At 45.0% G+C, this 71,933-nt stretch overlaps 2 protein-coding genes and 1 pseudogene across 8 annotated transcripts in view; all 3 read right to left on the bottom strand.

The window, feature by feature from the left end:
* Positions 1-5,947, bottom strand: part of PFKFB3 (6-phosphofructo-2-kinase/fructose-2,6-biphosphatase 3) — an 80,288-nt gene extending 74,341 nt beyond the window's left edge. For all 5 annotated transcript variants that reach the window (XM_084781498.1, XM_084781497.1, XM_084781503.1 and 2 more), the window contains exon 1: positions 5,791-5,947. In XM_084781498.1, coding sequence (XP_084637624.1) covers positions 5,791-5,932 — 142 coding nt within the window. In that variant the 5' untranslated portion in view covers positions 5,933-5,947. The remainder of the gene's footprint in view (positions 1-5,790) is intronic.
* A 21,878-nt stretch (positions 5,948-27,825) lies between these two features.
* RBM17 (RNA binding motif protein 17) lies at positions 27,826-51,752 on the bottom strand. 2 transcript variants are annotated; one of them, XM_084782792.1, is made up of 12 exons: positions 51,535-51,752; positions 45,768-45,908; positions 43,019-43,135; positions 41,630-41,796; positions 40,431-40,528; positions 36,953-37,009; positions 34,442-34,583; positions 31,943-32,106; positions 30,611-30,684; positions 29,600-29,698; positions 28,216-28,288; positions 27,826-28,111 (listed from the first exon to the last, which is right to left on the bottom strand). In XM_084782792.1, the coding sequence occupies exons 2-12, from the start codon at positions 45,888-45,890 to the stop codon at positions 28,008-28,010; spliced, it is 1,218 nt and encodes a 405-aa protein (XP_084638918.1). In that variant the 5' UTR covers positions 45,891-45,908; positions 51,535-51,752; the 3' UTR covers positions 27,826-28,007. The 2 variants fall into 2 exon arrangements, with proteins under 2 accessions (XP_084638918.1, XP_084638917.1); XM_084782791.1 differs by having other exon boundaries at positions 51,591-51,752.
* On the bottom strand, positions 51,531-57,057 carry LOC311597532 (26S proteasome regulatory subunit 10B-like; annotated as a pseudogene). Its single transcript has 2 exons — positions 56,161-57,057; positions 51,531-51,754 (listed from the first exon to the last, which is right to left on the bottom strand). The product of its transcript is annotated as a 26S proteasome regulatory subunit 10B-like (transcript).
* Between the last annotated feature and the right edge of the window lie 14,876 nt (positions 57,058-71,933).

Raw genomic sequence — 71,933 nt, 5'->3', positions numbered from 1 at the left:
GAATCTAGGCCTTCATGCATGAGCACCATACCAACTGAACTACACACCCAGGGCCATGATACATATGTGGAGGTCAGAGGACAAATTGCAGGAGCCAGTTCTTCCACATGGATTCCTAAGATCAAAATCAAGTGGTCAGGTTTGGTGTCAAGAAGTATCACCCACCAAGCCATCTCACCATCCCCGAGAGATACCGATAAGGCCAGGACGACAGAGGGAGGGGCATCTGCAGCAGAGAGACTGTGAAAAGTCTGTGCTGACGATGAGGATGGAGAGGAGGAAAGGGCCCTGTCCTGGGATTGCCCCGGTGGCTTGGGACACTGCAGAGAAGACTCAGTCCACAGCAGCTTAGAAATGCCAAAGGCGCACAGTTCCCCGGGACTTAGGAGCAGTTGGTATTTTAACTCTCTACAAGAAGAAAACCTACCTGAATGAGTTGAAGATATAGGTGTGTCCACCTGTGGCCCACTGTCCCTGTGCAGCCAAGGGTAACTATGATTGTAGCTGAACACATGAACTTACTTAAAACATTATGAGATTTCTTGTGATCTTTATTTCCCTAACTTGTGTGGATGACACTGTCATGTCAGGTTCTTCCACAGCTATTAGCATTCCTTGCCTCCCTCCCCCCCACCATCTTTAGGAGACGCATGTCAAAGCTAGTGTCAGAGAGTCCCTGAAATTGGCAAGAGAAGGGCTAATGGAGTAGTTTCAAACATGAGGACCTAAGTTTGATTTTTAAAAAAAAATTAAAAAGTAACAAAAAAGCTGCAGCAGTTGCATATTGTAATCTCAGCCCTAAGGAAGCAGAGGCAGGCAGATCTCTGGGACTTAGTGGCCAACCAGACTAACATACTTAGTGAGAGACCCCCTCAAAATGAAGATGGTCAGCACCTGAGGAAAGACACTGAGCATGTTATGTTCTTTGGCCTACACACACACACACACACACACACACACACACACACACACACACACACACAGTTAAGGGTCTTAGTTCATGCCCAGAAAGTTTTTAGGCACCACTGAAGAAGAGCGGTCCCTGAATGCACATCCTCCTGAGGAGGCAAAGGCAGGCAGATCTCTGTGAGTTCAAGGCCAGCCTGGTCTACAAAGTGAGTCCAGGACAGCCAAGGTTACACAGAGAAGCCCTGTCTTGAAAAAACAACAAACAACACACACACACACACACACACACACACACACACACACACACACGCACACGCACACGCACACGCACACACACACAGGTCCCTTAGGATCACCACACCAAACCCAGTGAGAGGTTGTGTCTGCATCCATCACCACTAGCTAGGCCACATCTCTCTCCATCCAGAGTCTAGTTTCCTTAGCAGGGGTGGGGTGGGGTGGGGTGGGGTGGGGTGGGGAGCTTTTATCTCTCAAAAACAAAAACTTAGAACTGGCTATCTGCTCTGGCTTCTTTTTATTTTGTTCATTTGATTTCTCTCTCTTTTTTTTAACATTAAAGTAAGTATTAAAGAGAGTAGAAAAAGACCAGATAGTGTTGCTGCTTTGTTTGTTTGTTTGTTTGTTTGTTTGTTTTGAGACAGGGTCTCATGTAATCAAGGCTGGAGGCAAACTTACTGAAAACCTGCTTCCACCTCCCAAGGGTCAGAATTGTAGGATTGTGCCACTGTGCACACGGTTTCATGAGACAGGGCCTTGCTATGTAACCCAGGCTGGCCTTGAGTTCACAAAGATTTGCCAGCTTCAGCCTCCTGAGTATTGGGATTATAGATCTGTCTCACCATACACCTAAATTTTGGTTCAGAGCTCTCCTTCACCTCCTCCTCTTCCTTTGATGGGGTCTCAGGTAGCTCAGGGTGGCCTTGAACTTGCTGTGTAGGCAAGGATGGTCTTATACGATGCCCCCCACCGGGTGTGTACCACTGCACTTGTTTCCACAGTGCTGGAGATATGACCAGGAAACTAGTGGGTGATCTGCATGAACTCTGCCAACAGAGTCAGCCCTGTGCCAACTTCCGACCTTACTCTCCTGGCTTGCTGGATAGCACAGGAGGTGATCTCCAGGGAGTGAACCCTGTGTCTATCTGTTTACCTCGTACCTGGAAAGTGTTGACACATCGTTTCAAAGACGAATGGGTGACTTAGCATGCAATCGCTCAACTTTGCCCTAATAAAATTCAGGAGATGTTACTGAGTACTTCCTGCAGGTGAGACACAAACGCAGGACCTAAGGTTGATACCTGTGATTCCAACAAATCTACTGCCCACCACAGGGCATATCTACCCTGAGCAGTAGCCACACAGGTTGGCCTGTGTGAACAGTACCATCAGGCTCCTGGCTCCACAGCTCTCATTGCCCCTGAGAATAGAGACAGAGGAAAATGGGGTCTCTTAGCTTCCTCTCTTCCAGCCCAGTAGCTGCCTGCATCCTCCATATGCACTCACACTCATGCACACACATCATTTACACACAACAATAATAAGAAACTAAATATAAAAGACATATAAATATATCAAAGGATGTGCTTAGCAATTATCCCTTTCTGACCTCTGGCTCACTAGGAAAGCCTCCTCCATCTGGCTTGCTAAGAAAGCCTCCTCCACCTAATTACACTTGGTTTGGGGTGGACAACAGTGAAGACTTTTTTTTTTTCTGTTTGTTTTTTTGTTTTTACCTAGGATTTCTCTGTGTAACAGTCCTGGCTCTCCTAGACTCGCTTTGTAAACCAGGCTGGCCTTGAACTCACGGAAATCCACCTGCCTCTGGGATTAAAGGTGTGAGTCACCACAACCATCTAACAACAACAAAGACTTTTTTTTTCTTTTGGTTTTTGGAGACAGGGTTTCCCTGTGTAGCCTTGACTGTCCTGGAACTAACTCTGTAGACCAGGCTGGCCTTGAATTTATAGAGATAACACCTGTCTCTGCCTCCCAAGTGCTGGAACTAAAGGCAGGTACCACATGGCTTTTCATATTATTCTTAATTATACTCTGAATAGTTAATATGTTCAGATGGCTCAAAATTCAAAAAAATATAGGTATATGTGTACACACATGCTTCTCCTACGTCTGCCGTGGGTTGGGATGGGATACAGTGATCCCTTTCATAACTGACCATGTCACCGCAGGCAGTTTCAGAGCATGGCTAATCAGGACACCGACACAAATCACACCCCAGCTCTCAGCAGTTCCTGCTTGCTGTGTTACTGCTAAGAGTTCACAACTCTGTGCCAGCGAGATGTCCCTATGGGTAAAGACGCTAGGTAACCTGAGTTCAAGCCCCAAGACCCACATGATAGAAGGAAAGACTGGTTCTTGAAATGACTTCTACATGTGTGCCATGGTGTATATGTATACACACACACACACACCACCACCACCACCACCAAATGAAATCAGTAAATTTTAAGTTCATAGCTTAACATGCAAGTAAGTTCTACCTCGGACTCAGAGCATGCCAGAGTCTAGGCCTTGGCTCAGATCCAAGAATCTGGCGCTCCAGAAGGCACAGCCTCCAAGCAGTTTCCCACGAACTGGGACCTTCAGAAAGTAACTACAGGATAGGAAAAGGATACTTTCCTTACAGTTCCGCACTGCTTCTTCAGATCAAAACAAGAAACAAAGGTAGAGCCTAACTGGGTTGGCAGTTGGCAAATATAGTTTTTATAATCTAATAATGCACTAAATAAGTTAATTCTTGAAAAACAGAAACAAAACACCCTACTAGCTGGGAATGATGGCACATGCCTGCAATCCCAGCACTAAGGAGGTTGGAGGGCTAGGAGCTCGAGGCCAGCTTCCCACGTGGATCCATCGAGAGGCTGGCCTGAGCTACATATGGTCCTATCTTCAAAATTTTGAACGCCTGAACATCGAACATCCTATATCTACCTCCCAAGTGCTAACACAATGAGCAAGTACCACCACAGCAAGCAACAAAACAAAAATTTTATTCAAAAATAACTGAGAGTTGGGTGTGGTGGCACATACCTTTAATCCCAGCACATGGGAGGCAGAAGCAGGTGGATCTCTGTGCGTCTGTAGCCAGACAGGACTATCCTGGGAGACCCTGTCTCAACCCTCCCCTGCTCCCCCCACCAAAAAAAACCCCTAATTGAACAGCCTAATTATTTCAGATCTTAATTAGTAAAGCCATCCCCTGAGCACTGGCATGGCTAACAGAAATCTTTGCCTTCTTTCAGTTTGCCCACCAGGGACCACAAAGTCATAAATATGAGACAGGTGAATAACTCTGTGATCAAGGACTCGCTGCAGTTAATGAGGTGAGATGAGGACGATGACACCCTCAAGACAAACGGTCTAGGGACAAAGTGGCCACATTTTGCATGGGACGACAGCGACCTGAGGACAGTGGCTGTGGGCTTAACCACCACCAGCTGAGGTCTCATCCCAGCTCTTTGCCCAGTACCCTTTCCCCCCCTTCCCCCACCCCCGTTTCCATATCTCCAGCAGCATAAACCAGCCCTCTTAACAGCCCGGAGCAGGGACTGGTACCTTAACACTCTGTGCTTATGAGGGACAAAGGCCACCATAGCCTCCCAGCAACCACAAAAATAACCTGCCCATTCACCTGAATTGTGAAAGAAGAGACGCTTGGCAAGAAAGGTGGGTGGAGGTGGCTGGGAGAGCCTCGTTACATGGCCCCAGCACCTGGAGAGCCAGCCTTCCTTTCAGTCTACCCAAAAATCCGAAGGCTGAGCGGGAGAGCCTTCGGCAGTTTTTGTTTGTCTGGAGACAAGGTCTTATGTAGCCCAGGGGGCCTCCCACTTGCTTTGTAGTTTAGGAAGGACTTAAACTCCTGGTCTTCCTACCGTCATCCCTCTCCCCTCCCCCCCCCCCTCCACCTGCCCAAGGACTGGGATTACAAGCACGCGCCAGCCACCAAGCCTGCTGAGCCTCGGGACTTTCAGGATGCTCCTCTCAGCACAAACAAAACACAGAGGTCGGATTGTCCGGGCTTGAAAGTCCCCCTGTCACCCTACAAGTCTGCAGTTTCCACCTCTGTGCCAAGGCTTTGGCCTGAGCATTATAACGGAGTCCAGCCCAGCTCTAAGCACTGGCTTCGAAAGTCTCCGGGCCTCCATAACTCTGCCTATAAAACAGGACCAAATACTCTGGCGACCCCCGCAGGGAGCCATGGGAATCTACCGGCCGAATGCCACAGCCAATGAACTCAGATGCAGCTGTAGCAACGGTCAGAGCTTGCAAAGCTTAGATGGGCACTGCGTGTGGCTGCCTGCCAACCGACCTCAGAGGGGCACCGGTTTGCTTCTTTATGCGGTCTGCCGGTCCTCCCACAGCCGGCTCTTTTCCTGTGCCCATTTTGCTGAGGAGGAAACTGAAAGCGCGGAGTTAAAATGACTTCCCCAGGGTAACAATGCGGAGGCAGGGCTAGCAGCAGACCTGTCTTGCACACGACGACGAGGCCTCCTCCCCTCTGCACTCTCCCTCCTATCCGCCTCAGGCTGCGGAGGTCCGGCCATCAGAACGGCCCAAGTTTCCGCCTGCATCCTGGGGCTGGGTGGCAATAGGATCCTGGGGTTCGCTACAAGTACGCGACTAGTGATGCGCTCTCCGCCCCAGCCCAGCTGGGGCTCCCGCATCCACGTGGTGAAGCGGCTGACACTACTAAGGCTGTCGGGGACAATGCAAGGGCTGGAGGGCACAGCAAAGGGGCGTAACGCGCGCGGCAGGATGGCCAATGCAGGGCTGGAGGGGGCAAGGCGGAACCCCCGAGGGGACGAGGGTCTCCGCACGTGGGGAGAACCCGGGACGTCCTACCTTTCCTGAAGGGCATCGTGCCGGGGACGCTGCGCTGGGGGCTGGCCCGCCGACAACCGAGCAGGCGGACGTCCAAGTGGCAGCCCCGAGGCTCGGGGCGGCCTGTGGGCGTTGGGGCCGGCGAGGGAGGGGAAAGGGACATATTTGGTCACAGCCTGGCACGTCACGGCGCGGAGGAGGCTCCGCCGCGGAGCAGGAAGCGCGGGAGTCGCGTCACCCGTGAGCTCTGGGCGCCTGCGGGCTGCGGGCGGGGAGGCAGGGGTGAGCGACCTGGTCCCGCCCTGAGCCTAGGGCACTGGAGGTGCTGCCTGCCTGCGCAGAGGCCAAGCTGAGCTCATCCATTAGTTCCTTCGGGCTGTGTGGTGAAGGGACCTGGATGAAATTTATCGGTTTTTTTTTTTACCCCCGTTAATGAAGTTGGGACGTTCCAATGGCTGGTTGACTTGTATAGACACTAAAGGCCGAGAGGAGCAGCCTAGAACAGCTCATGCTAAGCTAGTTTAGTTCCCTTCCTGTTCCAGGGTCCTGCCCCTAACACCTACACCCGGCACACCTGATGAAAGTGTTCATCTGTAAGATCACAGGCGTTGAATGGTTTGTTTCTCCAGAGTTTAAAACAGTTCCTCACCCAGTATGATAATCTGTCGGGAGAAAGTGTCATTTAGGGAAAGAAAAGAATGAAGAAGCAGCTTTATTCGGTATATCTTGTTGACCCAAACGTCCCAAGGTAGGATCCTCTTTTAAGTTAAGACTTTCATCTGCTAACTAAACTGGGTATGGTATCTCCAGGCCCGTAATTAATCCCAGTACTTGAAGGCTGGAAGCAAGGACCACTGCCCTTTCTAGGCTGGCCTGGCCTCCGTAGATGAAATTTGTGAGAGAGATAGAAAGAAAGAAAGTAAAAAGTTAATTCTGAGTTTGTAGTCAAAGCACACAGGAAGCAGGGGATTGCTTGAGTCCAGGAGTTTCAGACAGGCCGCTGAGGCACCCCACCTCCGAAAGTTAATTTCTGTTAAGTGGTGTGCTGTACCTTCTCTTTTCCTTCCTTCCTTCCTTTTCTGCTTTTGTTTCTTTGAGATAGGGGCTCGTGTGTCTGGGCTGACTTTAAATTATGCAACGGGCAAGGCTTGGCCTTGAACTCTTGCTCCTTCTCTCTCTATCTGTCTCCTGGGGATCCAGCCCAGGGCCTCCTGCATGTTAGTCAAGCACTTTACCAACCCAATCACCTCCCCAGCCTTGTGGGTACTTAGACAGGGTAGATAGAAGTAGAACAGGGAAAAAAAAAGTTAAAAATGGACTCTAAAACACAATAGACCCACAGTCTTATTTCAAAGATGTGTGTGTTGGATTTCCAGGTGCCAGGCATAAAATGCAGGTGACACATAGCATGGGGGCCTCAGTCACCCAGCACAACTTCAAAAAAAAAAAAAAAAAGCTCATGAAATTTGATTAAAATATTTATCTCTTGCTCTTGCCTGTATCAGAGCTGCCCCCAAAGAGAAACTCAAGCTTAGGCTCTTTATAATGTTCTATGGAAGATCCTTTCCCCAAGGAACTAGATCAACAGCACATGCTGATGTGGAAACTAAGGCAACGACAAAGCATCACCAACTCAGGGCAGAGGTGGCTCCCAGGATAGAGTTGCTTGCTGGCAAGCCTAATGGCCTGAGTTCAATCCTAGGATCCACACTCCAGAAAGAGAAAACAAACCCCCCAAAAGCTGTCCTCTGACTTCCACACACGTGCCATGGCACACAGGTCCACACATATACAAGTAGATAGGTATGTCTTAAAAAAAAAAAACACATTCAATGAAGTATGAAGGTACAAGTTTCAGACGAGTGACCTCTATCCTGAATCCCTCAAGGATGAGGAGTCTCACATGGAGGTTTGTTAGCAGCTGCATGAGACAGGCACCTTTAGGCACAGCGTCTTACAGAACTATACCTTCAAAATGCCGTTTTCTTTTTCCCATATAGAACTTTATGATATGAGCTAGCATGCCCCAAAGTGCTTCTTTCTGCCAGAATACTTTTTAAAAATATCTGCACTAGACTTTAAACTGAGAATGCCTGAAAGTGTGTTCATGATCTTCCTGGATGAACTCTGACCTTTGGGAGCATGCTCAGGAACAATCCTATCATGAAATACTTACTTGAACACATAGGCCCCTTGGATAAACCCTCATACTTGCTTTGTTCAGGGAGCTTGTTGGTGGGAGAATTCCTGCACTTGCTTTACTACTGCAGGTGACTGTAGTGAGAATTTTGTAATTTCAGTTTCTTTAAAAAACACAGAAATAAACTGGGCATGGTGGCGCATGCCTTTAATCCCAGCACTCGGGAGGCAGAGGCAGGTGGATCACTGTGAGTTTGCAACCAGCCTGGTCTACAAAGCGAGTCCATGACAGCCAAGGCTACACAGAGAAACCCTGGCTTGAAAAACCAAAACCAAACCAAAACCAAAAAACCCCACAGAAATATAAGAATATGTTCTCGTTTAATCCCAGGTGTGAGGATGGGGGGGCGGGGCTACTTCACAGCAGGTGACTGTGATTTGCCAAGTGCTCCTAGCAGGGGTGTGATTTTGCCAGCTGCAGAGAGTTTCTTCTAGTGTGTGATGATTGGAATTCTGGGAACTTTTCAGAGACTATATAAATGCTAGAACCCGGATAGGTGGCTTTGTTGGGGGTTGTATGCTGTTGCTTGTGGTTTGCTAAGTGTGTAAAAAGGAAGCAAGAAGAGAAGAGAAGGAGAAATAAGATGTCCTGATGACAAAGATGGAACTTGCTCCAAGGAGCTCAGCACCCCTAATCAGCAGGAAGTCGTCTAACAATAACAACACCCCCTTTCCCCTATATCCTTTTTCCCTCTCCTATCTAGTGTTAGGGGGTTAAAAGGGTGGAAGAAAGAAGAACCCACAAAGTAGCTAACACTGGCCACAGGTAATGATTCTTTCTCAGGCCCTACCCCCACCCCCACTCCCATTTGCCTGGCTTTAACCCACCACATTCAGTTATAGAGCTTTCTGAACAAAAGCTTGCCTGAGCAGGTGCTGAGCTCGCAGACCACAGTTGGAACACGGATTCCAGTCTGTCTTGGGAGTAGGGAGCTGAGAGTTATGGGAAGAGATCTAGATTCCATGCCATGAGTGACTGCCTGCCCCTCTGACCTTTTCCCTCTGTGATTATGTGTCAAGTGGATGCGGACTCAGCCTTATGGACTTGCTCGTTACCGAAGACAACTTCATCTAAGGCCAATTAATCCAGATAAAAAAAAGTATGTCAAAGGTCAGCAAGATGGCCCAGTGGGTAAACAGACCTGCTGCCAGCCCTGCCTACCTGGGTTGGATCTACTCAACATAAAGATGGTGAACAGCACCTCTACAGACATGCACAACTAAAGTCATAAAGTTCTACATAGGAAAAAGGAGAGGACTGACCCCTCTACGTGCACGTGCACACACACACACACACACACACACACACACACACACACACACACACCATATCCTGGGCTGACACACTTCAGTTAACAGAAACATCGAGCCAGAAGTGGAACTACAGAAGTCAAAATGCAAGGCTAGTACATTTAGAGACTGCCCCAGAACTGTGGGCTTTGACGGACTGGCCCTTTCCTTTTGGCAGGTGGTGCTGTCGATGTGTTGAGCCTTACACCCAGAATGGAACTTCTGTCATGGAGTCAGCTGTGCTGAGGTCTGGGGACCTGTTCTACAGACTGCACGCAGCAGGTGTGCCACCCCAGTTGCTGTAGTGGAGCCAGAGCAGGTGTCCGCTGAGAGGCACTGTTCCTTCCGGTAGACTCCCCCCCCCCCCCATGAACTCATTCATTCATAGGCTACTCTACTGACTGCCACAGTGTAAGACATACACATGGATTTTGCTTCTTAGCCCAGAGTTTCAGACTGATGATGGTCATTTCTGTGCCAACAAGATAGCTGGGAACTGAGGCTCCAAGCTAGGAGCTGGTGGCTGGTAAGACTAAGACATGATTAGGGGGTTGGTACCCTCAACCAAAGCCCCTGAGATGTGAGAACAAAGTTGGTCACCCGTGATGAATGATTTAATCAACCATGGCTATTCAAGGATGCCTCTACTTAAACACCTTAGGATTCAGTTTGCTTCCCAGTTGGTAAGCCAAGAGGATGGAAAAGCTCCTTGCCCCACCCACACTTAGCCATCTTTATACATGTCCCACTGGCAACTTCTGACTCAACTCTTTCATAGTAAAATTGAAAAAAAGTTGTAATACTAAGTAAATGATCATCTCTAGTTCTGTGAGTTACTCTGGTAATCAAACATGGAAATGAAGGCAGACTTTTAAGAAGTCTGGGACACTCGATTGTTATAGCCACATTGGACAGGATGATAAGGTAGGCACTCAACTCTTTCTTTTCTTTTTACATTTATTTCACTGGTGTTTGTGTGTGCATGCCACAGACATATGGAGGTCAAGGACGGTTTGTTAATGTTGGCTCTCTCAGGATGTGGGGCCCAGGGATCAAATTCAAGCCATCAAGTTAGATAGCAAGTGCCTTTCCCACTGAGTCATCTAACCAGTGGCCCCCAAACTGTAAAGTTCTTTAAATTGTATTATTTTATGTGTATGGGTGTTTTGCTTGCATGTACCATGTTTGTGTACCATGTTTACACAGTGTCCACATAGGCCAGAAGAGGGACATGGGTTATCCTGGGCTGACTTTAGAATGATTGTGAGCTGCCATATAGATTCTAGAAATTGAACTCTGGTCCTCTTGAAGAGCAGACGGTGCTCTTAACCCCTGAACCACCTCTCCAGCCCCACAGCTTTCCAGCTATCCTCTTTCCCTAATACTTTCTTGGGTCTTATGGGACTGAGCCCTTCAGACTGTGGCTGACATTTTCTCTCAGTAGCAACAGTATTGGATGGGATTGTGGGATGTGAAGCTGGCATCTGGAGAGTTGGGGACTGAGTTGTTGGAGAGGGTAAACCCTACACAGTTAGTATCAGAAGAGTTGTAAGTCAGGCCAAAACATTCTCATCTCTCTGCTTTGGTTGTTTAATTGGGAACAAAAGACAGAGAACGCTGCAGCTGCCTACTTTGTTCCATTCCATGTTCAAATAATAGACAGCACCCTTAGACTTTAGTTGTTGTTTAATTATCCTGAAAACATTTGTTCTTTTGCTACCAATTGTAATCGGCCAACAAAGATATTGGCAGTGTGTAATAACACCAAGAGTACTTCTGGCATGTCCTCAAAGAAAGTACCAAGACACCTGCTAGGAGAGGTAAAACACCCAGAGATGGCTGGGATGGAATCCTACTGGTAGAGTGTTTGCTGTGTGCATTGTGGTGGTTAGATTGTTAGTTCATTAAAGAAACAAAAAACACCAAGCAGGGTGGCCAGTGCCTACAATCTCAGCACACTCCACAGGCAGAAACAGGAAGATCAGAAGGTTGCTCCTGGTTACATGGTGAGTTCAAGGCCAACGTGGGTTATAGGAGACAGAGGCATAAAGAGACAGAGGAGGAGGAGGGAAGAAAAGAGAAGAGAGGGGAAGTACCGAGACGTAGGTCCGGGCCTTGGTCATCCAAGGACCTTGAATATTTCGGGGATTGCCCTCAGCCAACTTGTGCAGGAAAGGAAAGCTTGGAGGAGGGACCATGCTTTGGCTCTGTGGCTGTTGCACCAGAGAACTGTGATGGACTGGGAGGGAGGGCGCCATCCTTGGAAAAAAGGTGACTCCATGGGAAGGAGGTTTGCTCAAGCTATGGATGCTTTTCAAAGATGACCATCCTCCCAACAACAAGCAAATTAGAGCCGCCACTGTTGCACCAACCGCCCGTCCATCCTGGAGAAAGACAAGGACTGCAGGCCAGAGATCACGACCAAACAGATCTTATTAGAAATGGAAGAACTTCTACATGAACCAAATATTTAAGACCCAGCTTCAGCAGAGGCCTACACAACTTACTGACAAAACAGTGGCATATGAGAAGAGTTTGAGCACAAGCGATGAAGTTTGCCCCCTCATAAGCAGACGCCCTGTGGCTCCATGATGTGGAAGGACCTGGGTTGGCAAGAACTTGTTTACAAACTTTCGCAGACCTGTCACTCCTCCATACAGTTACTAGTCACCTGGGAGGGTTGAGTGGGCACCATTGTCATAGACAGTCGCAATCTGCTGAATTGCCTGTTTTTTCATACAGGGTCTCTTCCTTTAGTCTTTTGTATTTTTGATTGTTATGTAAAACTTGCTTTTATTTTAATCTTGATGTCAATATTTCACCTGCTGTAAAATGATAACCCTGTGTACTTGGTAAGCCCCTAGGAGCCAGTTTCTTAGCGCTTGGATGCAGGCATGTCTCCCACTGTTCAGAGCTCTGGAGGAGGAGGAGGAGGAGGAGGAGTAAGGAGGGAGGAAAACTCCCAATGATGGGATGAGCCAAGGAGGGGTGAGTCTGTTGAGCCATCCAGGGCTGAGGAAGCAAGCCAGCCTGGCCCGTCCTGGAGAAGGAAGCAGGGTATGGACATACAGCCTCCAATGATTTTCAGACCAGGAGAACATTTTTAATTGAGACTCTATCCTCAGGCCTCCTGACAATCTAGTATGAGTCAGAGGATGTAATTTCATATTACTCACTGAACTTTCAATTGTGCAACTGCCACCTCTGCCCTGTCTAATGTGTATTGATCTGAAGCCCGTGATGCTCCTCGGGCGCTCTTGGCTCATCCCCACAGTGATTTAAAAACCTAACCTAATAGCTAGGGACCTTGAGGAGGCATGGCAAGGCTCCAGGCTTCAAATGCCCTTTCTCATTCTATCACTGCAGAATTGTCACCTTTGGTGAAATAATTTTGTGCATTTGTACATTTTTGTTTTGTTCTGAGGCAGGGTGTCACACAGTCCAGACTTCTCTAACTTGCTCTATAACAAGGATGACCTTGAATTTCTGATTCTCTTGTCTCCACCTCTTGAACACTAGGATTACAGGTGAGTGCTACCGATCTGTTTGTTTGGTGTTAGGCATCAATTTTGCACATACTAGACAAGTACTCTACCAATTGGGCTACCCTCTAATCCTTACCTTAGTGTTTTTGTGTTTGCTTTTGCTGTTGTTGAGTCAGGGCCTTACCATGTAAGGTGGGCTGGCTTCAAACTTGTAACTCTCCTTCTCCAGCCTCCCAAGTGCTGGATTACAGGCCAGTTTCCAGGCCCAGCTCCCATGAGGTCCTTAGGATAAAGGGCCTCCATCTGGGTGGATATTTGTATTATTTCCCTAAAGCGCTGGTTAAACAGGTCGCTGGATCTCCCCCCAGGAATCTGCATTCCTGGCCTTCTAACAAGGTTCTAGCTTATGACATGGCTGTTTCTAGGCCACACAGAGAGAACTGGAGGAAACCCATGGGTTCCTGATCTCTTCCACAGAGCGTCCCTCACTTGGGTGGACTTATCCACACAACAGAAGGCTCTTGAGAACTCCTTACAGGATTCCCTGGCACCTCTGACCTTCACCAAACCAAAGGACGAGCACTCGAAAGATGGAGCCACTGAGAGGAGTAGCGCACACACACAACATGGCTGCACTTGACTTTTCTTAGGAAGCCTGCTGTAGGTCTCAGTGCAACCAAGCTCTCTCTCTTTCTTCCTTATTTATGAATTACCATTCAACTGAGACATAAACAGTGCATTAAATGGGGCCATCCAACATTTTGACCTACATACGCAGTGTGCCATGCTTACCTCAGAGTTAACAAGAACGTCTTCTTTTCCATTTGCCCATTCCTTGGGGTTTTGTTTTCTTTTTGCAGAAAATGTTTCACCTTATAGACCAGGCTATCTTGAAATTCCTGGCAATCCTTCTGCCTTGGCCTTCTCAGACATCCACTTCCACTTCTGGGTCCTCTTTTTCCTTTTTCTCCCCCCCCCCCCTTCCTTTTTTCCTTCTGTCCTTCCTTTGTTATTTGAAAATAGGGTCTCACTACATACCCTTGGTTGGCATGGAACTCACTATGTAGACCAGGCTGGTCTTGAATTCAGAGGTCTGCATGCCTCTGCCTCCCTGCTGGGATTACAGGCCTGCTTGCCAGCCACTTACCATTTCTTTGTAGTGAAGATTTTCTTCTCGCATCATGAAAGGTACAGTCACTGCTATAGCACTGATGTAACTGGAGCTAGAACCTCTTGCTTTTAGCTATTATCTTCATGTTGATGAGCTTTCCCCATCTCTTTGCTTATGGCTGAGAGGTAGTCACCTGTAGCTATGTCCCACATGCTCGTTATCTGCCCATCAGTTGACAAGCTGTTTCCATTTAATGTCTACAGGAAATAGGACTGCAGAGAACACAGGAGCTCAGAGTGGTTACCTCTTCTACAAACTTAAGGGAAGGAGAGATGGCTCTGTGGTTAAGAATATTTGCTGGTCCTCCAGAGGACCAAGCTCCATCCCTAATATCCACATGATGGCTCACAACTGTCTCTGGAGGACCAGCAAATAATATACAAAAAATAAAAATAAATAAATCTTTTTAAAAAGTTAAAACATTGATTTCAACTAGCTGTGGTGACATGTGCCTGTAATCACAGCACTGGAGGTGGAGGCAGAGGATAGATAAGAGTTCAAGGCCATCTTTGGCTGCCTATTGAGTCCAAGGCTAGCCTGGGCTACATGAGATCCTATCTTTAAAAAACCATTAAGATCTAGCTGTGCTGGTCCATGCCTTTAATCCCAGCACTGAAGGCAGACACAGGTGGATCTTTGTGAGTTTAAGACCAGCCTGGTTTACTGTCCAGCAGCATTGCTCAACAATCTATAGAGTAAGTTCTAGGCCAGTCAGGGTTACAGAGTGGGACACTGTATCCAAAAGGAAAAGAAAGTCACCAACAACAGAAAACAGCAACAAGGCCTGTAGCCATAACATGCTGGATGCTGAAGCAGGGAGATCAGTAAGCCTGTGAGCTTAGTCTGGACCACATAGTGAGTTCCAGGCCAGTTTGGATGGCGTTCATAGTGAAACTCTGTCTCAAACATAGGCCTGAACTATAGCTTAGCTTGTCTAGCTTGCCCAAGACCCTGGGTTTGAATCTCAAAACCACATAAATGGAACATGCAGCACCTGCCTGGTAACCCAGCACTTGGGACGTAGAGGCAGGAGGATCAGAAGGTCTAAGTCATCTTCAACTACGTAAGGAATTTGAGGCCATTGCTGGGCTACATGAGTCCCTATCTAAAACAGCAGCAGCAACAACAAATAAACTAATACATGGTACATGTAAACTGCTTTCATTTTCACTGAACAGATATGCCTGGTGGAAGGAACAGTGGGTCACTACTCTAAGTTCTTACGGAACCTCTACACTGCTTGCCATATGGCTGGCTCATATTCCCACTAACAGCACACAAGGGGCTCCTTTTCTGTGTCCCCACTGGCACATACTGCTCATTTCTGGTAACAGCCACTCAGACTTGGGTGATGTGGTGCCTCCTAGTGGCTTTGAGTTTCATCTCCCTAAGGTGATATTGAACATGTCCCATCTATTTGTGGACTGTATGTTCTCTTTTGCAACGTGTCTACTTAGCTCTACTGTCCACTGTCGGTTGGTTGACTATTTGCTTGTTTTTGCTGTTGACTTTTTAGAGCTCCGTATATATTCAGATACCTACTTCCTGATGAGATGTCATTGGCATATACTTTCTCTCATCATGCAGCCTTTTTTTTTTTTTTTAAAAAGATTTATTTATTTTATGTATATGAGTACAGGGCATCAGATCTCATTGTAGATGGTTGTGAGCCACCATGTGGTTGCTGGGAATTGAACTCACGACCTCTGGAAGAGCAGACAGTGCTCTTAACTGCTGAGTTATCTCTCCAACCCCCGTGCAGCCTCTCTTTTGGCTGTTTCCTTTGTTGTGCAATGTTACAGAGAGACTTCATAGAGTTTCTTTCATAGAATGCCAACAAGTTAAAATTATTATTACTGCTGTTGTTGGTGGTGTGTGTGTGTGTGTTCCCAGGTGCTGAGGACCCCAGGCCCACTGAGCTGCAGCCCCAGGATACATCCTCTACATTCCTTTTTAAATTTAGAGACAGGCAGGCGTGAACTCCTGATCCTTCTGCCTCTCCTATTGTCACTGACAGCAGAGCTGGCCCAACTAGTGGAGTGACTTGACCTGGCTATTCAGCCAGAAAGGGGCACAGCAGAGTCCTACATCCAGGCCTCTTTGCTGTTACCACAGTGTCCTTCTCTGGGGCACTTTGTCCTCTCCTCCAGCCACATGCCAAGGTGAAGACGTCACAGTTCTTTGGGGTTAGTTCCGCTGGGAACCCAGAGCCTTCAGTCTTAGCAAATTGAGTCTTAATGACCCATTTACAGCTAAGAAGCCTGGCTGCCTTTTTCCCAGAAATCAGTCTCACCATCTCTGGGGTGAAGTGGCTGCTCCTCTGTGCTGCATGGCTTCCTAGAATGTGATGCTTTCTTCATGGAAAGCCTCACACTTATCACCACATCACTTCCACGAGGAAAAGACAAACCAAGTCACAGATAAAAACCTGGCCAACCAGGCAGGACTCAGCAGGTAGAATCAGGAGTTCAAGGCCACCCTGGGCTACATGAGACCACTTCAAAACAAAATGAAAGAAAAGAACCAAGCTGGCGGAGTGGGGTGGCCTTGTGTCTAAGTCCATTCTGGTGACCATCCCAGAATACTCTAGGGCAGCAGTACACTATACTTTTGGGGTAGAATAACCTTCCTTTGGGGTTGAATAACCTTTCATAGGGGTTGCCTAAGACCATCAGAAAACACAGATATTTACATTATGATTCATAACAGTGGCAAAAGTACAGTTATAAGGTAGCAACAAAAATAACTTTATGGTTGGGGGGGTCACCACCACTTGTATAAGGAACTGCATTAAAAGGTTGGAGCATTAGGAAGGAAGGGGGTCCTGCTGGGACCACTGCTGTAGTCATATCTTCCTAAATTTACCGGTATTTCTTTCCCTGTAAGATTCCTTGCACATGTCATGAGCGGGTTATTTTTAAAACACTGAAGTAGGTCAAATTATAATTTTCATTATAATGTAGAGTGGCCTTTATGTGGACAAGAGTGCTCAGGATTACTTTCACTCAATTAATATTCACTTTATTCAAGTTCAGTGCAGAATTATTTCAAGCCTTTATATTTGACTTAGATCCCTTGTTTCCACCTATAACTTGACTAGAAAACAGAAAAATTTTAGGGTTAGGGATATCACTCAGAGGCAGTATACTTAGTAAGCATGTGTGAGGCCCAGGGTTCAATCCCCAGGATGTTAAGAACAACTTTAAAGCCGAGCATGGTGGTGCATGCCTTTAATCCCATCACGTGGGAGGCAGAGGCAGGTGGATTGCTGTGAGTTCCAGGCCAGTCTGGTCTACAAAGTGAGTCCAGGACAGTCAAGGCTACACAGAGAACCCTGTCTCAAAAAACCAAAACCAAAACCAAAAAAAAAAAAAAAAGAAATAAAATAAAAAATAAAGAAATAAAATAAAAAATAAATAAATAAAACAAAGAACAACTTTAAGAGTTGCTGTTAAGAGAAACATCGGTGGCTGGTCCTATTCAGAAACAATAGTTATTTAGTTCTGTGTGGTAGTGCATGCCCGAGGATCCCCCTTGTGGAAAAGGACAGCAGGAGAATTGAGAGTCCAAGGTCATCCTCGGCTACACAGCAAGCTCAGATCAGCCTGGACTACAGCAGACCCCCTTCTCAAAAACAAGAAAAGAAAAAGGAGGGAAAGAGGGAGGGATGGAGAGAGAGCCTCAACACTCAGGAGGTAGAGGAGTTCAAGGTCATCCTCAGTTACAGGGCAAGTTCATATGAGACTGGGCTACATGGGAAGATAGATAGATAGATAGATAGATAGATAGACAGACAGACAGATAGACACATACATACATATATACATGATATATAGATAGATGGATGGATGGCTAACAAGCTTCTTTTAAAAATATGAAACACATCTGTAAAATAAAATTTTCAAAATACTTTTTTTCAAAGCATTCTTAAATATTTATAAGGAAGTTTAATTCCTTATTTTTCCATACTGTTGATCTGAAACTTCCAGCTGTATCACAAGTCTACATCAGTTACCCAGTTTATGTTTAAAATAAAGTCTCACTTTGTAACCCATGCTGGCCTCAAATCTGTAGCAATCTTCCTGCCTCTACCTCATAATTGCCAGGAGTACAGGTATGAACCAATATGCCTGGCTAAAATGATAACTTCTTAAGATGCTAAACACACACACACACACAAACACACACACACACACACACACACACACACACACACACGATTTAAATTTAGCCCTCAAATACCAAACCCTGAGTTTCCAGTTGCACATGCTTTTAATCTCAGTACTCTGGGATCTCTGAGTTAGAGGCCAGCCTGGACTCTACAAGGTGAGTTCAGGACAGCCAGGTCTCTGTTATACACACACACACACACACACACACACACACACACACACACACACACACACACACAAACACAAAAACCTATGAGCTTTCTTCACTCAGAGTCACATTCTTCCACTAAAGAAAATGTCTCCAGAGTCAAAAGCAACTCCTGACCCAACAAAGGAACAAATCTGAGAAGGGAAAGTAGCTTACTGGTAGAACATGTGGCTAGCATGTGCTAAGCCCTGGGTCAATCTTCACTACATTAAAAAGGTGAGGAAGGAGGAAGAGGAGGAGAAAAGCAGGTGTGGTACTACCTGGCAGCATTCTGGAGGTACTGGCAAATCACCTCCCATACTGACAGTTCAAGGGCATCTGGGGCTACCTAGGATGCCTCAAGACATCAAAAGAAAGGACAGAACCCTATTATCACAAGAAAGCTAGCGGATTCTGTCTCAAGGGCTGAGTTTCTTACCTGATAGAAGATGGTGGATCAGGCAATTTAAGGAGTTCTTGTTACTCATGGCAGAAAGCCCAGCTACTTCCAGGCCTCCTGACCTTCATCTGCATATCCTGAGGCTGGCGAACTTCACCAGGCACCGGGTCAGGTCTGAAGCAGGGTTAGTAGTGTCTGGGTACAGGCTACAAGCGATGACCTGATGACAGCAACTCTCTAGAGAACACACAGCTGTGAGGGCTTACATTGAACCCTACTTGCCACCGCCATTTCAGTAGTGCACATCATAAAAACCATTCTCCAACAGCCACAAACCTGCAATAAAGCCTGACATAATTAGGGTATTGCCAAAGTTGTAGGGAAGCTGATTTCTGCCTAAATATTGTTGTGGTTTAATCTGAAATCTGGAGAGTGTCCGTCTTCACTGACTACTGTGTACAGTAAAGCCGCTGAAGCTTTCCCATTCATGACCCCTTTTCACCTGAGAAATCTTTACGCAACTCCAAACATACAGGTTTATAAAAAATGAGTATAAGTCAAATATTTACTGCTAATAAATCCTAAGAGACTTATTTAATATTTGATACTGTAGGAAACAGAGCATCTTCAATGCTTTTCAGGGTTAACATTAGAGAAAGCTGATTCAGTGTCTTATGACAACCTCTTCCCCTTTGTACCGCGCAAAGATGAAATATTTCAGCACACCTAAGCTTGCTCTGGGCCCTCCAACAACACAGCAAATGTGACGGCACTGCTCAATTGGAAATGCTATTTCTGTCTCTGGATGCAAGACCTGGGTTGCCCTGAAGGCTGCCATTAGCAGGAAGGGGCTTGCTATGCAGAATAAGAGGTGTGGGCGGGCAGAGGGTGGGGGGACTGGTGGGAAGCCAGAAGGGACTTAAGGGTGAACACATTGGTTTAAACCGTATGCTTTATCCAAATGTTCGGAGGGAAGTGTTGCCTCTTGCCCGCAGCCATTACCGTGGCAAAAAATGAATCATACACTACCTCGACTGACTCTCTCCATGGTGAGTCCCACAGGGAACCTGAGACCCATTTTATGGGAGGAGTTGAGCCAGGGTCTCATAACCATCCCAGGCTGGTCCTGAGCTCAAGATCCTCCTGCCTCTGCCTCAAGTACTGAGAGACTACCTGAAACTGTTCAAATGAAGACGCTCTCTTTATGTAACTCCAGTGTGGTGGTATGTATCTACGCTCATAGGTACAGGGAAGCTGGGCAGGAGGATCACAGGTTTAAGGCCAACTTGAGCTATGTATTGAAACTTAAAAAGGAAGCAAAAGGAGCCGGGCACAGTGGTGCGCGCCTGTAACCGCAGCATTCGGGGAAGGAGAGGCAGGCGGATCTCTGTGAGTTCAGGAGCAGCCTGCTCTACAAAGCGAGTCCAGAACAGCCAAGGCCACACAGAGAAACCTTGTCTTGAAAAACAAAAACAACAAAACAAAACAGAAAAATTAAACAAAAGGTTTCCTGCTAGGCAGAGAATGCTCCTGCAGGCCCACTTTCTAGACGTGTTGAGGCAAGAGGTTCAACACCTGAACTGTCGTCAGTTTACTTCTGAAATGATTTAACAGCAGCAGCAGCATTTTGGTTCCTGGCTCCTGACTCTGACCCTTGGGATTGCAAGTTACTGTGAAATGTGTCTTTGCCAGTTTAGTTTTCTTCCAGGGAGGAGGGGTCAAAGCATCACAACTTGATTACAGTGGCTCCTTCCTTTTCTGAGAGAAGCAGCAATGCACACAGCTTACAGCTTCCAGTCTCACTAGCTCCTTCCTCTCAGGCAGGGTCAGGTTTTAGAGAGCCAGGGACCTGTGAGGACTTACCACAAAGCTATGGATGGGCAGGTGCTAGCTTAGCTTTTCAGAGACTGTGAAATGGCACCTGTTCTCTGTCTTGAAAGGAAGCTTAAGTATCTGAGGCAGGTACAACAGGGTGAAAGGAGGAAAATAGAATTTAAAAGAGGTATTTTGAAGACTGTGTGAGAGCAGGAAAAAGAGGCGGTCACTAAAGGAAAAGAAGCTAAATATCAAATCCAGAAGTTCCTGTGCCCTAAAAACGTATTAAAGTATCACAGCTAGTGTAACTTTAAGAGGATGTCTAACAGTCTTTTGTTGAGCATAAGCAGGGCTTAGAAGCTGCAGACCCAGGGAAGGGCGGGTGGGGAGGGAAAGTGGGTCATTTCTCTTAGCCTGAGGTGAATTTCTCTTTCCCCAATATACAATATACCACAAAGAAAAGAGGAGGTTGAGGGCCCACCCTGATTGGTAACAAACCCCAACCAACCAGCAGCAGTTTGTGTTCATGCACCAAGTTGGGGCCTGTATCAGCAGTTTAACAGCCACAAGTGTAGAGAAACAGGGGACACAATCCTCATGCCAGAGAGGTCAGACACATTTGGACCAATAGGTCATCAGGACTGGGAACTTGAATAGATCTCCCATTATGTCAGTGGGTTTGCAGTCTGCGGCCCTCCTGGCACGGAGTCTGTATCCCTCGACATCAAGCTGACTGCTGCTTTGCCTTCTTCCCTGTCTTTTTGCTCTTTAATCGGCAGGGGAAAAGGACTTGACTACAACAAACCTAAGGCACCTACACACAAAATATTTCTCTAATCTTTCCCTGTCTCCAATTAAAACAAATGTTAGGTTATGTCACTGGTAAGGCTCACAGCTCCACAGCACACAGGAAGTTGCCTAAGTTTTAAAACACAAAACCAAAACCAAAACCCAGGGTCTTGGCTGGCCTGGAACTCAAGGAGATCCTCCTGCCTCTGCTCCTGAGTGCTGGGATTAAATGCCACCATACCCAACCTGAGCTCTTTTCAGAGGCCTCCATGCAGGTAAGTAGCCTGGACAAAGACATGAGTTTCAGAATGAGGCAAATATGAAGCCAAGTTAAGTGTACTGAATTAGAAAGGTCTCCAACAGAGAGTAAAACCACCTGACAGAGCCAGGTGTGGTGGACCACGCCTTTAATCCTAGCACTTGGGAGGCATTACGTAAGTAACGACCTCACAGGTTGCTAGGTAGACTGGGGCAATATGCTAACACTCAGACTTTTGTTGATAAAGTTTTATTGCGACACAGCCGTCTTCCCCAGTTTGTTTAAGACTGTGTCTGTCAGATCTCTGTGAGTTCGAGGCCAGCCTGGTCTACAAAGCGAGTCTAGAACAGCCAAGACCACACAGAGAAACCCTGTCTCGAAAAAGCCAAAACCAAACCAAACCAAACCCAAAACAACAAAAATACCTGACAGGATAAGGGAGTCAGTTATGTTTCTTTAAGATGAGTATTATGGACTGTTAAGGCCTTTCAATGTACATCTCTAAAGGTTACTAAGAAGTCACCTCCCTTCCATCCAATTTGGTCCAAAGAATGTATTATTTATTGGTTTTTCTGAGACAGAGGTCTTTCTACATAGCCAAGGCTGCTCTGGAACTCACTATGTAGACCAGGCTGGCTTCAAACTCAGAGATCTGCCTGCTTCTGTCTGACAAGCAAATTTAAAAAAAAAAAAAGCTTTAGGTGTATGAATGTTTTGCCTACATGCATATATGTGCACATATGTGCACTACATGTACACTTGTTGCCTGTGTAGATCAATAAAGGGTACTGGATTACCTAGAACTGAGGTTACATGTGGCTATGAGCCACTGTGGAGGTGCCATTGGCAACTGAAACTGGGACCTCTGCAAGAGCAACAAGAATTCTTTTTTTTAAAGATTTATGTATTATGTTTACAGTGTTCTGCCTGCATGTACACCTGCAGGCTAGAAGATTACAGATTGTTGTGAGTCACCATGTGGTGCTGGGAATTGAACTTAGGACCTTTGGAAGAGCAGTCAGTGCTCTTCATCTCTGAGCCATCTCTCCAGCCCACAAGTATTCTTAACCATTGAGCCACCTCTCCAGCTCAAGAATGTAATTTATAACAAGGTTTGAAAAAAGTGAAAGGTTTTGAATGGTGGGAAAGAGATGGGGGTACCAAGGGGACACCAGGCAGGTTGTTGGGAACAAGGCTGCTGGAGATAAGGAATGTATTAAAGAGCTACTAATCAGTGGGGCATGGTGGTACACGCCTTTAATCCCAGTGCTTAGGAGGCTGAGGCACTTGGACCTCTTGAGTTCCAGGCTAACCAGAGCTACAGAGTGAGATCCTGTCTCAAGTAAGTAAAAGTTAATAACACCTAGGACAGACAGACAGATAGACAAGAGCATAGGATCCTCTGAGGTAAGGAGTCAGGGCCCCAAGGAAGAAGTAGGTGTTATGGCACAAGCCTGCAGACAGGCTGATTCTTTGCAGGAGGCAGGGGTTGGGGAGGATGTGTGACCTATACCCACTTGGATATAAAGCCGCTTTCCAGTGAGACCTTGAGCTAGGGACCCAGGAGGGTATGCCTGTGGTATCTGTGAAGGGGGAAAGGATGCTGCAGGTATGGCCTGAGCAGTAGCTACAGTCTAACACTACATACTTGGGGAAAGTAAAACATTTTCCAAGTAAAAATTAGTGAGATGGATTCATGTGGGGCATCATGTAGGTCCAAGAGCAGGGGATGCTATGAGCCTAAGTATATATACCATTTTGTTCCCAAGTAGACAGAACCCACTGTCCTTGACATCCTAGACGGCGGCTCTATGGGAAGGCATCATCTGACTCCAAATGAGCAGTTTATTTATTGCCTTTCACAAGACATCTTAGAAAACACATTGTCTCTGTTGTGGGTCATCAAGTCTCCTGCTTTTCTCTGCCTATGGACCTACTGGGACTTTCTACTGGGTGTCATGAGTGCCTAATTTGATGTTTTGCTGTCTGCTACCTACCTATCTACTCTTTTACATTGGTCTAGTACAGACTCAACAAACTCACTCATTCAAAAAGATCGGCTCTCACAGATCATTTTCTGACTGAACAAATTAACTTGGTCTGCTGCTAGGGATTCCCTTCTCTTTTCTTGAGTCAGTGTTGTCTGTGGATTCCTCTTTGGGTTGTGGTGGATTGAAGCAGGAATGGGAGTGAAGGACTGAGTGCAGACTCATCTTCTGAGACATACGGGATACAGAGGGGATTCTAGGAAGATTCCTGCGTTTCTCAGAAGTACAAGATGAATTCCTCCAAATTAGAGTTTATCTGAAAGCTTAAAAAGAAAAAGCGTAGCCAAGTGCAAGGCATGATGCGTAGTTAATGAGGGGTTGAAGTCCACTATGCCACGAGACCTCCTTTTGTAAGGAGCACTAGATAAACGAGTACACGCAGTGGAAAGGGGTGAACGGTAACACAAAGAGCAACAGGAACAGAGGTCACACCTCAAGGAGGGAGTGGCCAAGAGCATCAATCACTGTAAACTGTCTAGTCAATGGGCATTAGACATGGGTCATACAAATTTTCAACAGCAAATCAGGGGGCCTAGTAGAAGAAAGTTAATTTGTAATCAAACACAATAAAAGAGGCAATAAAAACGAACGCGCAGAGGGAGGGAATAGAAGACTCTGAGAAGGCAAGGTAAGACAAGACACTAAAAAGAGCTAAAGTCAAGGGTTTTCCCCTGAATGGGTTCTGCTAATACGGGATGAGACTTGAGTATGTTTATATAGATGTAGTGAAAACAGATGAACCACACTGCCTAACAATCACAGTCCTAAAAAAAACTAGTTTTTTTTGCTAACTGCCAAGAACCAGAAATCATCAAAATGTCAACAGGTGAGTACAGTGCAGGTTACAGAAAGGAATACTAGTCATGATAAATCAGCTCTGGGCATGGAAACGAACCTGTTAGCCCAAAGGCAGGAGGATCAGGAGTTCAAAGCCAGCCTGCGTTATAGAAGACCCTCTCACAAACAAGCTATCAAGCCATAAAAGATATGGATGAATATTTACAAGCAAACAGAAACTCACCACATAGTCCAGGCTGTTCTCAAATGCAGTGATGAGATTACTGACATGTGCCATGACACTGCAATGCTAAGTAAAAGAAGCCAGTCTTGGGGAGAGAGGGAGAGGAAGGTATATGCTGTACGATTCCAGTTGTGCGACACCCTGGAGAATACAAAACTATTAATGGTAAACAAAACCATTACCAGGATGGAAATGGGGTTGGGTTTGAAAAAAGAGAAGGTAAAGTCAAGACGTTCTTTAGGACAGTGAAACGATTCTGTTTATCATTGAGGAGCACACAGGACTGAACAGTACCCATTAAAGTCTCACAGCACAACCAATGCACTTTTAGTGTGAGTAAAGGAAGACTGGGGAACCCCAGGGTGTAACTGAGACCGTCACATACAAATGTTAGTATTTTACACATGTGGAAAGACAGCCACGCCAGATAACCAGCTGGCACCCTAACCTCATATTCCAACCTCCAGAACCATAGGGGTGGAGGAGAGAAATCCTTTACAAATTGTTTAAACAGTTTACTATATCATTTCCACTTTCAGGTAAGGCAACTAATCAGTGAGCAGATTTGAACCCTGCAGTCTGAATTCAACACACAACAATATATTTTCATTTCCCCAACTGTTATGAACTGCAGAGTAAAGGAACAGTTTGGCCAAATGTTTTACCAAATAACTGAGGTTACCAGATTTTCAGTGTAGGAAAGGCAAGTCCTTACCAATCTCATCTTTCAGGATTTGCCATCTGAAATTCTGTCAATCACTAAATTACAAGTCAAAGCAAGGGTAGACTCCTTAGAGCTTTTCCCAGCTGAAGTCCTAAGCTAACAAATGGGAAGATTTCAAGTGCTCACCCCTGACATAATGTGCAAAGCAAGCAGGAAGACAGAGTGAAAGAAAATTCCCTGAACTCAGGAAGGGTTTTCAAAAGATTACAAACACGAGAGCAAGAATGGTAAATGTTGTTTTTCAAGACAGTTTCTCTGTGTAGCCTTGGCTCTTCTCGACTTGCTTTGTAGACCAGGCTAGCCTCAAACTCACAGATACCTGCCTGCCTCTGCCTCCCAGAGCAATGGGATTACAGGCATGTGCTACTATGCCCACTGGTGTACACACATTTTATTAAGCCATTTGCTGATAAACACCTAACGGAGGAACCCTGTCTCATAAAAAGAAAAGGAAACAAAACCAGAATGGCAAATGTAGGGACAGATGGCTCACTGGGTGAGGGGCACTTACTACTGATCCTGATTTTGATTCTTGGTACTCACATGGTAGAATGCAGAAACAACTCCTTTAAATTGTTCTATTACCACTCTCATGCTGTGGCAGGTAAATGTACCCACCCCCTAAAGAAATGCAAAGTAAAGAACAACAAATGTGCATCACACTAAGCCTTACTAGGTGTAATGTCCTGCCTTTTGTTAACTAGTAATTTTAAGATCATTCCACTATCAGAAATTCACAATACCCTCTGTGGAGTATAGGTCCCTAACCGCAACCCGGGCAACTGGGAGCCGAGGAACTAGAAACTCAAGGCCATTTTTGGCTACAAAATAAGTTCAAGAACAGCCAAGGTTCAAGTACCTAAGTACTGGTCTTAAAAACAAAATCAAGCCAGGCATGGTGGCCCACAACTGTAATCCCAACACTCTGGGAGGCAGACACAGGCACATCTCAGTGAGTTCGAGTCCTGCCTGGTCTGCAAAGTGAGTCCAGGACAGCCAGGGCTACACAGAGAACCCTGTCTCAAAAAACAACATAAAACAAAAACCCACCCAGCAAATAGTTTAACAAAAATCCACACACAAAGAATGTACTCGATAATGTAATTAAGGATGATTTATGCACTAACAAAGAGACTAGGGGAACGTTCATTAAGTTATGCCATACTAATAAAAAGAACCTCTTACATCAAAAACATCCTTTAGTTGCTGATGGCAGGAAAAGCCATTTAGTACAAAGGACCAATATTATAAGGTATAAGGCGGCAAGCATTCAAGACTGGAGCTGGGAGATGGTGGCACACTTTTAACTCCAGCACTGGAGGCAGAGGCAGGCAGATCTCTTCTGAGTTCCTGGCCAGCCAGGGCTACACAGAGAGACCCTGTTTCAAACACACACAAAAAGACTGGAGCTTGTACCTTCCATGCATTAGAGACAACATAGAACTAGCCATCATTCAACAGCTGGGTACTTGGAAATTTGCAGCTACTTACATTAATATTCATATGCCTGATTCCACAGGTAAGGCTGGCATAGATTTCACAGCTGCTTACTATCTTATAAAATGTCCCAAATACAGAATCCTTTACTTTTACTATTTTATCCAGACTTACACAGTACGTACATTGATTTTTAAAAAAAGTCATCTTAATGGAGTTTTATTATTTTTTATACATTCTTTTTGTTTGTTTTTTCAAGTCACAGTTTCTCTGTGTAGCTTTAGCTGACCTGCACTCGCTTTGTAGACCAGGCTGGCCTCGAACTCAGAGATTTGCCTGTGTCTGCCTCCCCAAGTGCTGGGATTATAGGCGTGAACTGTACTAAACACTTTTGTTTTCTTTTCTATAGTCCAACTAATGTTTTATAAGCAATTTATACCACTTACTTCAAAAGTATAATTTCCCACAATTGCAAAATTACATTAGTTGGCAATATAGTTTACGTAGATAACAAGGCTGAATTCTGTGAATTTTAAGACTACATAAATTAGAACTAACAGTTTCAGACTTTGTCAGTATACACAACTCCAGGGAGGAGCCCGTCATTCCCAAACAGCTGGGCACACACTTATAAAGCCCTTTCTAGGTTTTAGTTAGCCTGGTGTTTCTAATGCACCCTATAACAATATCTATACCCATTTACTCCACAAAGCCATCACAAACCCTCTAGTCTGGCTTAGTTTAAACAGCAAATAACTCAACCCAGCAGGTCACATGGCTCTGGGTTCCTCCACCCTAACTCAGGCTAAGTGCTTTTCCTTCTTGAGAACGCAGGCATTTACATCTCCAGCACACCACCAACATGACTTTATTATACGACGTACAGAGCTACAGCTCCGTGACTTGAAGGCTTTATTAAGGAAGGAGGAAAAGGGTGACTTAATACAAACTCCATTCTAAGCCTTTCTAGATCTTTTCATGCCAAGACACACAGCGTGGCATGAAATCCCAGCAGAAACAACACAGACAGTAGTGAGAAAACAACCAGAGAGGCACACACATTTTTTGAAGGATTTTTTTTATACTATATTAAAAAACCACAAAATAAAAAAGGGATCCATCAACATATATCTTAGAAGTCCATCCAAGAGTCTGTGTCCAACAGCCGTGGAGGCTGATGCCTGTTTCATTGCTCAGTCTGCAGCTCACATAAGGATCAAGGAGGTGACTTTAGGTTACAGTCAAACTTGTTCTGCCAGATCCAAGACCCTGAATTTATCCAAATTGTAGAAACATGCTTTAACTACCCGTCCACCAAAATACCTCCCATTCAGATCAACAACAGCTAAAAAGCAAACAAAAAGACAATCAGTTAATACAGGTGTCTTAGAAGACATCAAAACAAACAGTAACTTAATATTTGTTAAATTCCTTAATAGTACAGCATACCTTTAATTGCTGATTCAACTCTCTCAAATTCTAAAAATATTCGTACTGCTTCATCATCAGGGGCACCAGGAATCTGGAATGGTAAGGAGCGCAGGAGTGAAGCCTATGTCTGTGCACATACTCTAATTACAATCATGCTTATTTATGTATGCATGTATTTATGTGCGTACACACACACACACACACACACACACACACACACACACACACACACACACGACAAAAGTGGCCAACCATGAAGGAAATAAACAAACTGCTCATATAAAAAATGTACTAATGTTTTTGAGGGTACTGTGCTGGGGCTGGGAACACATAACTAAAGCTAGGTAATGCAGTCTTTGATTGCCTGGCGGAAGTGCCCACAGCAACAAGTGTGCCATCAAGTGACTATAGTCAGCAAACAGGAACAGGCAGCAGCAATGAAGGCAGAAAGCAGCTACACACCGATACTCTGGGCGTCTTTGCATGGGTCTACATTTCAACTACCTTTGTGTAGCTGTCCAAGCCTTCCACAATATGGCTTCATGCCACAACTATTTCCTCAAGGAATCCAGCTCAGTCTAACTACCCTTCCTCTGCCACTCCCCACACCATATTCAAAGCTCAGCTCACATGGGACACTGTCATAAGGTCTTCCCTGTTTGTTTATGCTGATGCTCTCCTCCAGATCTGTCCTCACAGCCAACACTATCGGTCTACTACTTTATACTGTCTGTTATTAAGTGCTGTCTCTCCAACGGAGTGACACGAATGCCTGCTACCTTAAATGTCCTCACTACAGAACGGGCCCCATGAGAGAGGCACTAAGCACTTGCACAATGATGCAATAAACATTTGTATTATATTACCAAGTAAAATCTACTTTTGTTTTTACATTTTAAATTAATACAGAGCACCAGGTATGGTGGCACATGCCTGTAATCCCAGCACTCAGGGAGGCAGAGGCAGGGGGATCTCTGTGAGCTCCAGACCAGCCTGGTCTACAAAGTGAATCCAGGACAGCCAAGGCTACAAAGAAACCCTGTCTTGAAAAACAAAAACAAAACAACAACAAAAACCCTAACACATAGCTGGGAGTGGCAATGCACGCCTTTAATCCCAGCACTCGGGAGGCAGAGGCAGGCGGATTGCTGTGATTTCGAGGTCAACCTGGTCTACTTAGAGAGCCAGGACAGCCAAGGCTACACAGAGACCCTGTCTCAAAACAAAACAAAACAAAATGACAAAAAACAACCAAAAAACCCAACCAAACAAAAACCTGACACATCTGAGAAGTGTAACTAAGACAATGTTACTGGATCAATGCTAGTGTTACTTGGGGGTTAGGGGAGAGGGGGTTTATAATCTGCCCTTTAAAAGTTATATCAAAAGAAAATCTTCCTACCTCAAATATCACACATTTTCCAACTTTGCCATATTTTTCACATTCTTCCTTGGTTTCAACTTCCAAGTCTTCATCGACCTCTCCTGCACCAACCATGTTCTATACAAGGAGATACAATTCAGTACCAAGCATCACTTACAAATGTGTGAGGTGTCAGTATCATCTTCTTCCTTAATGTCAAATTTCTCTCCCTCAACTCCACCAGTACCAGACCCTTGCACATGCTAGAAAGTGCACCAACACTGAGTTACATCTCAGGTGTGGAATGTGTTCTAATCCCAAGACACAGTGGAAAACTGCCCCTAAAGTACTCAATGCTGGCATTTCTGTAAACACACAGGAAGCTTTGAAGAGGGTTACAAGTGGATCTGGGCACAGAACAATACCTAAGAGGATGTTTCTGAAATTTCCAACTAATTAGTCAATGTAACACTTTATTGACAGAATAACCTAAAACTCATCTGTAAGGTATTATTTGCAAAAGTATCGTTTTTAGTACTCTTTTTAAAAAAATTATTGATCTTAAGCTGGGCGGTGGTGGCACACTCCTTTAATCCTAGCACTCGGGAGGCAGAGGCAGGTGGATCACTATGAGTTTGAGGCCAGCCTGGTCTACAAATCGAGTCTAGGACAGCCACACAGAGAAACCCTGTCTTGAAAAAATAAAACAGAACAACAACAACAACAACAAATTATTGATTTTTATATGCATGGGCATTTTGCTTGAATGTATGTCTGTATACCAAGTGAATGCCTGGTGACCCAGGCCAGAAGAGGACGGATCCCTGGACTCGAGTTATAGACAGATAGTTGTGATCCGTCATGTGGATGCTGTGAAACTAACCCAGGTCCTCTGAAGAGCATCCCATGCTCTTAAAACACTGAGCCACTGCCTCCGCCTATATTTTCAGCGTTCTTAACTTTTAGGATGTCAGTGGGACTTTGTGAAAGCCTGAAGAGACAGGTTGGGGTGACACAGAATCAAGGGGAAAGGTTTCTTTTACTTCTTACCCTCAGCAGGACCACTTTCGTAGGGCACTTAAGTATTTCAGTTAATGGATTTGAATCTGACTTCTTGGATGCATCTGTATCAAAACACATCAGACACTACAATGGTTAGTTTTAACTGTCACAGTTACATCTAGATACTCTAGAACCACCAAGAAAGGCCTCTGAGAATGTCTGTGAGCTATTAGCTTAGTTACAATTTGTGGGCCTAGACTACACAAGGCTGGGGAAGTAAACTAAGAACCAGTTGGCTTGCATTAACTTATCGCTCTCCACTCCAACTGCACGTTATATGACAAGCCGCTCCCAGTTCCAGTGCCTTGACTGCCCTAGCATTTGGACTGCCACCTGAAGTTGAGCCAAGTAAAGCCTTCCTCTCAGGAGTTGCTCTAAGACAGAAGTGTTATGGAACTGAGCCCCATTACATGACTAATTGAAATACAATAGCAAGCTCATTGTTTGTGTCCTAGAGTCATCTGAAAAAGCATCTATACAACCAGTCCCGGCAATAAAAACAGGTTTTTCTTTGATACATGTTTTTATGGTGTTTCTGAAAGTTTCTAGCTTCCAGCATTACCCACCATCTTTTTCTCATTTCATTTCCTGAGGGCTGGCAGGGCATACAGTGTATAACATTTACTGATGACCCTTGTATGGGAGTTTCAGATGCTGGCCCAGACAAGTGACTGTCTAGCCTCTAGCTAAGTTGACTTTAGATACTATTGGAAAGGGGAGTAACTGTTGTTTTCCTGTTGGCACTCAGGCAACTGGCTTACTGCGAGGCTGTGCACCAACAGGGAGGGCTGCCAGTTGAGCTGTGATCATATTTTAGGGAAGGGAACTCAGATAAGCTGGCTTACAATTAAACCATTATTTTTCCTACTTAAAAGGTTAAGATATGCTTCATTCCTCTTTTCCGTACATACAGAACAGGTTATAAAAATCAAATGACAATAAAATAGCAACTAGGCCCTCACTACAAAGCAACACTAGACCCCACTAAATGAATGATCAGTGAGTGAACCACAAGGTATACACTGCTGAAAAGGCAAAAAACCCTGAGAAGACTCATTGAGGATGTGGACAACACAGACACAAACAGTAGATATTTTATCAAGCTATGAAGATTCTTTGCCTAATAAGAGTAGCTGGGAAACTTTGCTCCCACAAGCATATTCCATCTGCCTTGGTTCTGAAAATAAAGGTGAGTCTCAAGGCTTCCTGGTTTCATAAGAAAGAAACAGAAAACATATCATAACTAGAAATCACCTTTTCCAGAAAGGAGGGTGCACCTCCCCTCTGGGCTTAAGGACCCACAGCGCTCTGTGAACTTACCCTGAGCCTCGCCCTTCTCCGTCGCGTCACCCACAATGATCTTGCCGCCCCGCTTGCTGGTCTTCTCCACTGACAATGCAGTACTCAGCCCTTGCTCGTGCTTCCCCAGTCCCTGGCCTTCCCGGAAGCCATACTTCTGCATGATCTTATGAGCCACTGTGCCACTAGGAGAGAAGGAAAGGGGTCCTTATCATTGGTGCACTGACACTAGAACACCCTGGATCTATGGGGCCACAAACAGTGTAAGTCCCAATGGAGACACATACTAGTTTTGGCTTCTAGACGGAAGCTATGAGGATGCCCAGAATAGAAGAAATATAAAAAGCTGATAACAGCTGGATGGTGGTGGCACATCCCTTTAATCCCAGCACCTGGGCGGCAGAGGGAGGTGGGTCTCTGAGTTCTACCGAGTGAGTTCCACGACTACCAAAGCTATATAGAGAAACCCTGTTGCGAACCCACCCACCCCAGCCCCGAATGCTGATAACTGCAACCCAAAATAGCCTGACTTTATCTCTGTGGGGAATGACAGCTTCTTTGTTTGGTTTTCAAGATAAGGTTTTCCTGTGCAGTCCTGGAACTGGCTCTGTAGACCAGGCTGGTCTTAAACTCATAGAGATCCACCTTTCTCTGCCTCCCAAGTACTGGGACGAAAGGCATATGGCACCACTGTCAGAGAACGACAGCTTCTTTGATGACACCTTTGTTGTTTAAGAAAAAAGCACCTCTGTGAGCTCTCTATCTGCACTGCTACCTGGCTTACAACCAGTTGGAAATGGTGGCCTATCAAATTCTAAGATAATGAAGACTGTATTTTTCTCTTGGCATACAAGAAACTACAGCGAAAGAACGTTTGAAAGCATCTACTCAACAGTCAAGGCTGTTATTAAATAGCTAGCTTAAGCTAATCTCAAAACAAGAAAGCAACTGAAATACATTCCTCTCTCCAGGTGTAAGGGCACAAACGGAACTGGATCCTTGGTCTGCTGCTTCCTGCAAGAGGGCAGCAGTTCCCTCCTGGTGTCCAAGGGTGCCCCGCGACACCATCTGCTTGGCTTTGGATCACAAAGCCCAGCTTCCACTAGAGCTGTACCTGCTTATGTTCTGTAATTCCTTTCAGATTTTCTTTTGAACAAACTATTCCAGGGCAAAGCAAACTACTAAAAGACTAAACTATACCATGTTGGATCTTTCTTAAGTACAAGTTAAAAATCCAAGTCTTGTTTAAATGAAAATCAAACAAAGCAACTTTTGTATTGTTTCTTTTTTTCTTTTTTTTTTTTTTCCGAGACAGGGTTTCTCCGTATAATAGCCCTGGCTGTCCTGCACTGGCTTTACAGACCAGGCTGCTCTCAAACTCAAGAGATCTGCCAGCCTCTGCCTCCCGAGTGCTAGGATCAAAGGCGTGCACTATGCACTGAGCCTGGACACTTTACTGACTAACATCTGCACTGCTAACTGCAGTCTGCATTAGCAGCCTGTGCGACTAGTGTGAAAAAAGGCTTCCGTCCTGCTGTGCGCCCGGCCAGCTGTCTACGCCAGCTCGTTCATTACTCTTTCCTGAGGGCCTCAGAACCTAGACGGTTACACACTCAACGGCCACTCACCTGCTCCCTTACTAGCAGCTTCTACTGCAAAAAGCATTGTTTAACAGCATGGAACAAAGCAGTTAGGGCAATGCCACTTGAGCAGCCTTTCACAGCATCAGAGCAAGGATAAAATGTAGTGGCACACACCTGCAACCCCACCCTCAGCACTCCCGAGACTGGGGTTGGCGGCAGGAGAACAGGGAGTCTGCAGCCGACCTGGGCTATCGGGAGATACTATCTCAGAACAAACAAACAAAACCCACCCATCTTATGCAAATGTCAATCTTACTGTCTCAGAACAAACAAACAAAACCCACCAGTCTTACTCAAATGCCAATCCTAAAATTGATTTTCTTCCATACTATGACAAACACGCATCTATAGTGTTAGAATGACAAGAGGGGTTTTTTGTTTTGTGGAGGAGTGATTAGGGACAGAGCCCAGGACTTGTGCCTGGCAGACACTGAGCCTCATCCCCAGCCTAAGCAGTGTTTTAACCCAAAGGTGTAAGACTCAGGAGAAGGCAGCCCTCGCCCTGCGGAGAGAACCCGGACCACCTCTACCTGCATGTTACGTAATTATCAGACACTTCTCCATGTAAAGAACTGTGTCTAGGCCATCCATGGCTTGCACTAGAAGCTGCTTTGTACAAACCCCCAGTGGCTGGAAAGCACTCAGCATGATTTGAACACTAATCCTTTATAGAGCAACATGTGACCAAACACGAGTGCTTCTCTAGACACCGAGTGGCTTCACTGCCAAATGAGTTCCACCTATGGAAAAAAACGGCAAGCCCTTCACACAGTCTCAGTCTCACTGTGTAGCCCAGGCTAGCCTGAAAATCAGAATCCTCTGCCTCCACCTTCAAAGTGCTAGAACTCCAGGACTGGCCACTACAATGACGCATTACCCCATGTTAGCAAGGAAGGAGTTGCTGGGGCCGGTTGGAGATCTCGGTCGATCCGGCTCCTCATACACTGGGGGAGGAATAGCAGCTTTGGAAGACTGTGATCGAGGTCTTGAGTCCTCTTCATAAGGAAAGTCTCGGGGTACTGTTGGAGAAAAGTAAAGCAGGCTCACACAGCGCTACCCAACACCAGAGGCTTCCCTAGATTCAACTATCAACCTTCAACTGACTCAACCCACATATTTTTTAGAAGATTTATTTATTTATTATTATGTACGCAGTACTCTGCCTTCATGTACACCTGCACAGCAGAAGAGGGCATTAGATCACATAGCAGATGGTTGTGAACCACCACGTGGTTGCTGGGAATTGAACTCAGGATCTTTGGAAGAACCACTTAACCACTGAGCCATCTCTCCAGCCCAACCTACATATTTTTAATGTTCTTTTTTTTCCTGAAAAACAGTCTATTTCAGCAGTCTTCACAGCCAGCATAAATTGTTCTGAGATTTTTTTTTTAAGATTTCATTCATTTAACTTACGTGTTTGCCTGAGTGTATGCATGGGCAGGTGGCTGATGCCTCTGGGAAGCAGTAAGCACTCTTAACTGGTGAGCCATCCACCTCTCCACTCCTGGTATTTTAACAATATTTAAAAACCAGAAGTGGAAGAGAACTCTTAGTTCTCAAATCCTGCCAAGCGTCCTTTCTCCATGCTAGTGAAACGCTGCTCACCCCTTTAAAGCACTCACTTGAATGACAATCAGCTTGACTAAGCTTCTGTGTGCTCCACGGAGAAGCAGCCTAACTCCCCAGTCCCATAGCTCTAGGCTCTGACTTATCTAGCTGCACAGACCATAAAAAAATCTGAGGCAGGACTACATCTAGTTGCTTTTTAACCCAGTTGCATATTAGCATTAACAGGAAGCTTTAAAAATATCAGATGCACGGGCCCTCTCTCAGAAACTGGTTTTAATTGGAATGTATTGTTTATCAGGTGTTTTATTTGTCTGAATGATACATATTTAATCATATTCTTAAGTCATCTTCTTTTAAAACATAATAAATACCATAATGCATATTAAAGACTATTAGGGCTATCAGTGGCTAAGAGCATGGTTGCCCAGGTTGGGTTCCCAGCACTACATGGTGCTCACAACCTTTCCAACTCCAGTTCCAGGGGATACAAGGCCCTATTCTAACTTCCACAGGTACCAGGTATGATGCAGGCAAAACACTCCTACACATAGAATTAGAATAAATAATATTTTTAAAAGATTACTGACAGCTTTTACTGTTATTAGTTTGACTTCTGGTTTATGTAATGAGTGGTTTTGCCTGCATGTATTCCTGTGTACAGCATGCATGCTTGTCTGATGCCCATGAAGGACGGAAGGTGTCAGATTCCCTGGAGCTGCAGTTACAGATGGCTGTTGGCCACTAATGTGGGTGTTGGAGTTGAGCCTGGGTCTTCTATAGGCCCAGCCACTTAACTTTATGCATGGCTCAACACAAAACATAGAACACAGACAACCACATGCCTAGACTTCAGAAGAACTCCAGCAGAGCCAGCAGTGGGCAGGCATGACTTAAAATACAAGTAGACAGACACTACTCAGCAACAAAAACTAGTGAGAAATTTTTTAACCAAGAAAGGCCCTTTTGTGAAAGGTCACAAAATACAACAGGCTCTAAAAGTCTTGAGTTACAAAATCTGTTACCTATTTCAGATTTTTGAGACAGGCAAAACACTCATACACATAAAATTAGAATAAATATTTTTTAAGAGCTCATTAATTTGTTTCTTTTGTTTTATGTGTATGGGTGTTTTGCCAGCATGTATCCCTAGAGCACAGCGAGCCTGGACACTCACTATTATAGCCTGCCTTTGAGTCCTTCCTGCCTTTGTCCTTCATGCTGCTTAAGGGGCTTGAGCAACTATTGCTTTTATTAATTTCAAATGAACCTAACACAAACATGAAATCTTAATGAAAATAACAGCAAATATCAATTTATCTTCCCATATAAAGATCTCCACTTCAGGCTGGGCACTTAATCCCATCACTCAGAAGGCAGAGGCAGGGAGATCTCTGAGTTCAAGGCCAGCCTGGTCTACAAAGTGAATACCAGGACAGCCAAGGCTTCTCAGAGAAACCCTGTCTCCACCCCCAGCCCACCCCCCAAATATCTCTGTACTTCTCAGCCTGGTATCAAAAAGTCCCAAGTGTAGGGTGGGGCATGGCAATACATGCTTTTCATGCCAGCACTCAAGAGGCCCCTGCAAGTCAACATAGTTCCAGCCAGTACCACAGAATTGAGACCTTGTTACAAAACAAACAAAACAAAGCAAAGCATCCCAAGTGCAGCCGGTAGCAAGGGCCACTGTGACTTCAGGGGTGAGAACCAAGCTGGTTTGCTCTAAACTGAGGAAACTACAGAGTCAAGGTTAGGATCTCCACTGTTCATAAATATCTACATGAAAATAAGACAATAAAAGAAGAAAAAATGTACATACATTCCTTGTCTTTCTCTACAAGAGAAGTAGGTGGGGCGATGGCAGCTCCTCCCATACCTATGAAAACACAAGGATTTGATTAAAGGACAGCACACTTACAAGGACTGCTACTTGCCCATCTGTTGTATCTCTACAAGAAAAAAACCCACACCATTTTATTAACCCTTAAAGCAATATACAAGCAATTACATAGTTAAAGCTGGTATCAAAACGTAAAAAAGCAGAGGCTCTCACTAGCTCCTTCCTACCCCTAAACAAGCAGCTATTAACAAGTGACGGCTTCTGGCAAGAGTGTTGTCCCTGGTCCCCTTAACCTTGGCTGTCCTGGAACTCACTCTGTAGACCAGGCTGGCTCGAATTCAGATGGGCTGACAGCCAAGAGTGTGTGGATAGCATATATTGGACTTGATGGGCTTTTGTTTTTGCTTTGTTTTTAAAGGAGGGCATGCCAAAGTTGGAAGAGGGTGGAGAAGTAGGGGTTAGTCTGGGAGGAGCAAAAACGACCAAAACACATGTATATATGCATGTATGAGACTCTCAAAGAATGAACGTACGTTAGAAAATGTAGACAATACCCACACAAAATTTTTTTTTTCATAGAAGGCATATAAGGTCAACAGTACATTTTTTAAAAAAGCAAATCCCATAGAATTAGCTACCTACTTGGCACCTGTGTATTTATGGCCTTATCCTGGCCTCATAAACCTTTAAAAGTGTTAATAGCTTCTGTTTCCAATTGAGAAACAATCAGAGAATAAATGTGAAGAAATGAAATAAACTGAGCTCCCTGTGATGCCAAAGCCACTAACCGCCCCATCCCCACCCCCCACCTGCTTGTGTCTGCTGGACAATGTAGACACAGACTGAAAGAAAAGACAACGAGGACGCTGTGACTAGAGACTAAGGAATTCTTTATATGAATCATTATATGAATCATAAAACACGGTGTCCTGTCCACACCTCTGTATCAGTGCTTGCTGAGATCTGGGAGGACTGTGACTTCCAGCACTAGAAACAGACCCGTCTCAAGCTCCCTCCCCCCACCCCCCAGATGTACTGTGCCTTCATTGGTTAAATAGCAAGAATGACAAGCACCAACTGAGGCAGAGGACAAAGCCATGAGGAGAATAAGGTCAGCAGCAGAGAGGGGCATTATGACTAACAGGCTGGGGACATAAACTAACAAGAAATATGAACCTAAATACAATCTTAAATTTCTTAAATAAATAAATACACGTATAATTTGTGTTTTGTTTTGTTTTTTGAGACAGGATTTCTCTGTGTAGCCCTGGCTGTCCTACACTCCCTTGTAGACCAGGCTGGCTTCAAACTCAGAGATCACCTGCCTTTGCCTCCCATATGCTGGGATTAAAGGTGTGAACCACCATGCCTGGCCCTTAAGATCTGTGTTGTGTGTGTGTGTGTTTTACGGTTTTTCGAGACAGGGTTTTTCTGTGTATCCTTGGCTGTCTTGGAGTCGCTTTGTAGACAAGGCTGGCCTCGAACTCACAGTGATCTGTCTGCCTCTACATCCCGAGTGCTGGGATTAAAGGCACGCACCACTATGCCCTGCCTAAGAGATATTTTTAATAGACTTAAAAAAAAAATCACTTTCTGTTTTGTTTGCCCAGCCTGGCCTTGAGCCCAAGCTCCTGTTTCCACTTAAAAAGTGCTGGGATTATAGGCATGCACCACTGTGCCCACCGATGAGAGTCTAATTTATAAATTAAGCATCGCAAGAGAATGACAATTAGTGGTGTATTAACAATTATAACAATATACCAATAAGAGCTCTGTAAATGTGGTTCCTCTCAGAATATTCTATTCCATATTTTCAGACTTCAGTAGACTATAGGCAACTAAAACCTTGAAAAATTTAAAGCCACTGAGGGAAGGTGGGGTTACTGTGCACATCACAGATAGAATGTTATTTCTCTGTCAGCTACAAGTTCAAATGCAAAGGTTCTCACCAAAAGTTGCATAGTTCCTGATATTATTTAAGGGAGAAAATTTTCTTAATATTCAGAAATTATACCTTACAAAAAGAGCAGTCGCATTATAGGCTAGGAAGATAAAAGACCTAAGTATTCAACACAGAAAACATGTTAATAAAAACCTAATAGTGGTTGATACTGCATATCACGTGTACACCACCACCAGACACATGGTGCATTCAATAACCATTAGCATTATTCTAAGTAAGAAAAGCAGTTGAAGAGTGGTGGGGTGTGCCTGTAATCTTAGCACTCAGGGTGGTGGTGGCTTTAAGGTATGACTGGGTTACAGTTTCAGGGATCTATAGTAGGACTGTCTCAAACATCACTATTACTAACTCCACCACCAAACTACAGAACTACATACACACACACACACACACACACACACACACACACACACACACACACACACACAAAGCCCAATACAACCACATTTAACTCACACATCCATCTAAATACTAAGATTTTTAAATGATCAACTTGTTCTTTTTCCACTTAGCAGATATTTTTTAAAATTTAAATTATACCCTACAACAGGCTTCAGCATTTATCTAGGGAGATAACTCCTGTCATAAAACAGAAGTAGATATATAGAAGTTACTAAGTATCATGACACATAAGCTTTAGGTCTTGTGTTCAAGACAACAAATTACAACGAGGGCTTCAAGCAAATAAAAATCAAGTTAAGACCAAAAGTGGGCCTATACTATCCAGAATGTTCTGAGCCCCAAGACGCTCAGAGCTGAAGGTCTCGGATGCGACAGCAGCACCTGACAGGAGCAGACAAGTAGAGGACTGTGCTAACTCAGCCAGTCAATACAGTCCCAGCAAGCACACCAGCACGAAGCCAAAAGATTATTCTGTTCTTTCAAGTGCCATTAGCTACTGCTTATACCTGCTGCTAAGAACTTATTTTAAACACAACTAACCCTCTCTCACAGAACCGTAGAGAGAAGGAGCGGACCAAAGCCCCCGGTGCAGATTTTGATCTCCCTGCAGGTGACCACGCGAAGAAGCAAGATGGACTCTCAAATCCAGTCAGGTTAGACAAATGTGCTCTGGACACAGTGTCTCCATCTCCACCCAGTGATGAGCGGAAACACCTGGGTTTGAGAACAGGCAAAAGGTGACCATGCCTCAAGGAAAGGTGCAGGAGTAGAACTAATGCTATTTTCAAAATGGGGAGCACAGGGGCTCCATAGTGTAGTGGTTATCACCTCTGCTTTACAAGCTGAAGGTCCTCGGTTCAAACTACAAAATGTGGAGCAGATGTCTCAAAGTGTTTATAAAGTTCAGAGCAGAGTATATATGCAAACAACATAAACCAAAGCTGTTCTAAATGGACTGGTGGGAACCTAGAGCACCCCCGAAGCCCCAGTTACCCAAAACCAATGCAAAACACACTATGTCTCAAATGAAAGGAAAAGCAAAGCCTCGGTAGTGCTGAGTCTGGAGCGCACTTATCTCTGCTTGTGCCTTACTTCTTTTCCTCCGCTCTCGCTCGTAATCTTCATCTTCATCAGAATCTGGGTCTGGCCGTCTTGAAAACCCACTGGCTTCATGCCTGTCTTTACGCCTCCTGTAATGACAAAGTAATGAATGTTCATCACAGATAAACTAGTACAGAACATGAAGTTTAATGTCAGTGTAACTTCCTCTTGATAAGATAAAAAGAAAAACATTCTTTGAGTATATATTGTTTATATATATATGCTGGGGATGGACACAACAGAAAAATGCAAAAGGAAAAGTGAACATATGTGACAGATACATGGCTGTAATCTACAGGAAAAAAAATTGACAGCTATTTATTTATTTATTTTTGGTTTTCTGAGACAGAGTTTCTCTGTGTAATAGCCGTAGCTGTCCTTTAACTCTTTGTACACCAAGCTGGCCTTGAACTCACAGCAATCTGCCTGCCTCTGCCTCCGAGTGCTGTAATAAGAGGCATGTGCCACCACACCTGGCCCTAATTTTTTATTTTAAGGTGTATAATTTCAAGGACTAGGAGAGGAAGAGGAAAGAAACATTGTAGTTGGAATGAAATAATATACGAGAAGAATAAATTAAGATTTAAAAATCAAGAAATAAATTCTATTACCTATAGTTTTAAGAAGTGAATGAAAATTGCATATAATTTCACTTGGTTCAAAAATAGGAAAGGAAGCCAGGCATAGAGGTACACGCCTTTGATCCCAGCACTCTGGAGGTAGAGGTAAGCAATTTCTGAGTTCAAGGCCAGCCTGGTTTACAGAGTGATTCAGGACAGCCAGAGCTACAGAGAAATTGTCTTAAAAACAAAAAACAAAACAAAAAATAGCAAAAGAATAGCACTGAAATACTGTAAATAGTGGTGACTCTAGCAGTCATGACCCTGGAAAACACTTCAGCATAGGTCTCCGTTGTGTTTTGTTTTTCAGACAGGACTGCCTTTGAACACTGTGTATGTATGATTATTTTTGTAATTCATGCAAAGTCCATACTTCAGCTTTTCAGAATCTATAAATAAATTTTCTCAAGTGTGCTATCACAATAGGATAGAACAATTACAAATTCTTAAAAATAAGTCAACTGTTAATTTAAACCATAATCCCAGGCCTAGAAACAACACTAACATTCACTCATATTCTAATCCATGCAAATTCCAAGACATTTATTCCCAAATCAAGATGAAGCTTACTTTTCTCTTTCTTCTATTTCCTTCTGTCTTTCCAGCTCCCGCTGTCTCTGTCGCTCTTCTCTCTGGCGTTTCACAACTTTCTCATAATCATTAGGAAACATAGGATCATATTCATCAGCTAAGGGGATCAGAACTTCCCCAGCAGAAAAGCCACTGGGCACAGGGTCCTGAGGAAGGAAAAACATCCAAGTGAGTCCCATCTATTTCCTAGCTGCGTGAACAACTGCCTGTAGGCCTCACCTCACCAGGTAGCAGCACAGCCTCACAATTAAGCAAAAGCTTACTTACAGAAAAGCAACAACAAACTTAAAGACCAAACTCATGAACACACTATCTCTTAAATGAGGTTTAAACTACCACAACCATCATTTGAATAACGACTATAGAAAAATACATGTGACAATTTCCCAGACATCCCTTGCTCCCCCTGTGTTTCACAGGGCCACAAACTAGGCACATGGCCACGGATGACTTGAGCAACTTCCAAGCCTCCTGCTTCCCTGGAAAGCTGCCCTATTATTGACATGCAGCACCATGCCCAGCTTTTTATTTTTAACATCTTTCTCTAATATAGGCCATTAATAGATAATCAGAATCAGCCATATAGTTTACATTAGAAGAATTAAGTTACAGGTAACACATACAAAGCAATATACACCGGAACCATTAAAAATGACCTTACAGGGGCAACTAAGTGCACAGACTGCTCTTCCCCAGGACCCAAGTTTGAATCCTATCAACCACATGGTGGCTAACAACTGTCTCCAACTCCAGTCCTAGGGGATGCATCCCCACAGGCAACAGGCACATGTAATGCACTGAAACATGCAGATAAAACACTCCTACACATTAAATACCTTTAAATGACCACATAGTTCCATATTTTTGGCAAAGATGGATGGACGTTCACTAAAAGCAAATTAGAGAGCAGGAGGCAGAGAACGCATACAAGAAAGATGTTCTAAAACTCTTAATGCCTGGAGGGTATGATTGAAAAGCTATCTGCTTTCCTTTTTGCTCATCTTTTATTCCTGATGTTTCTACAATGAGCTATTTTAGGTAATAAAGTAAAACTTGAGTTGAAAATAACACTAGCTTTCAGTGGCCTGCTGCAGAGCCCCGTGTGAGGGGATGGGGATGGCTGGTGGTTCAAAGTGCATTCTGCTCTCTCAGAGGACCAGAGTTCGGTTCCTAGCACCCATACCAGGTGGCTCACAAATGCCTAACTCCAGCCACAGAGATCTAATGTCCCCTGCTGGCCTGCATGGGTGCACACATGCACATACGTGCACACACACAAAGGAAAATGAAGTGAGTCTTATAAAGAACACACATGTAAATAAAGGAAAGTGGAAAATGCTTCAGCGCCACAAGTGTGTGCAGGCTTACCTTCAGCCCCGCGGCTACATGAGGTGGTGTGTCTACGATCTGCCGGTCATCCGAGGAGCCTCCTCGCTTTAGGTCGATGACCGGCGCAAGGACTGTACTTTGTTTTGTCCGTTGGCTCTGACATCATAAACAAGAAAAGTACACCAAAGTTCCAGATTAAAATTCATGCAATTTGCAACAAAGACACCTTTTCTGGTCACATCCCTTGACTGTGATAAAATCATACTCTTAAACAGTAACAGTCTTCAACACAATCAGTGTTAAGCGTTTTCTTAGGGTCTTCTAACCCAGGCTGGTCTCCAGCACTCTACACGGCTGATAAGCCTGGACTCCTGATCCTTCTTTTACATGGCTGAGTGGTGGCTCATCACCAGACCTAGCTTATACACAGGGGATTTAACACAGGACTTCCTGAAAACAAGGCAGACACTACCAAATGAGCTCCATCTTCATCCTTTTTTTTGATCTTTTCTTTCTCCACTTTTCTATAAAGATTACAGTAAATGTAGCCACTTTAGACACCTGGCCCTCAACTCAGAACCACTTCTCTGCCTCCAAAGTGTCAGCCTACCCTACTTCTTTTAGCATGACCTTACCCTAATCAAGTAAAAATTATTTATTTGTATACTTGGGTATGTGCACATATCTACTGGTATGTAAGTACCACAGCACCTGTAAGGAGGTCAGAGGACAGCCTGAGGGGCTGGGGTCTCTCCTTCCACCATAGAGGCTCAAGGGATCAAACTCAGGCCACCAGGATGACTCACTGACCCACCTCACCACCCTCAGAGTGCATCTGAAATAGCTGGGTCCCACCCCCACCCCAGACAGGGTTTCTCTGTATAGCTTTGGCTGTCCTGGACTAGCTTTGTAGACCAGGCTGGCTTCAAAGTCACAGTGATCCGCCCACCTCTGCCTCCCCTGTGCTGAGATTACAGGTGGGTGCCACCACCACCCAGCTTTTTGGTTTTTTGTTTTTTTTTTTAAACAAAGACCCTGCCAGTTTCCAAAATAAACTTTTGATCTGTAAGTGTCTTGGTCTTTAGCAGTCCCTCTTCCTGGCACCATCACCTTCTTTGTTTTTTCCTGGGACACTGTTCTTCCAGATGCTGCTGCTTCTACAGCTGTCTTGTTGACTCACACCTCTATGTCCCAACATTTCTCTCACAGACAAGCTGGTGAACTACATCAAGCCCTCATGTGGCTAAGATGCCATGGCTGATCACACAGAATGACGGTGAGCATGAAAGTTTAACTTCTTGTTTTTACAATTTAAGTGATATAGACTTTCCTTTTTATCAGTTAGTCTGAGTGCGCTGGACTACAATGGTGCTCTAAGCAAACAACATGTATCCAGGCATCAAATACAAAATCACAACACAAGCCTGAAGCTTCCACAATGGGGTTTATGATAATCATTTATTTCTTATTTTTAAGTTTATTATGTATTTTCAAAAATGAAATAAAAATGAGGCCATAGCTCCATCTTTCAGACACAGGTAAGATTTTCTCTACCAAACAGTTTTACAAGTATGGTTAGTACTCTGACAAATTCACCAAAGAGCCCACAAGAAAAATACAGTGCAGCCTCACACCCTGGTAAGAAACTAACTGCAGGGAATCTTCAAAACTCACACCAGGCTGGGCGTGGTGGCGCACGCCTTTAATCCCAGCACTTGGGAGGCAGAGGCAGGCGAATCGCCTTGAGTTTAAGGCCAGCCTGGTCTACAAAGTGAGTCCAGGACAGGCAAGGCTACACAGAGAAACCCTGTCTCAAAAAACTAAAAAACAAAAACAAAACAAAAACTCATGCCAGAAGGTTAGTGCAGTCCATTTATTAAAAGTAATGTTCCGTTTTGACTGATTAAAATCTATGTGTAATCTCAAGATAACTGTTAACAGCTGACATTAAACTATCTGAATAGCTGGGCATAGTGGTGCACACCTTTGATCCCAGCACTTGGGAGGCAGAAGTAGATGGATCTCTGAGGCATAAATCTAAGAGACTGAAGTAGAGAACCACCAAAAGCCTAGATTTCATAAGAAACTATTAATTTCTTGCTCCTAAGTATTTTTTTAAAAACTAACCTTATTTTTCATATACACACAAATGTGATTTGAAGGAAAAAAACCTAGTGTGACCCAGAAATTATAGTAGTTTTTAATGCACGTATTTCTTAAGACTTTCTCAATTCTATTTTGTATAAACTGGCTTAAAAAGTATTAGTGGCCAGCAGGATGGTGAAGGCTTTTAATCCCAGCACTTGGGAAGCAGAGACAGGAAGAGATCTGTAAGAGGCCAGTCTGGTCTACACAGTGAGGGCTACACAGAGAAACCCTGTCTCAAACACACACAAGCAAATAAGCTACTAAAATATATTAGTATGTGTTAGTTGCATGTAATACCAGGTTTTATGACACAATAAGATACAGTATACATCATTTCTACTTATGCTTTATACAAACGCAAGATCATTTTGTTCCCTAAGATCAGTACTAGTCCAATCTGAGGGATAAAGGACACAAGCTCTAAAACCTAGGAACATCAAACAATAAGCAAAATATTCTCATTCCTAAAATGTACTAGACATTTTAGTTAAGAAGCATCCAGTTCAATCACACCTTCCATAATTTTAAATATTATGGTGGTGCATGCCTTTATTCCCAGCACTTGGGAGGCAGCAGCAGGTGGATTTCTATGAATTTGAGGCCAGCCTGGTCTACACTCTTGTTCCGGGCCTGTTCTTACCTTTGCTTGAGTGAGAGCTGCCTTCTTCACCTGGAGCTGGGACTGCAGAAGCTTGAAGTTTTTGGACCAGCCTTCAGTTTTTGAGTCACTGGTCTCCACTCCCAGGTCATCATATAGGGACATCTTCTTTTTGAATTAATGCTGAAAGACAAGCAAGGACAGAGACTAAATATTGTGAAATGAAGACAAGTTTTGAACGTCTGTTAAAATAGCTGCAACAGGGACCCCAGCTGTCACAAATGCAGGGTTCTTTCTAACATGCAAAACCACACCCATGCACTATTTTAAAAACAGTCCTCTTAGCCAGGTGTGGTGGTACACACCTTTAATCTCAGCACTCGGGAGGCAGAGGAAGGCAGATCAGTGTGACTTTCAGGCCAGCCTGGTCTACAAAGTGAGTCTAGGTCAGCCAAGGCTACACAGAGAAACCCTGTCTCAAAAACAAAACAAAACAAAACAAAACAGTCCTCTAAAATTAGTTTTCTTTTAAGACTGGTGGTGAACTCATCACAATGATGAGGTTGGCTCTGACTTTGTGATTCTCTTTCCTATGCCTCCTAAGTCGTGGGATATGCACTACGCCCAGCCTAGAACTGATTTCTCAACCTAAAAGACTCTGGTGAAGTGATTCATGAGTAAAACCCTCCAGCTCTAGAACAGATAATGAGATAAGATGGAAACTCTCCCTTTGGGGCATTACTAACTAAAGATCCTATTTTAAAACCGTTCGTCTCAGTGGCAGAGAGTAGAAGTCTTGTAAGGCTGGATCAGCATAGGTAACCGGCCTTTTATAAAAAACGACGTGTGAACCAGCTGTGGGGCCTGTGCTTGTTACCTTGGCATTTGGGAAGTGGACACAGGAGGACCTCGAGCACGAGGTCACCTAAGCTACACAAGCAGTTTGAGGTTAGCCCAAGACATGAGACCCTAATTAAATTACAAGTATTCACAGGGAGAAAAGGTGGTAAAAATGATTCTGTGGTTTTATAAAACACGACTATTGAGGGATGGGCTGTCTCTTAAATACTCTTGTTTATCAACATTGCCCTGTGGGGCTTCAGATGGAGCTCAGGTGGTAGAGTGTGGAGCACACATGCAGCCCTAGGTTTGATTCCCAGCACTTAGAAGGTGGAGGCAAGAGGATCCGACATGCATAGTCATCCTTGACTAAATAGTGAACTCTAGGCCAGCTTGAGTTACACAAAATCCTGTCTCAACATTTTTTTTCCTTAAAAAAGGCAAAAAGTTGAGCAATTTTGAGCATACTTACCACCCGCCTTAGGCTTGCTTTTTATTGCTGTGACAAACACCATGCCCCAAATGTGGGAGGGGAGGGCTTATTTGGCTTACATGCCCCATCACAGTCCATCTCTGAGGGAAGTCAAGCAGGACAGAAACGGAAGCTGAGACCGTGGCTTGCTCTGCTTGCTTCCCTATACAGCGCAGGACCGCCTGCAACGCGGTGGAACCTTCAACACCGGCCTGGCCCATCCACATCTATCTTAATCAAGAAAATGCAGACTTGCCTCCAGGCAAATATGATGGAGGCAGCTTCTCCATTAAGTTTCCCTCTTGCCAGATGACTCTAGCTAGTGCCAAGTTGTCAAAAAATGAAAACAACAACAAAACTAACCAGCACACCGGCACAGAAGTGCACACTTACAAATGCCTAAAATAGGGTAACTGTGTTACGTTTGTTGTTACATGAGTTCCAAGTCAGCCTATGCAGTGTAGAAATTTAAAAATTAAAATTAAAGAGGCAACTAACACTAGCAAACAGTGGTATACCACCTTATGCAAAAGTGTTAACTCTGACAGATGTATTTTCATAAGTTTTACGGTTAAAGATAAAATCAAACATTGTAGAGGATCTCAGCATCCAACAGAGCTCTTTCATCTGAAAATTCCTATTTAATATAACACATCAAACTCCAATCCTCTTCCCCCCAAATGCTGGGATAAAGGATATGTACCACCACTCAAGGCTAATACAATCTTCAGTACTGAATTAATGTTCTGTGAGATTATACTTCTGTGATTTCATTTCACTTCTAAATTAAACAATTCCGAGTGAGCTCACTAGCTCTCCATTTTCTTTTAAAACCTTCAAAAAACCACTTTAAGAATTAGAAACCCATGTCACCTCTCCAGCACTTGTTAGTTTTCTATAACGTTATGAAATCACTTTCACATCTCAGTAGATAAGAATGTTGTTTTAATTTTCTGGTTTTCTCGTCCTTTACATTCACAGAACTGGGTCGTCACATTAAAAATATGCTTGTCCCCTTGGCATAAACACACTGACTTACTCTAATTATACTATAAATTCCTGTGAATTAACTCATCATCTCAAACAGAAGACAGGAGCTGAACAGGAAGCCATACTCAAGTCTCTCTTGGCTCCTCAAGCCACTCATGTGATTTTCCCTAAATGCTGTTCTAATACTTCCTTGGTTTTTACCTTAAATAATTTTGCATACAAAGGATCTATTCCTCTTGAGGTGTGTATTTACGTAGCCACATTTTGCTACTCTGTGGTTCGCCTTTCCCGCTCTCTATCACCACTAGACAGGAGAGAAAGGATAGAGGGGAGATAGGTAGAGAGCTCTAAATCTAATTTATTTCTTCTTTGAACAAGACTACTAACAAACTACTACCAACCCTCCTGAATAACCAACAACCACAACCTACCTATGGGACTCTAGTATTTATACATCCTTTGAAAAATTCCCAGAATTCCAAATGTCACAGAATTTATCTGCAATTATAGAAACACTCTGCAGCTGGAAAAACCATGCCTCTGCTACAGCATGAGGCAAATCATTAGTCAGCTGCTTCAAAGCAGCCCCTATCCCCACACCTGAGATTAAAACAAAAAGATATTCTTATAATATTTCTGTGTTTTTAAAGAAACTTAAATTCCAGAATCCTCACTACAAATTTATGATTTAGTTATTTTGAGCATTTATGAATATACCATAGTTTAGTCATCAATCTTCTTACAAATACTAGAAGTTAATAAATACAACAAGATTCTGCCAATATCCAAACTTAAAATACTTTTGCCACTTACATAATTTAGTTCATGAAGTCTGATGCCAGCTAATAAAAAGAAGTGTTTTGTAATATTTGACATAGCACAAGCAAGACTTAGTTGTAAATACAAACAGAAGCTAGCCTTTATAATGTAAAATATTTGCTAATTGAATCCATGTGTCACATGCACACAGAGCTATGAGCCTTAACTGAGATTACAGACCTTCACCCTGTACTCAGCCACTGTCTTTGTGTGTGATGTGTACGTATGTGCATGCGGAGGCCATGGACACTGGATGTCTTCCACAGTCACTCTTTGAGACAGGGTCTCTTATCAAACATGGAACTCACTGACTTTATACCCTAGGGAACCTCCTGTCTTGGCCTCCCCAGAGCTGGGATTATAGACATGCACCTTTGTGCAGATATTTCCCACCTCAAAAGATCTGGAGCTGGGCGTGGTGGTACAGGCCCAGCGCTGGGGAGGCAGAGGTAGGTAGATCTCTGTAAATCCGAAGCCAGCCTGGTCTAAGAAAGTTCCGGGTCAGCCAGGACTATTACAAAGAGAAACTGTCTCAAAAAGCCAAAAAGGAGGAGGAGGAGAAAAATGTTATCTTCCCATTTCAAAAGATCTGGATTAGCAGGGTAAGGTGGCAGATGCCTTTAGTCCAGCACCCCAGGGAGGCAGAGGCAGGTGGATCTCTGTGAGTTTGAGGCCAGACAGGTCTACAGAGTAAGTTCCAGGACAGGTAGGGTTACAGAGAAACACTGTCTCAAAAAAATAAAAAATTAAACTAATTTTTACCATCTGGATTAAAGGTGTATCTATCTTCACACCTCAAAGATCCAAATCAGAAGTGGTTCTTTCCACTTCACATGATTTAAGGGGGAAAAAAAAAATTCCTGAGCTGCGTCTGGTGGAGCACACCTTTAATCCTAGCACTCCAAAGGCAGGTGTACATCTGTCAGTGGGAGGCCAGCCTGGTCTACAAAGTGAGTTCTAGGGCAACCAGGGCTGTTACAAAAAGAACCCCCCTCCCTTCATCCTACTCCCTCCACCAAAAATGAGAGAAGGAAGGAAGGAAGGAGGGAAGGAGGGAAGGAGGGAAGGAGGGAAGGAGGGAAGGAGGGAAGGAAGGAAGGAAGGAAGGAAGGAAGGAAGGAAGGAAGGAAGGAATTCCCTCATGGGTGTGCCCAGCCATTTGGGTTTCAGTTAATTCCAGATGTAGCCAAGTTGACAACCAAGAATAATCATCACAAGCCTATCCCTTATTAGCCTGACAGAAAATCCTATCTTTCGGATTGAATGTTGATTTTTTTTTTACAGGATTAAGTATTCCCTTCTATCTGTAGCCACACCATCTTTAACAGCTTAAATTTCCATGATATTATCAAAATACCATAGCCTATGGTATCATAGGCCAGAGCCTATCACAAACTAATGTGTAACTGAAGCATACAGCAGAGCAGGTTTCCCTACTGTTCTGAAAGACTTGTAGATGGATGTCCTACTGAACTGCTCCCTGCCAGGAGGAGTGTGAAAAACTCCTGCTCGGAGAAACTATGTAATAACAAACCAGAGTGTCAATGAGAGTAGGAGAAAACTGACCCCTACAGACTGTCTCCTGAGTTCCACGTGAAGCTTGTCCTTAAATCCTTAATCTTCCTGCCTGCACCTCCCAAGTACTGGAGTTCCAGGCATACGCCACCGCCCCAGGCTAGGTTATTTATATCTCCTAAAATTCATTCTCCTGAAATGCTTACAGCCAAATCCAATATGTATGTGTGCACTGTACCACATGACTTAAAACAGCCACCTGTCGCTGGGAGGCAGTCCTCACCTACTCCAAGCACAAACCGAATTATTATCTAGGAAATCACACTTTCCACTCTTATGTACCCTTATCAATAGAAATTTATATGTCAAGGCTCTGCTCCCTTCCTCAGTTATCAACGGATGGTCAGGATTTGATCACCCTCTAAATCCCTCTTTATCCCTTGCCGCTGCCTTAAAGTACAGAATACAGTGTTTTGCTGCTGCTGTTTTTACACTTCTTCATCAGTGCAGCGTCCCCACTCCTGTGCTTCTAATAAAATTCCTCTAAACGGGATAAACATCAGTCAGTTCCTCTTCCAGGTGGCACTCTGCTTTGTTTGTTTGAGATCAATCCTGCTTTTCAAACCTGCTCCTTAGAGATCTATATGCTGGAGAAAGTACCTCCCTGAACTTGCAGCTCGCATGCACACAGCACACCTACTCCACCTACTCCAAGCAAAACAAACGCAAATCTAAGGGACGGGCAAGAACGCTAAAACTCCCCCTCAACACGGGGCTGAGCATGCTGGGGGTTACAACTGCCTCTACCTGTCCAGGTGAGACAACGCCCTCGCCCCTGACTTCTTGAGCCCTGGGAGGAAAGAAGTTGCGGAGGGTTTTGCCCTTCCACTCCTAAGGCCCGACACACTCTGGGTCACTAGGGTCTAGCGACCCAACAACTTGGTCAGGACATGGGCCACGAAGAGAAAGGAACGTTCTGTCAAGGCGATCAAGACAGGTGGAGGGGGAAGACCTGGGTGGCGCAGTCGAGCATGGCAGGCAGAAGGGGCCACGCCGTGGAGGGCCGGGAACCTCCCGGGCAGCTCGGGGGGCCGCGCCCGCATCCCCGCGCCCCTCACGGCGCGGCCTAAAGCCGCGGCCTCGCGTCCAGCGCATCCGTGGGGGCGCGCTCACCCGAGTCTCCGTTCCGGATCAGATCGCCAGCCCCGGGCCGCCACGACGCCACTCACCCGGCCTTCCGAGACGATCCTGCCCATGGGCCACGGCGGCGGCAGCGCGGAGCCCGGCCGCCCAGCGCGGAAGCCCGCCGACCGCCGGAGCCCGCCGCGGCGCCGACCCTCCGCCGAGTCCGCAGGGTGAGCCGCCGCGCGGGGTGAGAGAGAGCGCGCGGAGGCTGCCGGGAGTACACGTCTGCGCCTGCGTGTGACTCGCGGAAGCCAAGCTGCGCTGCCCGCCTCACCACTGCACCCTGCTGACCGGAGGACTGCACTGCACCTCCCCTCGGCCTGCCTCTTAACTTCACCAAGAGATGTCGCCACCGGAGCAAGTTTTTGAAAATCCGTTTGGTTTATGACTTTTGGGTATGCTCTAGTTACCAACTCCCAACCACTCTTTTTTATATACTAAAAGCTGGAAACAAATCTCTGTGCAAGACATGTTGCAAAATAGCGTTGACAAACACACTGGGATAGGTCTTCAGAGAAGAATGTAAACACTATAAGCCTTGCCCACTTAAAAAAATGAACCGAGAGACAAAAAGGAAGGTCAGAATAACCCGGACTGTGTGTAAACGTGTTTTCCACATTTTCAGTTGTGTGTAAAAATTATTTCAAGCTATAGCCGGGCAGTGGTGACACATACCTTTTAATCCTAGCACTCGGGAGGTAAAAGCACGCAGATCTCTGAGTTCGAGGCCAGGTTGGTTTACACAATGAGTTCCAGGACAGCCAGAACTACACAGAGAAAACCTGTTTCAAAAAACAAACAAACAACAATGGCGGGGGTGCGGTGTGGGGGAGTTTACAAGCTAATAAAACTGTAGAGGATTGGGTGGACTTTAGCACAAATGAACACAGCAACATTACAGTTAACTAAAATCTGATTTACAAAAAAGTGCCCAAGCTGGGTGCGGTGGCTCAGGCCTTTAATCCCAGCGGTCCTGGAGGCAGAGGCAGGCGGAGCTCTGTGAGTTCGAGGCTACCCTGGTCTAAAGTGAGTCCAAGACAGCCAAGGCTACACAGAGAAACTCTTGTCTTTAAAAATCAAAAGAAGAAGAAGAGGAGGAGGAGGAAGAAGAAGAAGAGGAAGAAGAAGAGGAAAAAGATGAAGGAAGAAAGTACTCAAATAATTCTGGAAGTTTAAAAATGCAACACTGGAAAAGGTGTACCAGTTTATGGAGAATAAACATAAAGAAATCAGATAGCAACATTGTGTGCAGTTTGAATTCTGAACAAACGTTTTTAAATGGCATTTTATAACACACACAATTCATAATGAAGGAAAAAATAAAATCGATGCACCAAATAGCATAATCGCATTATTTATAGAAAACATTATAGGAAATAATAAATAGGGAAAAGGAATGCACACACACACACACACACACACACACACACACACACACACACACACACAAACACACACACACATGCTGAGGTTTCGTTCTTGTGAGGCTGGAGAGAGTAATTAAGAGCACTGGCTATACTTACCACAGCAGCAATGGAAAATTAATACAGAGCTTTTCAACTTGATAAAAAAATTTTTTAAAAGAAACAAACAAACAACAACAACAAAAGCACTTGCTCCTCTTCCAGAGGACCTTGGTTTGCTATCCGCATAGCAGATCACAACTCTCTGTCATTCCAGTCCCCGGGCGCTCATTCCTTTATCCCACACTCAAGAGGCAAAGAGAGGCAGGCAGGATAAAGGCACACAACATTTTTAACTGAGAATTTTCTTCTTCCCACTGGGGAGAGAAACTGTATGAGAGAGGAGAGCTGCGAAGCAAGCAGACACGGGAACCCCAACACAAACAAGCCCTGTGCGTTTCTCCAGCATGTTCCTCATCCTGGAGTAGGGACAGCAGGAAGCAAATGGCAGCATTAATTTAAAAAAATAGGACAGTTGTTAATCTGAAACAAAATATTAGCAGAGCAGATGCTCCAGAAGAAAGCAAGCCAATGGGCATGAGGGGCCAGAAGGTGCTGTAACATGCTTAAAACTGTAGCTCCTCTGGCAACACCTGCTTTTGCTTTTTGTTGTTGTTGTTGCTATTATTGCTTTGTTTTTGTTTTTATTTTCTTTTATTTTCTTTTTTGTTTGTTTGTTGTTGGTATTTATTTATTTATTTATTTATTTTGGTGTTTTGAGACAGGGTTTCTCTGAGTAGCCTGGACTATCCTGGTCTTTCTTTGTAGACCAGGCTGGCCTTCAGCTCACAGCAATCCGCCTGCCTGTGCCTCCCGAGTGCTAGGATTAAAGGCGTGCGCCACCACTGTCTAGCTCATTATTTTTTTTTAACAGAAGCCATTTTTTATTTTAAGTCTCCATTTTGATCCTAAGGTAAAATTAAGTTCAAGTTTTCAGGCTCTCCCTGGCTGGGAGCTTGAATAGCCTTTTACTTACAATTTACTTACAATTACTTGTAATTGCTGAGCATTCTGCTTAGATTAATATGTTCTACTTAAACAAAACCACAATAACCTGCTTTGTTCCCTTCTCCAGGAATGGTGGAGCACTGGAAAGTCCCCAAGCCTATACCCTAGCCAATCAGCTTAAAATGCTTTATCTAGTCACTTGGATACAATGTACTTGGAACAAAATTGATTCTTCTTGTGTTTAGCTAATCAAAATGATGTAATGCTTCCCCCGCCCCCATCCCACCCGTTTCCCACCTGGTTGCCTGGTTGTTACCTGGCTGTGGTTTTTCTCATAAAAACCTGCCTTAGAAACAGACCAGGGTCACAGTTTGGCTCCTGAGTCCACTATGTCCCTAGTCATGGTCAGTCTTGGAGTGTTGTGTTTAATAAATCAACACCTCGCTGAGATTGGTACTTGAGTGGTTTGTGTGGCAATTCGTGTACTACAACAAAGAAAAATGAGTAGATCAGATGCCCTGACATAAAAATGGACAGAAACTGGAGCCTGGTGTGAAGAGGACAGCAAAGGTGTGGATGCACTCAGAGGAAAACAACTTAGTAAAGGCGACAATTTGCTTATAACTATGTGTATCGTGCATAATGATCCTTTTGTTATTATTTTGAGACAAGTTATGTCTATATAGTCCTGGCTGTCCAAGAACTCACTATGTAGACCAGGCTGGCCTTGAATTCACAGAAATCCTCCTGCTTCTGCCTTCCAAGGTTGAGATTAAAGGCATGTATCACTCTGCCTAGCTAGTGATACTACTGATGTCATAAAGGATAATTTTCATTTCCTGGAGTATTCAATTTTTCTGCATGTAGTATATTTTTATCCGTCTGGTTTTTGTTTTGTTTTGTTTTTTAAATTTTTTTTTTTTTTTTGGTTTTTCGAGACAGGGTTTCTCTGTGTAGCCTTGGCTGTCCTAGACCCGCTTTGTAGACCAGGCTGGCCTCGAACTCACAGCAATCCACCTGCTTCTGCCTCCCGAGTGCTGGGATTATAGGCGTGCACCACCACGCCCGGCTTTAACCTTTTTTTTTTTTATTATATCCATATTACATCTCAATAGTTATCCCATCCCTTGTATCCTCCCATTCCTCCCTCCCTCCCATTTTCCCCTTACTCCCCTCCCCTATGACTGTGACTGAGGGGGACTTCCTCCCCCTGTATATGCTCATAGGGTATCAAGTCTCTTCTTGGTAGCCTGCTATCCTTCCTCTGAGTGCCACCAGGCCTCCCATCCAGGGGACGTGGTCAAATGTGAGGCACCAGAGTTCATGTGAAAGTCAGTCCCCACTCTCCACTCAAGTGTGGAGAGTGTCCTGTCCATTGGCTAGATCTGGGTAGGGGTTCGAAGTTTACTGCACGTATAGTCCTTGGCTGTGCCATAGTTTGAGCGGGACCTCTGGGCCCAAATCTGCCTATCATAATGTTCTTCTTGTAGGTTTCTAGGACCCTCTGGATCCTTCTACTTTGCTATTCTCCCATACTTCTCTCACCTAGAGTCCCAATAGGATGTCCTCCCCTCTGTCACAGTTTCCTGATAAGTAATTGTTTTGTTTTGTTTTGTTTTGTTTTATAGGACAACTAACACTGATTTTATTCCATTATTTTAGGATGAGTAAAAAAATAATACAATCATAAGAAATGCTCTCCTCTTCTATCTCAAGCCATTCTGAATGTTGTAAAAAATACTCACAGGGCAAATATAAAAGCTTCAACATGTCTTTTGTAACCAACATGTAATCAACATGTCTTCTATACCAATTTTAAAAGAATTACTGAATTAAATACTAATACCCATGTAGTAAACATAGGTATGTTGCTCATACCTATGTTTAACTGGCTTTTAATGAGATCACTGCCTATACACATCTTCCTTTATTTAACTTTATTCTTACGTTGAGCTAATGTCTGTCATGCAGCCATAAAAAACCTTACAGTAAATTACACAGATGTGCAGGGGCATGTGCAAAGGCATGATCAGCATGAACTGCAGGCACAGCTGTCTCTGTGCAAACGCTTCTCTGGGCTGCTCCCTCAGAGGCATCTGAAAGCTTTATGATGGTTTCAGAATCGGCTTCACCGCGCTTTGTGATGGGGCCTGTGTGGAGTTTAACATACTTGATTGTGCCCATTCATTTGGTAAATATGTACGGTTTTTTTTTTTTCTATTTAATCTTCCTGGGTACAGCAAAAGCAGGATCCAGTGAATCTGGTCTGTTTGTTGCCGTGATCATATTAACTCTATGCAGAGTATCAAATAATTGATCGCATCCATTTAGTTTAGTGGTTCCATTAAAGTTCTTTGAATCCATCAACCGATGGACACCCTCCTCCCCCAGAAAACCAATAGCCACTAACAGCATCTATTTCATCCATAAAAATAATGCATGGCAGGTGGTCCCTGGTATAGTTAAACATTTCTCCAATCAAATAAGCACTTTCGCTTGTCTACAATAAAGATAGAAACAGCCTTTTGGAAGTTGCAGTTCAGCTGGCTGGCAACAGCTCATGCCAAGAGTTTTCCCAGTGCCTTGTGAGTCAAATAGCAAACAGCCTTTTGGAGGTATTACTATATTCTGGACTGATAGCTGGGTTTATAAGAGCTAATTGTATTACCCGTCTAAATTACAGAGATCTGCTCTGCTCTGACAGCCCTCCAAACTCAGGGTAAGCAACACTTCCAGGATCCCCAAGAGACATGTTGTAAACTAATGGCTCCCACCCGTCTTGACAAGTACCTCGCGATGGTTAGGGTGGCCGCATCCGAAGCCACTCTCCTTGCCGGCTTCAACTTCCTTTTACCAAGCCGCCTATGACAACCTACCGCATCTCTTGATCCTTTTGATGGTCTAACAGTGACATTTTCTTCTGTGAACTGTTTAAGCGTTTCGCCCACAATCCGCCCAACACTTTGCGGTGTCTTATGACAGTTTTCGCGCTGCTTGGTAAGCTCTACTTGTTCCCTTAGCTCCTTAGGACAGCCATCAGTCTTGCTCTCTAACAGCCGCTGTCGTAGTCCTGAAGCGCCTTATCTCTAGGGTCGGCCATTGCTCACCTGCTTTTTATTTTGAAACGGGGTCTCCTACTGAACCTGGAGTGCACAGTGTTGGCCATGCCCTTCCACTAGATCTCCAGCCCAGGACTTGTGTATGGTAACCCTCTGCTTATATGAGCCAGTCTCTGGGTCTCATCTGAAACATCATGAAACAAAGACGTAGGTTCTGCGCATGCTCAATGGCTTTTGAGTGGCTCTCCTCCTCCTCTTCCTCTTCCTCCTCCTTCTTTCTCATTTCTTTCCTCTTTAGTTTTTAGTTTTTTCTTCCATCATACATTATATCCTGACCTCAGTTTCCCCTCCCTGCACTCCTCCCAGTTACTCTCTCCTGACCCGCCCCCCGCCCCCCGTCCCCCTCTTCCCCAGATCCACTCCTCATATGTTTCCCTTCAGAAAAGAGCAGGCCTCCCAGGGATAGCAACGGAACACCGCATAGCAAGTTATAGAGACTAAGTACATCCCTTCCTCCCAAGGCTGGACGAGGCAACCCAGTAGGAGGAAAGGGGTCCCAGAAAAAGTCAGAGATAACTCCCACCCCCACTGTTGGAGGTCCTAGAAGAACACCAAGCTGCACAGCCATAGCATGTATCCAGAAGACCTAGCTCAGACCTATACAGACTCCCCGACTGTGGCTTTAGTCTCTGTGAGTCCCTGTGAGCCCTGCTTACTTGATTCTGTGAGCTGTGTTCTTGATGTGTCATCGACCCTACTGGCTCCTACAATCCTTGCTCCTCTTCCATGGGATGCCTTCCCCCCAGGCTCTGGCTAATGCTTGGCTGTGGGTCTCTGCAGCTGCTCCCGTCAGTTAGTTGCTGGATGAAGCATCTCTGGTGTCCATTATGCTAGGCTTGGGTGTACAAGTCCAGCAGGACATCACTAGGAATCAGCTCATTGACTCTCCACACCCCCCACAGCCATGTTTGTTTCTATCCTAGATCTCTGGGCTATCCAGCCTCTGGTTCCTAGCCCTCTAGGCAGTATCAGGCATGGGCCCCATCCTGTGGTGTGGGCCTCATGTTGGACCAGTCATTGGTTGGCCACTCCCACCCATACTGTGCCTCTGGTTTTTAACTCCAAGTTTCTGTGTGCACCCACCTAAGATGACATGATAAATGTCTCTATCCTTTCAATCGTGAGGTTTCCATCCCTCGCACAGGGAAAGAAAGTGCTTGGTTTTGGTGATGTCTGCTTGGAAAACCGTTGTTCTTCCCTTGCTTCCTTGAAGCGTCCCCATCCCCAGCAGCGTCCGTGAGCAGAAGCAAGGCTTTGATGGGGAGTACAGCCCTGAGTGGGGGGCGACCTTCGTGTGGTCCCCAGTGTGTGTGATCAGGTCATCAAATGTAAGCCAAGGTGAGTTTATCTGTGATCTGAGGGTTTCGAGGGATTAGTAACCCTTTCTAGTCACTCTCCTCCCTCTCTGGGGCAGATATGACGCAAGGTGACACAACTCAGAACAGACGTTAAGACGCGGTTAGGATGGCAGGAGAGGACTGCAGCTAGAAATCTTAGCACCGGCCACCTCTTTTATTTCTAATCATATAGAAATTATGCCCACTTCTTGTAATGGAAAAGTGGGGCTCACAGAAGTTAGGGGATTTTCTGAGGTTATACAGCCAGCAAGTTACTGAGTTCTAAGGAGCTGAGGGCTGCCTGGCAGAAGTTGGTGTGGTTTGTTGTACATTCGGTTGCCTCATGGGAAGACAATTTAACAAGGAGAACAGCAGTGATGCTCTCTATCAGGCATGCTCCTGACCTTCCACAGTTTAGAGGCTCACTGAAGCCTTCTCCTTATCTCCACTCTAACAAATAAGTGTCATCTATTGAGTCCTGCGTGTGCACCAGACACCAGGAGTGAGTTCCATGTTTACGACAATTTATTCCTTTTAAGCGCTACACGCTAGCTGTTACACACCCATTTGCAAATGAAGAAATGACAACTTTGAGAAGTTTTCGCCAGAGGTCATAAACGTCCTAAGCCACAGGTCATGGATTTGGCTCATTCCTCCACCAACGAAACATAGCCATGTTCATCAGCTTTCTATTACTGCAGACAAATGCCTGAGATAACATGCTTAGAAAGAGAAAAAGGTTTGCTTTGGGTCACAGTGTTGAAGGTCTTAGTTCACGGGTAGATGACCGTGGCGCTTTAGAGCTATAACAATACAGTTACATAATATTGAGTGCTTGGCAGAGGAGACCTGGTCACTTCCTGGTGTGTGTTGTGGGGTGTAGATTAATGTTGGGTGTCTTCCCCTGTTGCTTTTCTCTTTCATTTTTTTTTGAGACAGGATCTTTCACTGACCTGGAACTTCCAACTCAGCTAGACTAGCTGGCCAGCGGGTGTTTCCTGGCACAGGTCTGACAGGCACGTACCACCACACTAGGCTTTGGATTTGAGACTGGACATTTGGATTAGGTCCTGATGCTCACGCAGTAAGCTCTTTACCCACAGAGGCATCTCCCTATCTCCATCTCTATTACTAACGATGCTCTAATATATCTCTGAAATATCCATGGGGGCAGGTAGGGGCAGAGGAGGTGGGTGGAAAGATACAGCACTTGCCAGGAAAGCACAGCAACCAGAGTTCAAATCCCCAGCACCCCTGTAAAAGTCCACTGGGCGTGGTGGCCTGCCTATAGTCCTAGCACTCAGGAGGACATAGGGGATCCCCTGGGACAAGCCAGCTACCTCGACTACACTAATCAACAGTTTCAGGTTCAGTTAAAAACTCTGCTTTAATAAAGTAGAATTCGATCAAGTAATACATTCACTGTCAACCTCTGGCATCCACATGCCCACATATGTCTCCCACATGCAATCACATGTTCTCACATGCACATATACAACTACACATCCAAGCAAAACATGAATGACTTCTTAGATTTTTGTTGAATTCCATTTTTGAATTCTGAGGTCCAATGTCTTAGAAACTCAATATAGACTAGAATTAAAATTCAGAAATTAAGTACTTGGGATAGCTTCCTTCAGAGAAGCAAGCTATTGTATGGATGCTTGCCAGAACTAAACAGCAGGGTTCTTGCACCTGCACCTGGGGCTGCCTCAAAGGACAGTGAAGACAGTCCTTCACACAGGCAGAGTGGTGGAAGTTGCACTGTGTGTGGAGAGGAGACGGACAGGAGAGACTCCTGTTCCGCAGTGTGAGTGACTTGATTAACTGGTCAGGCATATAAAACAGAAAGTACTGGAAGACAGGATGAAGATATCTCATGGACACAAAGCATAAACACCTCTGTGGCTCGTGTCTTTGATTCCAGAAAGAGGCAAACAAAACAAAACAAAAACAAAAACCAAACCAAACAAAAACAAAAATGGATTCATCGGAAAATGCTATGGTAGCTGAGCATGGTGGCTCGTGCCTTTAATCCCAGCACTTTGGAGGCAGAGGCAGGTGGATCAATGTGAGTTTGAGGCCCTGTCTCAAAAAACAAACAAACAAAACAAAAAACAAAAAGAAAGAAAGAAGAAGACGCCATGGTAAGTTGTCATCAGCCAGTCACGGTTATAGATTACCAAGAGCTGGCACATAGTCACTGAGTGACATTACCAGCACAGCAGACACGGGGGTGGGGGGGGGCATCCAGGAGCCCAGCAACACAAACTCCCACCTACCGAGGCTGATCATAATCTCATCCCGCATCACTTAGCAGCTTCCTGCCACAGCGAGCTAGAATAGCTTGCCAAAGATGTCATTAAAATTCCAACTCAGAAGTGATTCTCTGTAGCGTTGTCTTGTGTATGCTGCAGGTTGGTGGCAGTGTCACAGGGGCATGGCCACCCAGCTCCAGGGGCTAGACATAGAGCTCTAGGGTTTGGCATCTGCCTGTAAGTGTCAATCTTGCTTTAGCCAACCACTGCTTGATCTAGCTCTTTCCTCCCTTTTAGAATAAGTATGTGTGTGTTGTTGTTGTTGTTGTTGCTGTTGTTGTTGTTGAATGCTGGAAGCATGATACTTTAAAATAAATATGACATTTAGTTAGTTGGTTGTTATGTGGGGTGTGTGCGTGTATGAGTGTGTAGGCCAGAGATCTGCGTCAGGCATCTTCCTCAATTACTCTTTACCTTACCATTTGACACAGAGTCTCACACTGGCTCGGCAGCTTTCTGAGTCAGCTAGCCTGGCTATCCCATGCCTTCTAGGGACCATCTGTCTCTGCCTCCTTAGCACTGGGATTACAGAGGCACACTAGCACTCCCAGCTTTTTACGTGAATGCTGGAAACCCAAAGGCAGGTCTCTATGCTTATGCAAACAGTTTACTGAGCCATGACCCCAGCCCCATTCACCAAGGCCTTTTTTTTTTTAATGCCAAAGATAGAGGTTTTAGGAATATTTAGAACCGACTAGAAGAGAGGTGGCAGCTCTTATCTCTGCACTATCCCGGTAGTCAGGTACAAGTCTTTTTTTGTTTTGTTTTGTTTTTGTTTTTCATTTGTATTATTTTATGCTTATGGGTGTTTTGCCTGCATACATGTCTGTGAACTGCACATGTGCCTATTGCCTGTGGAGGCGGGGAGAGGACAACTGGTCCCCTGGATCTGGAGTCGCAGACAGTTGTTGTGTCACCATGTGGGTGCTGGGAATTGAACCCAGGTCCTCTGGAAGAGCAGCAAGTGCTCTTAACCGCTGAGCCATCTCTCCAGCCCCAGGTACAAGTCTTTAAATTACTACTTTTACTACAAAAATGGTCTATGCAAATGGGCACAGGGCACACAAAGGGCTCTGTGGGCTGCAGGAACCCCAAATAGGTCAGATGGGTGATTGAAGTGGGTACAGCACACTGAGCTACACCAAAGCTTGCACCACGCACAGCTTCAGGCACGGCCACCAGCTGCAATTTTACTCCTTTTTTTTTTCCTCAAAAGAATTGCTATATGAAGATCATTTAGAATGAATTATAAACACACATTGACCCTAGCCTCTTTTCTTCTCATGTTTTATACCCTGACAGAAGCTTCCCACCCCGCTCCTCCTCCCAGGCCCCTCACAGCCACCTCCCCTCTCCCCCAGAGCCCTATTCCCTGTTTGAACATAACTTTGTCTGAATTTGTGAAACAGGCAAGTGCCGGAACCTTTGTGACTAAAACTTGCCACATTCATCCATCCTGGTAAAGTCCCATCCATGGCTCAGGATAGACCCCTTTCATCATGGACTACAGGCCACAAGACTTTTTTTCTACCTTTGTGCTCCTGATTCACAGAGGAACTAAGGAGTAGGGGTGGGAAGAGCATCATTTGGCACCTAGGGGGACAAGGCGAGGCCAGTCAACGGTCACGTTATCTTACACTGACCATTAGGCCTTTGAGTCATGCCTCATTCAGCAACGAAACGATAGAGAGCTCATGTTGGATGGGTAGAGCATTCTCTCCCTTGGACAGATGGCTTGATCTTGAGATGCCTTTCAGAAACTCTATGGAGGTAATCGCTCTCCTTTTAGCCTTGCTTTTCTCTCACAATCTGCAGACGCCTGGTGGGATTTAACTTTCAGTGTCACAGCTCGGGCCCTCGTTTACACCCACATCATCTTCATTGGACATGTATTCCAAGGCTTCCCCTAGCACTCATGGCACTATTAAAGATGCCTTATTTTGCCTTTTTGGGAGCTCATTTTCCACTGCAAATTTTCATTGTAGAAGGCCATTTAGGCCCAAGGTTTAGGATTTTATATTCTGAGTACATGCAGAGTATTTAGATTCTTGTAAGAAAATGTCTTATGTGCAACAGACTTGGTTAAGTCACCTCTTATTGTCTGTCATATACCAAATTATAAGTTCATCAGTGGGCCTCGGATTTATTGGAGGATATTTAGGATCTCATTGGAATGCAGGATGCAATCTTAGTTCCTTATTCCAGGCAGCCATTCCGTGCAAGCCACTTTCATATTTAAAAATACATTTTCATCCATTTTTGACAAAGGTTCTGGTTTAATTTTAGAACTTTTAACGGTATTTTAAAGTTTTAATTGTGTACATAGCAGACTTCATTAAGATATGCTCATACATATAGATCACACCGTCTGATTTTACTTCCCGTTGCACTCAGGCTAACACCCTTCATCGTCCCTCCAAGCCCATTTTTGTTTTCATATCTCGTGTGTATGTGTGTGTGTGTGTGTGTGTGTGTGTGTGTGTGTGTGTGACACAATGAGTTTCATTAGAATGCTTACAGGGGCCTGGGCGAGTGGCCATTTACAGGAGCATGGACACCTCACACTGTTGAAGAAAATGGTTCTCAATTCCCCAGCAATTATGAACTGCCTACAGATGCTCAGGGAGGGCCATAGCCCCAAAGGCCCATCTCCTCTCCATGACAGGATGTTGACTATCATAATCTTACACAGGAAAACATAACTGCTATGAGGTCAGTAATATAAGAGCCCGGCCATACCCAGGAGGCAGAATTTTACAATGCTCCCCTCTTCTTCCAGCTCTCATGTTCTTCCCACTTCGTTTTCTGTGACTGTCCTTGTGCTTTAGAGGGAGTGACAGATACTTCCGCTTTGGCTGGGCATTCAACAGTCACTCTCAGCACTGTGACAGGCTATGAGTCTCTGAAGTTGGTGCTGCCCACTGCAGAGGAGCAAAGGGGACGGCAGCACCGGTCTGTGGGCTTGATGGCCACTTAGCAGACGAGGAGCAGTACCTTCCACTCGAGGGTCTGTGACCTCCCCAGCCATGAGCTTTAAAACGTTTTATTAAACCAGACTGTTCCATAGCAGGAGCCTGAGGGTCAAGGTGAGAAACGGGGAGTCCAGATAAACAGGTATCTTGGCAAACAATGACCTCAGGACAAAGAACTTTGCTTTGGTTTCTCTCACCCCTCACTTTCCAGTGAAGTTTAAGGCAGGACAGGGATGCTGTGACTCACAGCACCTTCTACCCATGATGCACCAGAGAGGATGTCCTTATCAAAACATCTGTCAATGTGACCTTCAGAGAAACAGTGAGCAGCATGGGTGAATTTCTTGACTTTTCCCCTGAACAGTTGTTTTCTTTCCCCTTATTTCCTCTCTTTCTTTCATTTCCTTTCTATTTGGACATTTTCCTTGAACAAAAAAAAAATGTCATTTCTATTACCAAAAAAAAAAAAGTTGAAAATAAGAATTTAATGCTTGTGTCTCCTGAGGTGTTGGTTGTCTGTGCTCCAGAGAAGATATTTTGTTCGTGTAGACATGAACATTGTTCCAGAAGAGAAAGCAAATCTAAAACATCTTCTTCACACTCTGATGGGGGGGGGGGCTGCCAGAAACCACCAGGCAGCTTAACTCTGGACAGTAGAGTACAAATAGAGGGGATGAAGTCAGCAGCCTCTGTGGAGTCACACAGAGCTGAGGTGGAAAGCAGCATCTTAGTCAGCGTGAGCTCGCTTCTGTTACACACACAATTCTGGAACTCCACTGTGCTGTACGTTAATGTGGTTTGTCCTCTCCAAAACTCATGTCGGAATTTGGTTGCCATTGTGGTGAAAGTGCTGGGAGATGGGAACGTTAAGGCATGGTTAGACCGTTAATTGTGGCTGATGCCATTCTCGTGAGAGCAGGTTGTCATAAAGTAGGCTGTCCCTAGCATTCTGTCAGCTCCAAACGCGTCCTCTTACCCTTCCATTTTCCTCCATGAGTTGAAGCATCACAAAGCGTTCATGAGAAGCTCAGAACACTCTGGCACTGTGGCCTTGGATTTTCCAGCCTCCCAGGTGATGAGTCTAGAAAGATAATTTCTACTCTTTTGATTTGGGGCAGGGTGGAGCAGTAGCTTGTTGAGGCAAGGTCTCATGTAGCACAGGCTAGCCTTCTGCATCAGAAAGAGTGAGGAATGGGGCCCTGGCCTGGGGAAATTCAGGTTCGTTGGTTGTTTATGGCTCATTGAGAATGTGGATGAATGAGACTGTGACTTAAGGCCAGAGGCACCGAATGTTTATTCATTAAAAGCCTCTACTTCTTTTCCTTCAACTCCTCCAAGCTGCCTTAGCCCGAGATTTCCTTGGGTCTTGTGGAAAACTATACTCTTCCACAAATCTCCCCTCCTGTAAGTGGATTTGTGTTAAATAGAACTATGTAATTTAAAATGCCTTGCCTTTGAGATGGCTTAATTCGTAGCTTCAACTTGTTTTTCTAAAGGCCAAACCATATGTCCCTGCTACTCTCACATTTTTGGGTCTGTGTGTGTGTCTGTGTGTCTGTTTGTCTGTGTATCTGTGTGTCTGTGTATATGCCTATGGAGGCCAGGAGACATTCTCAGGTGTCATCCTCCAGGATGTGTCATCCACCTTGGCTTTTTTTGTTTGTTTGTTTGGTTTTGGTTTTGGTTTTTCGAGACAGGGTTTCTCTTTGTAGCCTTGGCTGTCCTGGAACTCTCTTTGTAGACCAGGCTGTCCTGGAACTCCCAGAGATCCACCTGCCTCTGCCTCCCGAGTGCTAGAATTAAAGGCGTGTGCCATCACCACCCGGCCTCACCGTGTTTTTAATACAGGGTCTCTCATTGACTTGAAGCTCGCCAAGGAGGCTAGGCTGGCTGGCCATGTGGGGTCTGGGGACCCAAATCAGGTCCTCTTGCCTGGGCAGCAAGCCCTTTACCACCTGAGCTGTTTCTCTCTCTCCTTTTGCTCCCTAATCTCAAATGTCAGCCGCAAATGCAGACTTAAGCCATGCTTCCAGTGGAGAGTTACTTTAAAATTATCTGCGAGTGTCTGAGAACTTGATGATGCCTCAGCCCCAGATCCTGCAGACTGAGTCTGAGACTCCATGTACAGAGCTTAGCGTAAAAAGATGCTAAGGTTGCCCAGAACATTTGAAGAATCACCCAAGATTGAGAGACACTAGCATGTGACCCATCTCATTGCCTGAGTGTACTCAACAGCAACAGACAGCCAAATTCATCTTCCCGGATTCCTTGCCTGCCAATGGTTTCAACTTAAAAAACAAACAAACACAGAAACATAATGATGAGGCAATGTGGGCTCATCAGTGGAGAAGATGCCTTACTCTAGTGAGGGAGCCTGTGAATGTGTGATACATACACAGAAGACAAATGCCAAATCTGTACCATCTGCTCAACTTCACTGTTCACCCAAAAAATAAACTTTTTTTTCCTGAGACAGGGTTTCTTTGTATAGCCTTGGCTGTCCTGGACTCACTTTGTAAACCAGGCTGGCCTTGAACTCACAGAGACCTGCCTATCTCTGCCTCCAAAGTGCTGGGATTAAAGGCCTGTGCCACTGCCTTTACTTCATATGCTCTATTTTTAAAACCTGGCTAGTCCCTAAGCTCCTTCCACTCCTGTTGATGTATTCTCTGCCCCACTTTAGAGCACAGTGTCACCACTGAGGTAGTTAGTCAATACACATGGCATCCTCATTAAGATGCCAGATGCTGTGGCCCCAAGCAGAAGGTTCTACATCCCCCTCATCACCACACACCAGCTCCTACTCAGGAAGCAGCAGCAGCATCTTAAAAACAAGCCAAAACAATCATCATGAGCTAGGGAGACAGCTTTGAGGTTAAGAGCACTGGCTGCTCTTCCAGAGGACACAGGTTCCATTCCCAACACCCACTGGGTAGCTCCCAACCATCTGTGACTCTAGCTCCGGGGAAACATCCAACACCCTCTTCTGGCCTCTGAAAGCAGGAAAAACACCCATACACCTGAAAGAAAAAAAAAGCAAAAGAGATATTTTAACTATGTCTAAGTGTGTGCATGCATGTGGGATGGGTACCTGAGTGTTGGTGCCCATGGAGACCAAGGCCGTCAGATCTCCATGGAGCTGGAGTTACCGGCAGTGTGGGCTTCCCTGCTTGAGTGCTGGGAACCGAACTGAGGTCCTCGGCAAGAACAGGAAGCTCTCTTAACCATTTGAGCCTTCCTGCAGCCCAGCGGCAACATTTTTCATCAGGCAGTTGGGCCAAATATTATAGTAAGAATTGATTCTTCTATTTTCCTTACACGCACACACAGACACACAGACACACACAGGGACACACAAACACACACACTCACACAGACACACACACAGACACACACACACACACTCACACACACACACACAGACACACACACACACTCACACACACACTCAGACATACACACACTCACACACACACACATCTGTTCAATGAAGCAAGAACTGTGTAATGAAGAAGAGGTTGGGGGAAGGAGAGGGGGAGGTGCTAAGTTATACTTTCAAAAACAGAGCCTCAAGCAACCACCACTCCAGATCTCCCATCTGTGTCAGATTGTAAGTGACCCTTATTGAAATTGGGCAACTGAAGTGGCCTAAGTGCATTCTTCATCAACCTGCAGCTTCCCAAGCCGGAATAAAGTGCCACACCCCTGACGTGCATGTAAGCCCTGGGACTATTTAGTCCCCTGCAAATTCCCATCCTGCATCTCTCACCCGTGTGCCTGGTTTCTCTACCCCACTAGCCTGTTTACTGTTCTTGCACACTAGTTGCACTGAACTCTTCAGCTCAGAGGTGCTCGTCCCTTAAAGGGTGATGTTCTCCATTCTACCTCAGAGTACAACTTCTCCAACATACACACAGTATCTCCCTTTTGTTTTTAAGTGGGGTCTCATGTATCCCAGGCTGGCCTTGAACTCATGCAGCGGAGGATGACAGTCTCTATTGCTCCCATAATCCTATACCTAGGCCAGCGTTTACCCGGCTCTCTCTCAAAGCGTTGCTGCCCCTCCTGCTCCTACCTCCACATTGCTGGAGTTACAGGACTGTGCTCCTGATGCCTAGTTTTGTGACGTGTTCTGGGGATGGAATCGAGGGTTTTGTGTGTGTGAAGTGAGCGCTCTGCCCACTGAGTTACATCCCCATCCCAGAACGGCCAAGTGTCAATATCGAGAACAGAACGCTTGGCTGTATGTCTTTCTCACAGACCCAGACCAGCTTCTACGTATGCCACCCCAGCTTAGCAAGCATTGATATCTCTCATTTCCACAAATGGCAGCTTCTCTGAATCACTTTTCCACTCAGAAGGGCACCTCCTCTGGTCTGTCACCAGCATGGCTGGTCTACTTTCATGTGACATATATCACTCCTTTCATTGCTTCTTGTCTGCCAGCCTCACCCCAAATGAGGTGCCATAGTGATAACATCAAGGATTTTGTGTGTGTTTCCCCCCCTGTTTTGCCAGTGCTTAAACATGCACCTGGAATATAGTAGCTACTTCATAAATAGTAGAGGTCACAAGGGTCCAAAAATGAGTAGAAAATATTCTATATAAAACAGATAGGCCTGGCAACAATGTGGGGGAAATGTAGATCATGCAAACAGAGATTGTTTTCAGCAAATGGCAGGTGGGGGGGAACAATTAATTAGAAATGTATCCTTTCGGCTAGGCATGTGGTGCACACTTTTAATTCCAATACTCAGGAGGCAGAGGCAGGCAGAACTCTGTTCAGGGAAGCCTGGTCTATAAATTGAGTTTGGAAGACAGCCAAAGCTCTGTTTTACAAGAAACCATCTAAAAAAGAAAAAGTGTGTGTGTGTGTGTGTGTGTGTGTGTGTGTGTGTGTTTCCTCTGAGCTGAATGTGATGATGCACACCTATAATCCCACTCCCAGAAAGTAGAGATAAAAGGATCGAAAATTCAAGGTTAGCCATGCAGTGCTGGTGCACACCTTTAATCCCAACACTCGGGAGGCAGAGGCAAGTGGATCACTCTGAGTTCAAGGCCAGCCTGGTCAACAAAGAGAATGCAGGAGAGCCAAGGCTACACAGGGAAACCCTGTCTCAAAAAACAAAAACAAAAACAAAAACAAAAACAAAAATTCAAGGTTATCTGCAGCTGTAGAGCAAGATCAAGGCTAGCCTATCACATGAGAGCCTATCATGAAAATAAACAAAAAGGAAAGAAGAGAGAGAAAGGAAAGGAGAGACAGAAGGGAGAAAGGAGGGAGGGGGAAGGGAGGAAGACAGGTTCTTTCTCTATCTTGGATAAATTCACCCAGGGTCAGTCTTTTCCTGTATCAAACAAAAAACATTTCATAGTGGGTTGGGCAGGGAAAGTGAGGTTATCCAACTAAAAGAGTCTCCAGCTTCTCAGAAAGAAAGAAATATCATTGATTTGAGGTATTCCTCCTCCTCCTCCTCCTCCTCCTCCCCTTCCTCCTCTTCTTCTTCTGTTGGTGTTTTTGTTTTTGTTTTCAAGACAGGGTTTCTCTGTGTGTAACCTTGCCTGTTGTCCTGTGCTCACTTTGTAGACCAGGCTGGCCTGGCTGCCTCTGCCTCTCAAGTGCTGGGATTAAAGGCGTGCACTATCATGCCCAGTTCAAGGTATTCTTAATACGCCATCCTGCCACGACTGATGAAAGAGATATTTGATTCTGTGAATTGAGCCACTTGCTGTGTTGTTGTTGGGCTCCGCAGAGGTTCTGAGAGATAGTTTCTCCTCTTCTCTTAACCGTCTAGGTTTTGTATGAAAACCACTTGCCTGTTAGGAGGTAATCCTCTGTCATCATTCCTGAGAAGAAAGTCCACGTTTTGTTCTTGGTTTTGGCTTTGTTTATCTCCTCAAGATTTGACACTGGATGTAAGAGAAATGTGGGGAAAACTGAGACCCTATGGAGAGGAGCAAAGTTTCTCAGAAACTAGAATAAACAGATGTTATGCTACTGTCCTCTCTTGTCTTTCATTTTTCAGGAAGTGGTCTCAGGTGCTCGGAGCCCAAGGCTAGTGTGCGTCCCACTGCAGACCCCTCTCGGAGCCCAAGGCTAGTGTGCGTCCCCGCTGCAGACCCCTCTCGGAGCCCAAGGCTAGTGTGCGTCCCCGCTGCAGACCCCTCTCGGAGCCCAAGGCTAGTGTGCGTCCCTTCTGCAGACCCCTCTGCTCTGAAGGAAAGGTGGCTCCAGAGTCGAGGGAGGCGCCCAAGGCTAGTGTGTGTCCCTGCTGCAGACCCCTATCGGAGCCCAAGGCTAGTGTGTGTCACTGCTGCAGACCCCTCTCGGAGCCCAAGGCTAGCGTGCGTCCCTGCTGCAGACCCCTCTCGGAGCCCAAGGCTAGCGTGCGTCCCTGCTGCAGACCCCTCTCGGAGCCCAAGGCTAGCGTGCGTCCCTGCTGCAGACCCCTCTCGGAGCCCAAGGCTAGCGTGCGTCCCTGCTGCAGACCCCTCTCGGAGCCCAAGGCTAGCGTGCGTCCCTGCTGCAGACCCCTCTCGGAGCCCAAGGCTAGCGTGCGTCCCTGCTGCAGACCCCTCTCGGAGCCCAAGGCTAGCGTGCGTCCCTGCTGCAGACCCCTCTCGGAGCCCAAGGCTAGCGTGCGTCCCTGCTGCAGACCCCTCTCGGAGCCCAAGGCTAGCGTGCGTCCCTGCTGCAGACCCCTCTCGGAGCCCAAGGCTAGCGTGCGTCCCTGCTGCAGACCCCTCTCGGAGCCCAAGGCTAGCGTGCGTCCCTGCTGCAGACCCCTCTCGGAGCCCAAGGCTAGCGTGCGTCCCTGCTGCAGACCCCTCTCGGAGCCCAAGGCTAGTGTGCGTCCCCGCTGCAGACCCCTCTGCTCTGAAGGAGAGGTGGCTCCAGAGTCAAAGGAGGCATTTCACAAGTAAGAAAAGATGTTTACATCAACAAGCCCAATTTTATGCATTTATGGCTGAACCTATGACTACCCAACTTCATTGAAGTCTTCTACCAAACTTTTGTTTTTTAATTTAAAAAATAAAAGGCATTAATTTTTAAAATTTTTATGTATTTAGGTGTTTTGTTTGCATGTATATCTGTGTACAACTTGTGGGTCTGATGCCTATACTAGTCAGAAAAGGTATATACTATGAATAGAGTTCCAGATGGTTTTTAGTCAAATAAATCATTCTCCTTTTAAGTTGATTTTATCAGGGATTTTGTCACAGTGATAGAAAGCTGTCTCACACGTCTAGTGGAAACCCAAAACATTTATACAGAAGCCTTTTTAAATGGTTCTCCACAGAATCATTAATTCAACAGAAGCAATTATGTTATCATGTGACAAGTCCTACACTCAGAACTGAAACTAAAATGGTGGCATTAGGGAAAGACAGATTCTTTTCCTAGAGACATACAGAGTTTGGCTGGAATTCTTGGGCATGCATCCAGTGACAGTTTTAAGTTAGTAAATGTCTTGAGAGTGATGGAATGGTAGCCTGTTTGGGGGTTGCATTTGTAGACACCACCTCTCACGAGTTGTGTGAGAGTGGTCACGTCATAGCCACAGGAAACTGCAATGTCTTCTTCAGCAAACAGAAGCCATGATAATGCATCAGTCATAGACGGTTGCTGTGCAAAAAGGCATGAAGGTAACACTTTGAAAATGGGCAGCACAGAGTGCACCATGCAGTAACCATTTATTCAATGCTAGTGATCATTTCCGTGCTGGGAGTGTGCTAAGGTAAGAGCTCAGGGAAGAGAATGCCTCCAGATAATGGGATCTGATGAGATAGTTTTAAAAAGTGGTATATGGATTGGGCCTTAACGAGTAGCAAAGGAGTTGGCACTCAAACCACATAAAGACACAACAAGGAAAGAGAAGTACAGACAAATTCCACCTATGAACACGAATGCAAAAATTCTCAATAAAATACTTGCAAGCGAAATCCAAGAACACATTAAAAATATCACCCACCGTGATCAAGTAGGCTTCATTCCAGAAATGCACAGATGGTTCAACATATGTAAATTGATAAGTGTGATCCATCATATAAACAAACTGAAAGTAAAAAACCTACGTGATCATCTCATTAGACACAAAAAAGTTTTTGTTCATTTCTTTTTGTTTTTACAAAACTCCAATACCCCTTCATGATGAAATTACTGGAGCTACTGGGAATACAAGGAGCATATTTCAACATAATAAAGGCAGTTTACAGAAAGCCCATAGCC

Source organism: Acomys minous, assembly GCF_964271855.1.
Source record: "Acomys minous genome assembly, chromosome: 5".
In the NCBI taxonomy this organism is placed as follows: domain Eukaryota; kingdom Metazoa; phylum Chordata; class Mammalia; order Rodentia; family Muridae; genus Acomys; species Acomys minous.
The sequence above is the reverse complement of the archived record's forward strand: the minus strand, read 5'-3'. Positions and strand labels throughout refer to the sequence as shown.

Coding starts and splice junctions, on each gene's coding strand:
- RBM17 (XM_084782792.1), bottom strand. CDS start 45,890: ATGTCCCTATATGATGACCTGGGAGTGGAGACCAGTGACTCAAAAACT. Junction 43,136..45,767: donor CAGCTCTCACTCAAGCAAAG/GTAAGAACAGGC, acceptor TTATGATGTCAG/AGCCAACGGACAAAACAAAG. Junction 28,289..29,599: donor GAAAATGTGTGATATTTGAG/GTAGGAAGATTT, acceptor TTACCATTCCAG/ATTCCTGGTGCCCCTGATGA.